Here is a 72,089-nt window from a genome sequence, read left to right on the forward strand (position 1 = left end):
GCCGGTTCCTATTGGCTGCTCCGCGGTCGGCTGCAGAAGAGTGCTGAGCTGGGGAAACACTACACAACTTTTAAAATCACATTATAAAAAGGCAGGACATCTCACACTTACTGAATGATTTTTGTAGATTTTTTTCTTATGACTCAACGATGAAGGCAAAAAAAAGACTTAAATGTCTTCAGTTAGTCCAAAGGAGTTGAATCTAGTGCAACTGGACTTGGTATATATCCGTGAAGACGTTTCGCCTCTCATCAATGAGGCTTCCTCAGTTCGTGCCTTTCTGACTAGACCAAGCTAGTCTGACTGGCTGGTGATGAGACTCAGAATTTATCCTCTAGGAGTCGTTGTCAGAACTATAAATGTCCATGGCTCTTTGTGATCCGATGTTTACCAACACCCGTTGCTAACAGAGCCAGAGATATGAGTGGCTCTTTTGTGTACCAATGTTTGGCCGCGCCCATCGCCATCAGAGCTATTGATATGCATTTGTTTAGCAGTGATGGTCGTTGGGGGTGTTAGTTTCGACTTCATTATTCAGTGGTCATGAGTCGTTGGAGCCGTTAGTGACCGACTGTTGTTCTTGGAGGCTAGGCTTCTTGAGTCTCCTGGGTAGAGATGAAAGGATGGCATTGTAAGTGGGAGATAGGTGGTGTCGCAGACCTCCTCCTCGGTTGAGGGATGGTTTTTCCAGTTTCGCATAGATGGTTTCCTTCACCCCTCTTTCAAACTGTCTATTGTCCCTGTCCAAAATGTATACATTGCTGTCCTCGAAGGAGTGTGTCTTCTCCTTTAGGTGTAGATAGACTGCTGAGTCTTGTCCTGAGGAGTTTGGCCTTCTGTGTTGGGCCATCCGTTTGTGTAGTGGTTGATTGGTTTCTCCTATGTATAGGTCAGTACAATCCTCATTGCATTGTATGGCATACACCAGATTGCTTTTCCGGGTGTGTGGTACACGGTCTTTGGGATGAACCAGTCTTTGTCGGAGGAGTGTGTTGCTGGGTTTGAAGTATACCACGATGCGGTGTTTGTTAAAAATTCTCCTGAGTTTCTCGGAGACCCCAGAAACATACGGGATGACTATATTATTCCTTCTGTTTCTTTTCTCCTCATCGCTCACCCGGTTGGTCTTTCTGGAATGTGTTGCAGTTTTCACAAAGGTCCAACTGGGGTAGCCGCAGGTTTTTAGAGCTTCCCTCAGGTGTTTGTGTTCTTCTCGTTGGGCCTGAGTGCTGCTGGGCACATTGTCAGCTCTGTGTTGCAAAGTTCTGATGATGCTCAGTTTGTGTTCCAGAGGGTGGTGTGAGTCGAAAAGTAGATATTGGTCTGTGTGTGTAGGTTTCCTGTAAACCCCAATGTGGAGGCTCCTGTCTTCCCCAATGTGGACGTCACAGTCCAAGAAGGGCAAACTGTTGTTCTTTACGTCTTCCCTTGTGAACTTAATGTTCTTGTCCACTGAGTTGATGTGTTTGGTAAACGCTTGCACCTCTTGTGTTTGGATTTTGACCCATGTGTCATCCACATATCTGAACCAGTGGCTCGGAGGTGCTCCTCTGAAGGAGTTCAGGGCCCTGTGTTCTACTGCTTCCATATATAAGTTGGCCACAATGGGCGATACTGGTGAGCCCATTGCACAGCCGTGTTTCTGTCTGTAAAACTGGCCCCTGAATTGGAAATATGTAGTGTTCAGGCAAAGGTCCAGTAGTTGGCAAATCTGGTCTGGGCTGAGGTTGGTCCTATTGTGGAGGGTGTTGTCACGTAGCAAACGTTGCCTCACAGTTTCCAAAGCCTCCATGGTTGGGATGCAGGTGAATAATGAGGTCACGTCGTAGGATACCATGGTTTCATCCGGTTCCAGTTTTACGCCTTGGACCTTGTCCACGAAGTCAATGGAGTTTTGGATATGGTGAGGTGTTTCGTCCACTAAAGGGGTCAAGATGTTGGCTATATGTTTGGCAATGTTGTATGTGACCGGGTTTATACTGCTGACGATGGGCCTGAGGGGGGTTCCATCTTTATGGATCTTAGGGAGTCCATATATGCATGGAATGTTATCTTGTGGGTAGAGACGGTGGTATTGTATCCAATCAATGGTTCCTCCTTTCTGTAGTTTCTGTAGGTACTCTAATATTCTCCCATTGTAACCACTAGTAGGATCGCGTCTCAGAGGTTCATAGGTATTGGTGTCGCTGAGTAATGACGTGATCTTGGCGTGGTAGTCTGTTGTGTTGAGGATAACCGTGCATCTCCCCTTATCTGCTGGAAGGATAGTAATGTTTTCATCCTTGCTCAGGGCTGTCACGGCTTTCCTTTCCTCCATGGTTAGGTTGGAAAGAGGGAGTTTCGCATTGGACAGAGCTGCTGATACCTTTAACCTAAGCTGTTCTGCCTCGGTTTCCGTTAGATTGTTTTTCCTTATGGCTGGTTCTGTGGATGTGATGAGGTCAACTATAGGTAGTTGTTTCGGTGTCATGGCGAAGTTCAGTCCTTTGGCTAAGACCTCCTTCTCTGATTGGGAAAGTACCTTGTCCGACAGATTCTTGATCCATCTGTTCTGCGTTCCATTTTGTGTGGGATGTTCTGTCTTTTGTCTCCAGGTAAGTATATCTGCTTGTCTAGTGTTGCTGGTTTGTCGCTGTAAGTTTTGAAACTTCATTGTCTGCCTTTCTTTGGTTTTGTGGTGTTGAGATAGTTAGGCTTTCTTGGTGAAATCAGTGATCCTCTCCAAGACTGCACCAGGCAAGTGGGATGTTATTTGCTGGAGTAGTTGGTCAGATTTCTTCTTCAGCCCTTCAATAGTGAAATGGACCTGTCTCACTCTTTCATTCAGGAGTTGATTCTGTGCCTTCTCTATGATTCTGTCTGCTCTCTGTGCTTTCATTGTGGTACACAGGCGCAGGCTAGTGGGTATGAGCCTGTGTTGTCTGTATCTCAGATTGAATCGCAAGTGGTTTCTGTAATCTGCAATCTTCCGAGCCATCCTTTCATATTCCCTCACCATTTTAAGGGGGTCAGACCCAAATTGTTCCGCAACATGTCTGTGAATGTTCTCATTCATCCAGGTCACGGTTATCCAAAGGAGAGGCGAAACGTCTTCATGGATATATACCAAGTCCAGTTGCACTTGATTCAACTCCTTTGGATAACCATGACCTAGATGAATGAGAACATTCACAGACGTCTTCAGTTAGATTAATGATTTCATGGCAGCAGACAAAACAGATGTCTGCATGCAACATTTGTTTAAGCTACATTGATGAGATTCATGTGGAAAATCCAAATCTTAAACCTGTAATGTGCACACACAACAGGTTAAGTACAGTAGCTTGTTTCTACAAGTTGTAGCTCTGGTATTTGATTAAACTAATTTGGAATTTCTGCTTATAAATTTAATATTTCAGCTTTATTTTCACTTGCAAATAAGAGACTTGGATAAACCGGACGTGTCTGAGGTCAGTTGAACCTGTATGTTAGTATGCCCTACTGATGTCAGTGTGAGTGCCTGCCTGGGCTCATCTCCAAAAGCTTCCACAGTGAGGCTGGTGTGTATAACTCTATAAGAATCAACAGGGATAGTAAAAAGTACCCAGGTTGAAATTTCCTTTAATATTTCACTATTTTCATGCACACACACACATAAACACCCTCATCTTCCCTTTTTTGGGACTCCCAAGGTTGGCAAGTGTGGTTAAAAATAACCATCAGGCTTTGTTCTGTCTGTAAGACAAACTCAGTGACTAAAGAACTCCATGAGTGTGTAAGAACAAGTTTGTGCGTACAAAATTATTCATAAATGAGGCTGCTAGAAAATGACACAATTCATCGCATGCCCTGGAAATATTATTAAAATGATGGTAAAGGTTGGCTCTAAAATCGTATCTTTACTTGTTAAAATTGCCTTTTTAGGATAGTTTTTAACTGAGATGTGTTTGAAGTTTTGGTGGTCTGTTTACTGACCAGCTAAAGAATACACATATAGGGACTGTCAAGGCTTCCACTGATAGTTAAAGTGACCATCTTGGAGATTCCAGTTGTCCTTTTTTGGCATACAATCTCCAGGATTCATTTCAAAACCGATAACTTTTGTCCCACTTATCCTCACTGCCAGACCACCCACTGCTGGGTGACAGAAAACATAACTACCTGTGGGGTGCTTGGGAGTTTTGGAGGGAATGTCGCCACAGACCCATGGACTGTATAAAAAAGATGTCTGTAGCGCTTGTGAAGTCATGCATTGGTTACCGAAGGAACATTTTGAAGCCTAAAGTTTGGCTTTATGCTTGCCGCCATCTTGTCTGTTGTTGGAGTCAGGAAATCCAAATTTGGGCGTCGGAGTGGACCAAGCGTGAAACTGGGTTGGGGCCTCAGTGGCAGACATGTTGACAGACCTGTCAATCAAGACAGACATGTCCTCAACATTCCGTCTTTCCTTCTTAACGGAACAATCATCTTTAAAATAAACAACCTCAAACTGTGTGCCAGACGTGGAATTAGTGACTTGAGACCTCAAGTTCCTGTAGAAAAAAAAAATATTGTGACTGTATTGTAGCAACCGGGGGAGGCGGTCACTCTGACTGTCCATGGCGCCGCGCTCGGGGAGCACGGGGGCTCATGGGACTGCTGGTGTTAAGAGTTTGTTGTGATTCATGTGTTTAAATGTTGTGTTCATGTTTTGTTTATTGTGTTGTTGTTTGGGGATTTGATTTCGAATCGGTAGATGACTTTGACTGACTGGCTGACCTTAAGACCATGACTTAGGGCCCAGACACACCAAACCGACTAGTGGGCGACGAAGGCCGACTGTTGCGTTGCCTCACGTCGCTTGCCGTCTGGGCCAAAAAGTAGCTCTTGAACACACTGCAAAGACTACAGCCGACGACCAACTAGCATGTACGTTCTGCACTGATTTGCTAAGCTGAACAGCCATTCAGAGTGATCTCTCTCACCGACGGGCTCCGCCGAAATTGCTAACAGGGGTCCAACTAGTGCCGATAGTGTGGGACACACTGCAAAAACTAGGGTCACAGATGCTCACCGACAGCCCAACATTGGCTTGTCGGCCTGGTGTGTCAGGGCCCTCCAGTTGCGACATGGGGGGGGCATGGGGGGACATCCTTGTGTTGGTGTCAGTTCTGGCCATTGTGAAAATAAAAGAGCACTCCCGGAGTTGTGCAGTGTATAGGACAGGGGAGCTGCCATTAAAAAGAGCTCTCTGCCTCTCGACTCATTCTTCCATGCTGGCTCGCCACACTGGTGTCAGAAATGGGATTCAGCTAAAGAATGGAGAGGAAGATAAAGAGATTGGAGTGGGACATTGAGCAGACCCATTGGTGCTTGGAGGTGTGATAAAAGATGGAGCCTGCCAGAGATGAAAGTTTTTCAGCCAGAGATTAAAGTTTTCCAGCCAGTGGCTCCAGTGCACCGCGGCCCCACTGCCCCCTAGAGGTCAGGAGGACCAGTGCCGGGGAGAACATGCTACCCGCCACTACTGCTCGTCCTCTGAAGGCCAGGAGGACCAGCACCGGGGAGTGAATGCTACCTGCCTCCACTGATATCCCTCTAGAGGCCAGGAGAACCAGCAGCGGTGAACGAACGCTACTCGCCGCCACCACCAATCGCTCCCTAGAGAGCGCCGGGGAACTCATGTTGCCCGCCACTACCGATCGCCCCCTAGAGGCCAGGAGCACCAACGCTGGAGAGCGCATGCTGCCCGCCGCCACTGATTGCCCGTTAGTGAGCAACAGAGATACGCCGCATAGAACACCAGCCAAGCTGCCAAAGTACAATGGGATGACACCGCTAGAGCCATAAATCTCACAAGTGCAATGAACAACATGGCACAGTGGATGGAGCAATGAGGAGGCTGCCATCCACCTGGCTCTGGCATTGGAGGGAAAGGTTTTGCAGGTGTTCCTCGACTTAGCCTCAGCAGAAAAGCGGGACCTCAAAGCCCTGACCATGGCACTGGAGAGGCGATTCGGGCAACGATTCTTCACTGAGCAGAGCAGGGAGCAGCTAGCCAGTCGCCGCTGCCAAGAGGGAGAGAGCCTGGGTACCTTCACTGCAGATGTATAGCAACATGCCCAATACAGTTACCCACAGTTAAACACAGCCGCCCAAGAGGAGCTGGCCCTCCACGCTTTCCTGCGGGCACTCATGCTGGAGCGGTTGCACCAGCATGTTTGCCTCGCCATGCCCCAGTCCCTCAGCAAGACTGCCTGTGAAGCTGAACAGTTCGAGATGGTACTCTACCTGGGTCTTACCCAGTAGACAGCCCCCAATCTCATACCGCATGTCAGGTTGTCCAACGATAACGAACAGGAAGAGGTATAAGAGGTCTACTAAGTTCGGCTTCCACCACAGCAGTCTCGGTGATGGCCTCCAGAATCCAGGCGACATCCACCCTGGCTGTCCGTCCACTGTTAATGGTGTGATGAGCCTTGTTGTATAGACCGCGACTGCCCAGCACTGGCGCCAAAAGCCACAGTCACCCAGGAGGTGGGGAAGCGACAGTGGATTGGCCTAGTGAGGAGACCGCTACTCCAGTCTCCAGCCCCCCTTCAAGGACAATGCACGCTGGTTGGCCACCTAGGTCACATCAAAGGATTGTAACTGGGCTGCCAACTCGACAGTCGATCCTGCCGGCACCTGGTAGACATGGGGTCTACCATTTCCCTGGTGCGACCTTGCATTCTCCAGGGCACCACCTCATCCTGTCAGTGCCGTGGTCACCAACCAACATCCAGCAGATGGCAGTGATGTGGGAGAAGGTTGGCATGAGAGGGAAGAGGTCACTGTGAGGTCCAGGCTGGAGACCAGGAGCTGATACAAGAATTCTGGCTTGCCAACATCTGGGACCTATGCATCATCGGCCTGGACCTGCTGACCCGCTGGAGGGCCCATGTTAACATGTAGGAGGCAACCATCACCCTCGACACGAAAAGTGTGGTGCTGCGGTCTGGCCAGGGAAGGAGCGGGCTCAGGGACCCGTGAGCCATTTGCCGAGCAGCCGCTGTTCAGTAGTTTCACCAGGGGGACGTAGCATGTGGGAGGATCACGCTATTCCCCCCAGTTCCCCCTCCCCCTGAACAGGTGCCCGACCAACCAGAGGAGCCGCTAGTGCAGCGATCAGGACACATACCCACATCCGCCTTCCCACCCACAGACACGGCCAATTGTGTCTGTAGGGATGCCCTACCAAGCCGGAGGCTACATGGGGATTCGAACCGGGATCCCCGTGTTGGTAGGCAACGGAATAGACTGCTACGCTTCCCGGAGGCCCGAGGTTGCCACTTTTATAGTACTAGTCTTGTGATACTAGCCAATCAGAGAGCTCCGCCTCACAATGTCTGGGGACTTCTAAACGCAAGATAGTTGCTACAACAGCGGCGAGAATGGCCGCTAACAAACCTACACCTACTGCTTTGGAAATCTAGGACACACTTTTGCGGAAATGATGCTCTTCCCCCATCCTCCTCCGCAGTGAAACAAACTAGAGATACAGTGAATCCCTTTGTAACATGGAGAGAGCTTTTTAAAACATTGAAAATGGATGTCCCGAGAAACGTTAGATTATTTGATTCTGTTTTAACAATGAAATTAGGGATTTAAAACTTTTTTTGCGGCCCCCTCATGTTCTCCCCAATTGTATTCGGCCAATTACCCCACTCTTCCGAGCCGTCCCAGTCTCTGCTCCACCCCCTCTGCCGATCCAGGAAGGGCAGCAGACTACCACATGCCTCCTCCAATACATGTGGCGCTGCCAGCCACTTCTTTTCACCTGACACTGAGGAGTTTCACCAGGGGGACGTAGCGCGTGGGAGGATCACGCTATTCACCCCAGTTCCCCCTGCCCCCTGAACAGGCACCCTGACTGACCAGAGGAGGCGCTAGTGCAGCAACCAGGACACATACTCACATCCGGCTTCCCACCTGCAGACACGGCAAATTGTGTCTGTAGGGACGCCCAACCAAGAGGAGGTAACAAAGGGATTCGAACCAGCGATCCCCATGTTGGTAGGCAACGGAACAGACTGCCACACCACCCGGACGCCCTCCGGATTTAAAACTTTCTTGTCCTGGGTTAAAAGACATGGCTAACATGTCGCCAATGCCGTCTCCCAATGTCCTCTAAAGCAGATGTATAGTCCGGCCAGACGGATGAATCATGTCCTAATAAAAGATTGTGTGTGTTTTTAGCTGATGAATATGTTTCACCACAAATGCGACAAACATCAACAACCTTTGATGGAGTGTTCTTTGGTGACTGTTGCTGAGCCACGTGTTGCTGGTATGACGGCGTTTACAGTTACATGACTTCTGCATGTCACCGCCCCTGTATGCAGGGCCGCCCGGAAGACTTTGGACAGCTTTGCAATGCAGGTTTTTTTTCCAAACTCTCTGTGTTTCCAGCCAGTTTTAGCAACCAAAGCTAGGAGATTGTCCCCCAGTCTCTAGTTGAGCGAAATGTTTAGAGACTGACTTGTGAGTCTGCTTTTATAATGACTAATATGACCTTCTGTGAGCAATGGCTGTGATACCTATCCAAGCAAAAGTCCTGGAAAATGTTGAAAAGTCCTGGAAAATGACTTCCTAAAAAATAGCAGGGACCCTGAGAAGATCAGAGTCTGTAGCCCTCACATACTTGTCAATTTTCTGTGTCAACCATCCACTACGACTGCCCCAAAATCTGCAGACTAATGTAGACCAGCACAGACCCGGCCCGACTGTGAGTCCTGGCTATGATCATGGTAAAAGTTATGTAGTGTAACCCTAGTATTAGAGTAGAGTGAGGAGCAAAGTGAAGAGTGAGGAGGAAGGAGGAGCAAAGGGTGGGGGGGGGGGGCCCAAAAGGTCAACTGTTGGTCAGAGGTTTTTATTGGGAGTGCGAGCCAGGAGGGAGAGGGAGTGGGAGAATGCGTTAAAGACCACCGTCTGAGATTTTAACTACAGGGAGGGGAGTTTGGCCTTTTTCCACCCGCGCACACGTTTAACAGTTAGAGGACCAGACCTGGCTGGACCAGGGGCAGTCGGGCCACTGTCGGAGTTAAGTGTCGAAGTTAAGTGGAGTTTAAACCCCCCCCCCCCCCCACACACACACACACACACAAACACCAGGCACAGTGCAAGGGTCCTTTTTGAGTATTTTCCTCTTCTCCAGTTTAGTCTGTGTGTTTAACATGTTTAACACCCAGACGTTAAGAGTTAAGTGTCAGCAGATAGAATTCCCTCACTTTACGTTGCTCTTTCTGGATATGCAAGTTCTCCTGGGGTCATGGTAATTAACCTTGAATGGAAGGACTGTGGAAATTCCATCTGATGCACGTCACACTGGAGGATTATGTCCGATCCAATCAGAGATTAAGGTGCATCCTGGGCCCGTCTGAAACCCCTGTAAGAGCGTCTGATTGGCTCTTTGATGCAGTCGGTCGGGGATTCATGAGCCACAAATAGAACGTGTACAAGTAAACTCATCTGACCTCTCATTAACGTCGCTGAGATGTTTGTTGACTATTTGTCATTCTCACCTGTAATTTAAAGCAGTAATATTTATTTGTTCATTTCTATTTTCAGGCGTTAAGAGTTGACTCTGTCACAAGGGTCCATCTTCCAGACATCTGACGACGGGTGTACCTCATCGCCCGCCCGTGCCCAGCCGAATCCAGAAAGAACTTCTTCGAGTTAACTAACCGTTCATTGTGTTCAGCCGCTGCTTCGATGAATCAAAACTACTATCAGAAGCTTCAATCTCTCCACATTAATCTGTCTGGCGGCTTTATTTAAGACTAGCCTCACTAACCCAGCCCAAGCACAAAGAGGACATTTGGCTCAGGACACTAGCCCTTTCTACAGACATGCAGCGGCTGCCGTGTCACCGCTCCACTCAGCTGGGTGGAATGGATTACTGGCCTTTCTCTGGGTGGTTTTTGGGCATGAATCCAGACTCTAAGGAAGCAACTTGGGAAACGGGGTGAAACACAAGGTTATCTCCTGACTCAGGCCCCACAATGCGGTGTCAGTGCAGCTCTGCTAGAGGTGGCCTGCTGCTCGCTGGCTCGCAAGTCACAAGGGCTCAGCCTTCCGCCGGGGCCCAGGGGTTAATTTATTGCCCGAACGCATGACCGCAGTTTGGGGGTAGAAATGGCTGTAAACATTGCATTATTAAGGTGGAGGGAGGGAGGGAGGGAGGAGCGGAGAGTCAGCGACTGCCCTTAATACACTGCCTTGTTAAGCACATTGGTCACAGTCTCAACGCCTGATAATTTATATCTGGGCTGGTCGACCACAGGGACGTCGCAAAGTCCTTTGATACGGTCCTGCACATTGACATGCTTCAGTGGTAACTAGAACATATCTGGTGAGGTACAGATCCTGAAAATGGACTGTGAATGGAACAAACCTACAGATTTTTTGGGGTTTTTTTGGGTTTTTTTACCGTGTGTATACACTAGTTTCCTCATAGGTGTGCTCATTTGACCTGTGTCGTAAACAGAGCTAACTGATTAGATGTAGGCCTAGCAGATAAGGACAGGAGTGAGGGCAAAGTGTAAGATCTTCCACTTTCACCCCTTTCTATCTCTCTCTCTCTCTCTCTCTCTCTCTCTCTCTCTCTCTCTCTCTCTCTCTCTCTCTCTCTCTCTCTCTCTCTCTCTCTCTCTCTCTCAGTGGGCATCTTTTTATGGAGCTGACATTCCTGGAGTCGTCGAAACAGAAGCCCTTGTTTAGGGGCGAACCCTCCCACCCTGTCCCCTTTTTTCATCTTCCTAGTTTTGGAGCTGGGGGTCAAAGATCGAGACCCCCTCCAGCTTCAGAGACATGTCAGGTCATGCAAGCCACATAGCATTCCCTGTATAGACCCGCAAACACACACACACACACACACCAGAAGACCCACAACTCTTAACTGTGACAAACCACCTTTCACAAGAGGTGTGAAGGTATGTATGGTTGGAAAAGAGTGTTTCTGAGATGTTGAGAGATAGTGCGCGCTGGTGGTTGAAGAGGATTTTGGAGAAAGTGTCAAAAAAAGAGTCTCGTACCAAATAGAGATATTCTAATCTAGACAGGGTTGTTAACCTGAAAGTAAAAACACATTTTTAGTTACTATTGAAGCTATATGTTAGAATTCACAGAGTAAACTTGAGTAGAGCTGACAACACAGAAATGAAAACTTTTAAAATACTGACTAGTAGTAGTATTGTGTACAGCAAATTATTTTTAAAGCAGATTCATAATGGATTGAACATGTTATAGCGTTTAGTTGAAGTGTTGGTAAATGCAGCGCACCCTGTGTGAGTCCACGTGAGCATTTTGCAAACGTAGGGATTACTGTTTACTGTGTAATGGTAATTAAAGTCACAGTCCTGAGTTTCATTGTTTTAGGTGACTGTTTCCTATGTAGATGTTGGTAAGGTGTGTGTTTGGGATCCGTTCAGAATGATCTAGTCACCAGTGTTGTTGTGTCAACACTTTCCCCACCGCCAATCCAAAATAAAAAAAAAAAAAGGTTGCCCAAACTTGAGTTTTATTTATCGGTGTTGCACTAAGTGTTGATAAAGGTTCTCTTCAAACCCACCACTACCTGCCCTCTTCTTCCTCATCTGGCTGCCATGATGATGTAAAACACTGCACCCTATAATTTTCCCTGGGAAAGTGCTGTCAGACACTAAGTGTGTCATTACAAAAGTGTTCGTGATTTGTTAATTGTGAACTACCTTTCAGCTTAAATACGGCAGTGATAGAAAATATCAAAAATGTAGTTTGTATGTAAATCTTCATGATTGAAGCTTCAAATGGTGTGGGAGAATTTGTCAGACTGCATAATTATCAATGGGTGGCAATAATATTTTCTTTCTCTCTTTTTTAGACTCTATGTTGTTGGATGTGAACCACGTGATTGATTAACTACAGTGATATAAAGCTCTGGCTGCTACATGTGACAACATACAAAATCATTTTAATGAAATAACAGAAGATAGGATATAAAAGCCTATAAATTAACATGGAACTGAATTAAAACTGTCAGGAAGAGATTAGGAAAACACCATAATTCCTCCAAATGGGGGTCAAAGTTGAGCAGATAACAAAATACGTGTTAAATGAAAATAACCATTTTTGGCCACATATCACTGCCAAATGTTAAGGGTCACCAGACTCGTTGGGGCCTTTATCCGTGTCTTCCTTGCCTAGTCAGCAAACAGCAACAGCATCAAAATCCCAGAAAAAAAAAAAGATGAGAAATGAGTTTGGGATGCATAAACAGGGTTGAAACAGAGTAGGGAAAAGAAGTGACCCCTCCAACAGATAAACAAATAACTAAATAAATCCTGGGGACACTGGGTTGAGGGAAGCTACCCCTGAGGGGTCAGCAGGAACAGATAAATCTCCCTTAAAGACGCCGTGCTGCTCCACAGCTAACCTCTTAATCAACCCCAATCGGCCGAAGGAAACGCCGCCGACTCGCAAAACCATCAGCTCTGCATCTCAAAAACCCTGTGCACATTCCCTTTGACATCATCATCAGCGTTCCCACCCACCGAGAAGAAATGTGCTCCCCGTCCGTCCCTCTTCTGTTCGGAGAATTCATTTGCAAAAACACCATGTTTGCATTTATTTGGGCTAAAAGTCAACTTTTATAGTTGATGTTGTGCCCACCATTTTACATTTATGTTTCAGTTGACGGTCTTATCCAATGCAACGCACAATAAAGGCAACAGTAGAAGGAGCTTCAGTTCCTGCATGAAAAACCTCAAGCAACCACAAACCCCGAGATCAGTAGTCAGCATCTCTGTGTTGTGTTATTCCTGTGACCTAATAACAGAAATAGAACCAAAGACGGAGATGTAAGGTTTTGTTGGTGTTCTCAGTCTTTGTGAGATTGACATTACATTTACAGCACAAAGTGAACAAAATTGATTGTCATATTTCCAGTAAACTGTAATTTGGTTATTTTATTTTCTACCCAACAACAAGTCTTCTTTAATCTTCATGTAATTTAGAAACCTCCTGTGCAGAAGAGCATTTGGGAAGGTGTGATGTCTGTTCATGGTAAAGGCTCAGCCTCTAGGCATGGGCCGTGCCAAGGCCTCCTCCTGCAAGCATCTCATTCCTTGCCTTAAGTTTGCTCTCAGTGCTAATTTTTCTCAATAAGCTCATGTTTACTGTCGGCTGAAACTGCAGCAGTGCATTGTGGGCACTGCTGTTGTCAGGCTGTCCATAAATTAGCCAGTAACCAGTGGCCTCTGCATTTCCAAGGCCATCCGGTACAGTTGTGTTTGCCACCCCTTACCCCAACCCTGACACCCCCATGTGTTAAAGGCTCCTGCACCAGTTGCTCGAGCAATCAATCACTGAGCATCAGATTCGGGTAAAATTTTAGGTTCCAACAATAATTTGTGTTTGCTCTGACGTGCGTCAGGCACCAGCCAGGTGGAGTTTATAACCCATGTGTTGTAAACCGTAATTAAGCATATTACAATGAGTTTCAAATACTTGTCTTTGATCATTTTAAATTCAGGGCAACCTTCTGTTGATATAGGCGGTTATGTGGCTAGCCCACCTCACCTTACTCCGATGTAGGCTATCACAACTACGTAGAAGGGCTGTTGGATGCAGCTCTGCTTAGCGTGCAGATATTTTCCTTTTCTGACATTCACGTTTTATTTAGCCTCTGGACAAGGTTTGTGTGAACCAATTATAATGGCGTGCAACAACTGAAGGCGATAATATCCACGAATCCATTTTGCTATGGGATGTTCAACGTTAATATTTTTTCAAGAAAGAGATGACTAAATATGCAAAATCATACCCTTTTCAAAAGGAAAGGTCGTAAAAAATGACCCCTTACTTCAGTCGTACCCCATGAACTGATTAGTTTTCATGCCAGCAACAATTTTGTTATAGGAGTTGTCAGTTTGAGTTTTAATTGGATTTATGGAGCGTTGTTCCCTCAGTTGGCGTCATGGCGTTGGTCTAATACATACGAGCTATGTATGATTTGTTTCATTTCAACTTTTATACCAAAGAGGGATTCCTTTGTTTATTAGTAGTGCATAACCGCATAACCTCGTCTTGAAATGAACCTGGCACACAGTCTCTTTAATTAATGTCAGTGAAGACTCTTCTGAGTCATTTGAACACTCTTAAGCCTCCACTGTATAGAATTACGCTCTAATTATTAGGCCCCAAACCCTAAAGTGCCCTTGGTCACTACCCCATAGCTCATGGAATGCCCTAGTCATAGGGCTAATTGGAAGACAGGTAAGGTTACATGTGTCAGCAATTAAACTGAGCACTAGGCCAATTTCATCGCCTCTGGCAAGCAAGGCACTGCACTCGAGACGCTCACATTGGGTCTTATCCTCCTTTCTTTTTTGCCTCCTGGGAAGTAAGTATGGTTTGATGAAGTTATATTTATGCTTAAATGTTGTGTGTTCGAGCGAGTGATGCTGAATTGCTAATTTTCGGCATACTTGAATGCAGCAAACGCCAGGTGTCCTGGAGGGCAGTGTCACGCTTACAAAACCAAATTACACAGGAGTATCCAATACATTCTCATCCCATTGCATTATGCATTGATGCTACTGACAACCCGTTAGTATACTGACGCACAAGGTATCGTTCAGTGTCTGTATGCTGATGACATATGTATGTAGTGGTTAAGGTTAGCTAGTAGCTAAATTTAGGGTTAACATTAGGTCGTTAACCTGTGGCGTTTCATACACATGGAAGAGTACCAAGTGTCAATAAACAAAGCTGTGGGATGAAAATGGGCTTAGATATCCAAAGAAATTTAGAAAATGGCGACAAATACGGCAAATGAACAAAATAACAAAAAGAGGGTGAATATTGTCAATATGTATCCACTTTTTGTTTTTACCATTGTGTTGTTTGAGCTTTCATCCAGTGTTGTGTCTATGTATATTGTGTCCGCTACTGTTTCTGCATTCCAGTGGATATTCGAAACTTGGAAAAATCCAACCACAGACTTGGAATTCAAAGAAAGTTGAATCGGTTCCTCTGGATGAACTGTATCCAGTTCAGAACTGGATACAGTTCAGAATTGTATCCAGTTCTGAACTGTATGAACCCAGAGTTCAGAACTGATTCGACTTTCTTTGATTTTCTTACCTGGATTATTGAGCATTCATAAAGACACAGATTTGGAAACATGCAAACGAATGGGCATTCATGTCAGAGTCTCGGGCAAGCTCTCTGAGTTTGCTTAGATGACCACATTGGATGTCACAGCAGTATGGTCGCACACGCGGTGAACAATCAAAATAATTCCCTTTGCATCAGTTTCCACTTGAAAATATGTGTAACTTCAGTCAGACACAACACCGTCCTCGTGTTATGAAATCATACTTGTAACAGGCCTTTAGCTTCCATTTATAATGTAAGAATGTCATAAATGAAATATATAAGTAACACTGTAGTATGTTATATAGCTCCTGTGCAGACACTTGGGGAATTCGGAGGCTTGCCTAATGAATGGGGATTTACTGAGGCTGTCCATATTTTCCTTGCTTGTGTGTGTAGTGGACACCAGAGATGTGCTGATGACATCTTGGAAATGTGCATGTAGAGACGTTTACCTGGACCTACATGGAAGCATGTCATGGCCTTGAGTTACCTCCTCATTGCATTGGCTGCCTCCTTTATAAAAACCCTTACAAAAATTGGTACAGTTTAAGTACATTTTTCCAAGTATACTCATGAAAAGTGTACTGACGTTGCAGCACTTACATACTTATAAGTATTCTACAATGTTGCTCTAGTGAAGTATACTTGTAAGCGTACCTAAGGTTAACTAAAAGATATACTGTTGGGATTGAAATGAACACCTTTAGTTGACTCACACTGATACCAAAAGTGCACTGAAATGAAATATTCAACAAGTGTACCAGTCCAAGTAAAGTTTAAGTATACTGTTTCTTAAGTTTACCTTTTGCAGGTACAGCAGAAGTAAAATAAAGGTACACGTCTTGTTTTTAGTTTAAAAGAAGTATACTAAAAGTTCACTGAAGTAGCCTAGATGTTTTTCCGAGGGACGGTAAAAAGCGAGTGGATAATCGGCAGGCCTGCATTGTTTTAGCCTCAGCCACTGCTGTCAATGTGCCAAGCAACACAAACACAACTGATGTGGATGTAAAACTTTCTACCGTTAGATGCTCCACTTCCAGCTTTTCCATCAAATGTCTTTCTTTACTTGTTAAAAAAGCTGTCCGCTTTGCTGGGAGAACATAAAATGCCAACGAACCAGCGTTCATCATGCACTCTTTTAACTCCTTTTAACCATCGTTGTCAAACAACGATGGTTAAAAGGATGCTTTGGATCATTTTCCTCGCTTAATAGCATTTCCACGTGTGTCTATTTATCACCAGTAGAGGAGCTTTTGGTGCAACTCAGTTGAGGACATACAAAGGGGGGAGTGGGGGGGGGGGTCAGAGATAGTCCTAGATAGATGGACAGGTGGATGTAGATATAGATAATATTTTGATATGAAATGTTAGCCTATATTGTTACATGATGCATTTGGCTCTTATTGGCAACATGCTTATGCAGTGCTATCTCTGAACGGTTATCGTTTTCATTTTCAGATAACCGAAATCACACGCGAGTGCTGCTGCAGAACTGAAGTTGCTGCATCCTGTATTGGGGATGGGGGTGGGGGTGGGACAAAACGTACAGTTTCTGCCCTCCTTGCACGCAACTTTGCATTGGAGGGAAGTGTGAGAGCATGGCTAAACACATTATGAATTTTAAACCTTCATCCCAGCATGGGACTGGGACCCTCGACCCCTTGGCAGTGGTGTTATTGGAATTACCTTCACATGACAAATCAAGACCTATCTGGGAAAATAATCAGCTCCCCGCTGTTCTCGGCGTGAAAAAGCCCATTAGAGAACAACATTGTCACTGTTAATTACCGCACTGGCCTTTTGTGCGCCGGGGTCCAGCTGGCAAAGCTCTGGCCAACAAACTGAGAAAACCAACACTTTTAATGTGCACCGGTAAACCGCTCAGGACCCTCCGAGCGCCGGCGAGCCTCCCCGATACGGCGCGTGCACACACACGGATCGTTTATTGGTTCGATATTCTGATGTTAAAAAAAAAAACAAAAAAAAAAAAAAAACAAACAAATAATGGCAGCAGTATCCAACAATATGAATACATGTAGGCAAATCCGCGAGAGGCTGACAGAGGTGTAATTGTGGTTTTGGTAAAATCACACAAGCACGATTGTCATTAATTGCACGAGCTTTCTGGTAGACCAAAACGTGATTTGCTGTCTATCTATCTATCTATCTATCTATCTATCTATCTATCTATCTATCTATCTATCTATCTATCTATCTATCTATCTATCTATCTATCTATCTATCTATCTATCTATCTATCTGTCGGTCTGTGTCTATGAGTCATTACTTTGCGGTTATTTAGTGATCGGGCTTTTCCGTGTAGTTTTGGTTCTTCCGTTTCAAGGTCTTCTTTACTTGTTTTCTTTCCTTGTCTCTTCGTGGATCGTCTCTGTGAAGCGTAAACATGCGCGGAGCGTCGTCTGCTGTGTGTGCGGGAGACTCGCGGCCGTATTCGGAGCCGCGCAACCTCCCTGTCCATCAAACCGGCCTACAGGACCACCGTCCAATTAGATAGCCCATTACTTTTCCGGGATGCGCGAGCCAATTGCGGGCGGCCGTTCATGTTCCCTCTCCGCCGTGGGAAAGGAGGGGCCATGTCTTTATTTGGCCGTCGTTGCCCTATATGGAGCGGGGCTTGGGGGGCTCCCGTCCGGCCCAGCCTGTTCAGTGTCACTTTCATCAAATTCTGCTTATGGATCTCAGAGATGGGACAGACAGCCGGAGGGTGAAGGACGTGTGATTCCGGAGAGAGCCGATCGCCGTTTCTAGCGGAGCGCACCGCGACTGGACGTGTCCGCTCCAACCGGGACGAGAGGAGCTCCGCGGAGCTACGTTATCCCCCCCCCCCGTTCCCAAGAGCTGGTGACCAAACTTCCCTTAGAAATAAACTCGGAAATTCGGTCCGTTATTTCTCTTTCTTTCTTTATTTCGGCGTGATTGCGTGACAGCACCCCCACACCCCCAGATTTGCGCTTTCGAGAGGCGTCGCTGTGTTGAGCCGACGGATCTGTGGAGTCATCGGCCGGGACGGGACGGACGCTGAAGCGAGCAACACATCGCTTCCTTGCGGCTGATCTGCTGTGAAACGGTCCCTCCTCGCCGCCACTGACTCTTCCGATAAGCAGAAGGTGTTTATGGCTTCATGGACAGGGAGGAACACGGGGAGCCGTAGACTTCTGCCTCACGTCCGGACCATGGTGATGCCTTGCTGTTTTTGTACACTTTGATTGAAAGTACACATCAACTGACTGCACAGCACCGAAGCAACAGAATAGGCAAAACATCAGATTGCACACTGGTCTTGTGAAAGAAGTGGGAAGCTCCTTTTTTCTTCTTCTTCTTCTTTTTTTTCCTCCTTTTTTTTGTGGCCCTGCCTTGTTTTCCCAAGAAGTCAGAACGGATCTCTATCTCCTCCCCGCGCAACGGAGTCCGACTCTCTCGGCGGTTTAACCAAAGTGCTGGAGATAGCATGGCAATGGTAGTAAACCAGTGGCAAGAGAGCATTTCGGCAGATCCGGGGTCTCAGCTCCAGATTTGCAGCCAGGAGCCGGGGGGGACGCCCGGGACGCCGAACGGCTCAACCCCGGGGAACGACGCACTTTCAGGGGACAAAATCCCCAACGTGGACTGCATGGTGTGTGGGGACAAGTCCAGCGGCAAACACTACGGCCAGTTCACCTGCGAGGGATGCAAGAGCTTCTTCAAGCGCTCGGTGAGGCGGAACCTCAGTTACACCTGTCGGGGCAACCGCGACTGTCCCATCGACCAGCACCACCGGAACCAGTGCCAGTACTGCCGGCTCAAGAAATGCCTGAAAGTGGGCATGAGGAGAGAAGGTAAGACGACACGGCCCCCCCCACACACACACGCGCGTGCTTTGTGTACCCAGAAGGTCTTTTGTCAGCCCACATGTCCAGCTGAAACCTACTCCATGTGTTTACAAGACCTGGTTCCGTGCGTAAAGCGCGCGGCGTTGTTTAACGTGCCATAGCCTACTTAAGTTGAGAGGGAGTGAAGCGCTTATAACGCGGTTATGCCCGTTGGAGAATCTGCCACCCAGGTACGTCCTCTGTCGTTTTGTCACCGTCTAAAAGTTATGTTTGCAATCATTTCATCCCCCTGTGGACACGTCGTCCTTTGTCCCCCTTGTTAATTATGGTGTTGCGCAACGACACACACACACGCACACACACACACGTTGGGATGACAACCCTAACGCCAACACATTTAGCCCGGAGTGTAAGATGAACAAAATAAGGAGCATGGGAACAATCAGCGAGCGCGACGCGAATCAAACGGACCGGAAAGGTCCTTGTGGTGTTCTGTGTCTTCCATGACTTGGTTTGGACGAGATGTGTGGACATCACTCACAGACATGACATGTATCCATGTTCCTGATATACACCCGCAAGTTTGTTTGGGGTTTTTCTTTTTTTAAATAGGAGGCTACATGGCTGCGTGTGTCCGTTGCAAACGTCATGATATAATAACGGATATGCCACCATGCAGCGGTCGTTATTCTGCAGCCCAAACGCGCACATTCTGCGCGCACGTAGGTGTGAAAAGTTCATGTGAGCGCAAACAAAGGAGCCGTGCATGGGCCCGCATGACCCGCGGGGGGCATAACTCCACATCTCCGCTCCTTTTTTACCTTTGTCTGAGACAAACTACACAGACGGAGACGGTGGAAATGTGCCTGCTCACATTATCCCTGCAGGGTTCCCGTTTGTGCACTACACACTGTGTGTGTGCGTGTGTGATTGTGCGTGTGTGTGCATGCGCGTGCGTTGTATACACTTAATTCATGTGAATCACCCGCAGGCCACATCCACTTGGTCATGCCCCTTCTCCAACTTCAAGAATCCGAGGAAATCGCCTGACGCACTGCGGTCTGTTGACCTTTCATCCACATCAACAAGGGTGCCCTTTATCACACATGATGTAGTAATTAATATCGGGAGCGTGTGAAATGGTTTAGTTTCGGAAGTGCGCCAGGATTCAAGCCGGAGCATACAGGGTCCCAGTTCGCTTCGGGTACGAGCCGGTATAGTAGATGGTTATGTAGCGTTGTTGTGCGTAAAAGAAGAGAATAAATATAGATTACGTCAAGTTCACTTGGGCACATGTGCCGAGATCTCATATGTCAGCTGAGGTCAAAGGGACACATGTGGCGCAAAGCGTCTCGCGGGATCAGAATCACATTGTACACACGGCTGTGACGGGCTCCGCCGTGGAGCCCACGGTGCACATTAAGGGTTATAAAGCCCATATTCCAGAGGGGCTACACAGAAGACACCCCGCCATGTTAACAAGTGTGGATACATGTGAATTTGGCTGAATGTCACAATCATTAATTTGTCCTAAATTATACCCATATACGTTTGGGTTTTGATGGGGGGGGGGGTAAATGGAAGAAAAAAATACAGTCCTAGAGTTGCAGCCTCACTCCCAGTCCAAAGTCCTCCCCTGAAACAATCCCGAATTTAAGACCACTTAATTCAGATTTGGGAAAGCTGGGAGTTGTTGGAAATGAATCCGTAGCCTGTGCACATGCACCCCCCATATGCTGCTAAAGCCGGGGCCTCGCTGTCCCTGAGGACTAGTGGGGCGAGCGGTCGAAAGTTAAGGAGTGCAAACTTAACAAAATTAAAAAAAAAGGGTTCCAGCCTCCTACGTTTTTCCTGCGGAGGTCAAACACAAGTCATGTTGCCTTACATGATGCGGCCGGGTCGCCTGACACAGGGGCAAGCGGGGGAATATCTGTTTCTGTCGACTCCGTTTCTTTTCATTTCTATTTAAACATTTCCAAACGCCGAACGCTCCTGACGTGTTTCGCCGATATGGATGTGGAGACTGCTGCCGTTCGCCGGCCGTTGATGTCAGAGGTCATTTTAACAGTGACCTTTCCTTCGCTGTGGTATGATCTCCCACAGGCCACAGAATTTAGCTTTTACTTTTTTGATTTTGGGTAACAACATGGTTGACATCCCCTTTGTTTCGTGGATATTTCTGAAGTGAACTGTATTCCTGTGGCTGACGCACTAACTGCCCCGTCTTAGGGCAAATCAGACAAAACAATTCAGCGGTTTGAATGTGCAGTTTTCCTCAACAAGGAAATACATTCAGAACACGTCCTCCGTCCACAGCATCCTGCGTGTGCTGCAGATCACGTGTGTACGATCACTCTTACGCCTTCTTATGGTTAAATTTGTGTTGAACTGCGGGTGTTGGGAGGGAACAGGCCCGCCGCCATAGCGCATTTAATTCATTTTCTCAGACATCTTGACTGTACAAACAGACAAAGCTAATAAAACGACAATTTAATGAAAACGTTGCTACAAGGCCGCAGAGGAGCTTTAAACCCGTTAGCGTCCGAAGAGGACGTCCGCTTGGCTGTTTAGCGCCCGAGACAGATTTTGGATGCTGACATGTTGCCTGTCCGGCCTCGTTAGCGTCGTTGCAGTGAGTGAGAGGGAATCGACCTGGCACTTCTCTAGACGCTGCATGTGGAGGGGCTGTAGTGCGGTCCGCTCGAAACAGCAGAGAGCCCGCGCTAGCTCCCTGCGCAATGCGTCGTACACAATTAAAAAGTCATGTTGTCTGTTGTGCTCTGCTTCAGCCGTCCTCCTCTGCGTCCCAAAGCACACACAAACAAACACGCACACGCGTGTTCGGAGGAGCCGCCGCCGTCAGCTGTGACCCTTCCCTCACACTGACAACACCCCGACAGCGGTGGCGAATATAGGTCACTGGAAACGAAAACTAATAACAGACTGGCTCAAGTCAAAGTCCAAATGTATGAGTTTGCCGTAGGTAAATACCAACTGACATGCAAAAAAGCTAACCGGTCGTGCGTGTTGACTAATCCATACTCCATATAGGGGTTGGAACAGCAGCTAATTTGGTATGAAAATGCTTTAGTTTACAAAAAAATACCCAAGCCCACTGACCTTGCTGGCTGACACCATGCTAGCAGACGAGAGCTCTACCGGAGGAAAATGGCTGCCATAGAGAAGCCCTGCTTGCTTCATCACTCGGTGCTGCCCGGCTTCCATTAAAATGACACAGTAGCGCTACCGCCAGCCCATAAAGTTATCCTCAAGGCTAAATGTAATATTTAAGAAAGACATGGGGATGAGTGGATCATGCTATTTTTCAGCACGGTCAGACACCTCAAGGTGAAAAGGGCTCCTGTTGCAGAATAGCAGTCATGTGTGACCCCCCACCCCTCCCCCCGCACACTTCATCACAAAGCATCGGCCGGATGAGAGTTCAGATTATTTATCATCTTATTTTCAGTGTATATGTGTGTTTTTTTGAGAGGGAACATGCCTTGCTGATGGGTTCAGTCCAGGTGCATTCCGCCCATCACGCTGACAGACATTGACTTTGGACCATTTCGTTGGTGACTTAAGTGGCTCAACCTGTTTTTGTGTCAACCCAGGTCACTTGCAATAAGCCACGGTCGACAAAAACTGAATGGGGTTTGTCATTCAGTGTCAGGAGCATTCCTCCCCTTCACTCCTTCACTCTCTTTCTTTCACAACAATACATCAATTACGCTCACGTTTTCATTTCAGGTATTAAACTGATGTAACGTGCAAGCCGTTAGCTGAACAGTAAACACTTTCCAGGTTGCCAGCAGCACACGCACTCAGCTGTAAGGAGAAAAGCTGTTTTCCTGTGTCCATGCGTTCGTGTATGACAAAAGCCTTCTCTATAGGCCAAATAGATAAAATAAAATAAATAAATAAATAAAATAATTTGCATGATATTTCCCAATGCAGTGAAGAATCCTCTCAGCACGGTTTTGGTTATTGAACTCAAACATTTCCACTGGTAGCCTCCACAATGCTGCAAAAAACAAACAAACACAATTTTTGAGGAAGGATGAAATACTTCAGATCCAGACTACTGAAAATAAAGGACTCTTGCTTAGGCCCGTTAACTACTTGCAGCAGGTGAAGATAGGACAGCAGGGACGGCATTGAGATGTCCAACATGGTTCACTGGGCTCTGTCATAAGGCTGGTGGGGTCTTAGTGGGTTCATATTGAGTTGTGATGCAGCAGACGTAATCTTTGATTTGTTCATTGCTTCTGTGTAGCAGGACAAAGGAGTTATGGGATATTTCATAAACCCTTACAGGGTTTTCCCTTCGCACCTGCACACTCCATACAGAAACACCAGGAGGTCCTCCTGTAGAGAGGAGGACCTCTCTGCAGGCTCCTCATGTCACCATAAAGGGCCGTGTTATGGTAACAAACACACGTTTTCACTGATGTGTACCACACTGTTTGTGTACAAGCACCACCAGGGGTAAATTAATTTCATTTATGAAATGAAAGAAAAGAAAAGAAAAGAAAAACACATACGTCAGTGAATAGAGTTGCTGTCAGCACTCATCACTTACCACCAGGCATGAAAAGCAGAAAAGAGAAGGGATGGAATATGAAGGTGTAGCAAAGGATAGAATGGTGATCTATCTATCTATCTATCTATCTATCTATCTATCTATCTATCTATCTATCTATCTATCTATCTATCTATCTATCTATCTATCTATCTATCTGTCTGTCTGTCTGTCTGTCTGTCTGTCTGTCTGTCTGTCTGTCTGTCTGTCTGTCTGTCTGTCTGTCTATCTATCTATCTATCTATCTATCTATCTATCTATCTATCTATCTATCTATCTATCTATCAAATTCATGTTTGAACTGCCTCCTCGAAGTCTAAGACAGACTGTGGTCACTGTCTGTGGTGCAGCTCTTAAGCCTGAACGACTCTTCCTCCTCCTCTTCCTCCTCCTCTGCCCCCTCACTGTCTTTTTGTCTCCCTCTGTTCTGTGTCATCATCTGTGTTGTGTCACTGCTCTCTGTTTTCTGCGTCCATGTTCTGTCACGCTCAGTCGCATTACAGCATGGGAGTAAAATCACTTTCCCTTCACTCCATTAAAAATGTAAAAGGGAGGCTTCACTCAGTCTCATCGCTCCGCAAACGCAACACGCCGCACAAACGTTTTGATGGTAAAAGATTTCTAGTTTTGCAGATTCACTTCCAGGTTCGGCCAAAATGAAACTGACCACCACGACATCCAGTAGATAACCCGGTCTACTCCTTGTTCTCTCTGTCTCTATGTCTTCTCTTCTGTGTCTCCATTTCTCTGTTGCCGTCTCGCTCTCCCGGTTTTCCTGTCCTCCGCTCCTTCCCTGCAGAGTCGCAGCGTTAGAAGCTCTTCCTCGTGTGTTGTGTGAGAAAACAGCGGCCTGCAGGTCAGACTCTGAGGTCAAGCACAACGAGTCGCTGAGAGAGCGACGGGGAAAAGAGCCGAGTGTTATGTCACCACACACACACACACACACACACACACACACACACACACACACACACAACAGAAATATACATGTGCAACACAACATTTAGAGAACGATGAAATCTGTGCTGAGGCGTTTGACGTCCGGCCATGTTGAAAGTCCTCATTATGATGTAGGCTGCTGCTGCTGCTGCTGCTGGGGGAAGTATGCATTACATGGTGTCACATAGCAGATTTGATTTCACACACACACACACACACACACACACACACACACACACACACACACTATCTCACTTTCTCTCATTTCCTTCCCCCCCCCCTGCTATTTCCCATACAAACAAACGTTCACCCGTGGTAAGTTCTGGGCAGTGTTTCAATATTATTGTTTGTCTTCTTTCGTTGGTTTTGCGTTGGGATGAAATTTGGACATCATCATGTTGTGACGCACAGTTTTGTTGTCCAGATTAATAAGGAGAATTGTGTTACCTAACATCTCTCACAAGATTGGGTCTGACATATCTGAGGGCATATTTCTTCAAAAACAAGTTTTGGTTGGATGTCATACCGGTGTGTTGTGTTGCCAGACAGCTCTGGAGCTCGGTTTGAGGCCCAGATATCTTACTATATAGATATGGATCCATGTCATGCACAGTTCCCTGTGATTATCGAGATAAGAACGTTTCCCATGTTGCCCAGCACTAACCTGTGGTGCCATGTGACACAGACAGGCAGGGTTCATTTGGGACAAAGCGTTCATGTTTTGTTTTTTGTTTTGTTTTTTGTTGTTTTTTCTTTTAGTGGAAGTTTAAGAAAGAGAAAAGCTGCTTACTAAACTCGACAATTAGACAGGCCCAAATCCGGCTATGCATCGACTTTGCCCGGCACGTTGACCTTTTGGTCCAAACGTTGATGGGCCTTAATTGTATTTAGCCGCTACAACCTTCTGTAATTCCTCCGCCGGTCCGAGCCAGAGACTAATCCGGGACAACTGAGCGCTGAACCGTACTACGCTCCGCCAGCTGCTATTTGCAGAAGTGGCATTTTGAAAAGACGCAACTCCGAAATGTCCCGTGGTACCTCGGCTTCCTTGCACTCTCCTCTCGCCGCATGCAGTGACTTTGTGACACGCTTTCCCTTTCCTTTTCTTTTTTTTTTCCTCCTCCCAGTGTTTGTCTGAGTCCAGGTTCAGCCAGTCACACCAAGCTAAGCTGCAGGAGACCAATTAAAACGCAGGAAACAGATGACAGCAGACGCCCCAACAGCCCATTTTTATTATAATGTCTCTCATCTTTTTTCTTTCTATCCCACAGCATCTCTCTCTCTCTCTCTCTCTCTCTCTCTCTCTCTCTCTCTCTCTCTCTCTCTCTCTCTCTCTCTCTCTCTCGCTCTCTCTCTCTCTCTCTCTCTCTCTCTCTCTCTCTCTCTCTCTCTCTCTCTCTCTCTCTCTCTCTTGGTGCCGTGGGTCAGAAAATAGAGCAGAGTGGTCTCAGTCCGGACTGGAGTACTCATCCACTCTGCCTGAAGTGATCCAAACAAAGATGCTTTTGAGGAGTCAAGTAGGTCGAGGATGTTTGCAGCCGACAGGATTAAACATCCATCGATAATAAGACCCACTTCCCAAATCAGTGACGTTGTTATCCCTCACTCGTAGCAAGACTTATTTATTGTGTACATCCTGTTTTATTGTCTCAGCACAACACACACCATTTCAGGAATATTCCATCATCCAAACCTCTTATCCTGCTCTCGGGGTCGCGGGGATGCTGGAGCCTGTCCCAGCAGTCTTTGGGCAGCAGGCGGGGAGACACCCTGGACAGGCCACCAGTCCATCACAGGCTTAAAGCACCTGGTATTCCCAGGCAGTCTGCCATCCAAGTACTAACCAGGCCTGACCCCGCTTAGCTTCCGAGATTGGACGCTATCAGGGTGGTATGGCCGTAAGCCATTTCAGGAATATATTTAACCAAATCCCTCACAGTACAGTCAGTTATCTACATCAGAGCTGGGCAAAATATCAATATGATATGGATATGCTGATATGAGAGGAGATGTGGTCTAGGATTTGGTCATGTTCATGTGGTGATAGGTCTTAAATGCTGTCCTTCTCTCATCTGAAAGGCCGAATTACAGTAAAGAGATACAGTTTTCTGAACTTACTCGACCGTTTTAGCCGAGCGAAATAAACAATAAATATCTCCGCCTGCTTGGCCATCATATCCACATTACCGATCATTGCTAATCGTTTCTCCACATTTTCTTGTCGTCCACCGAATCCCGTCACATTATCAATGTTGAGCCAGTCAGTAGGGATGCATCGATGGCACTTGTTCACTATTGATAACAATTCCGAGTGCGGATCGCTAGGTATCGAACATTACAGAGTACCGATCCGATCCATTACTTTTGCTGAACCGTGTACACTTAGTCCATTAGTTTGGGCTCACTGGGCAGAATAACTGAGGTAGAACCCGCCCCCCCCCCACCATTAAAGGAATACAGGCTTCCATGTAAGGAGTATTTGTGAGACAGTGTGTGACTCATGGCTTTTGGTAACAGATTTCCGTCTTCTCTACCGATTAATTTCAGCCTGGTCTGGGAGTGATATATGATCCCGTACTGAGTCAAAAACATTATGACATTTTGATTTTTGTCAATATCGCCCGGCCCTAATCTACATTTTCAAAATGCCGTCGGGGCTTGAACCTTTAGCCTTGGCGGTTGGACTTTCCTGTCTTACCCACAGCAACAGTCTCACTCCAGTTTCTCAAAGCATGCTCTTTGGTTTCTTTTGTTGATTTTGGAGGAATTCAGCTAAATGTGGCCGGGCTGACAGCTGTTTTGTTCAGAGACGAGCGTTCGAGTCCAAGCGACAAGGAATGTCCTGTTGTGCAATGTTGTCTTTGTGACAGGCAACTCCTCATAGCTCAAACCTAGTGAGACGCTGATGTTTGCCAAAGGTGACCACATTCTTTTCCAGGAATACTGTTTGACGTGCGCTCACAGGGAAAGCTAGCATTTGGAGGTTGATACCCTTTGTTCCGAGGTATATTTTCTCTCCCTGCGATGGACGGTGCAGAATTACTGGTGTTTATGTGACACTCTCGCAGGACTTGACCTCCGGTGGCTTTTTGGACGCAGCGTCGCACTTTAAGTTGACCCAGCTGCCGCGTGTGAGGTGACAGGTGATGCCGAGTTTAAAAGCATTTTTCAAACGTCGGTCCTGCCCCCTTCTTTCCACCTCCCCTTCTTTTCGGTCACTCCTTTTTTTCGCCACATTTCGATGGCTGCCTCCACCTGTCTCTTCATTTAAACCACTTCTCTCTCTCTCTCTCTCTCTCTCTCTCTCTCTCTCTCTCTCTCTCTCTCTCTCTCTCTCTCTCTCTCTCTCTCTCTCTCTCTCTCTCTCACACCTCGTCCTATGCCATATTGAAAATGCCCCCCCCCTCCTCTTGCCCTCAATCTCCCTTTTCTCAACTTATCACCTCACACTCTTCTCTACCTTATCTCACCATTTCACATTTATCTCTTTCCCCCGTACAATTGCCCCTCTGCCCCCCCCCCCGCTCTCTGTGTAACAGTAGATGGAGTTATTAGTCAGACAGCGGGGATGACTGAACAGGTGTTTTCCAAATGGGCCTTTGAGCACTCGACCCATTATCAGTGCTCGGCACGACAGGGTTAGACGTGTGTGTGTGTGTGTGTGTGTGTGTGTGTGTGTGTGTGTGTGTGTGTGTGTGTGTGTGTGTGTGTGTGTGTGTGTGTGTGTGTGTGTGTGTGTGTGTGTGTGTGTGGAGCTTGGCCTCTATGTGCCCTCTTCGCCTCAGGCTGAACCATTTGGCAGTAGTAGGGGGGTGCAGTGTGTGTGTGTGTGTGTGTGTGTGAGTGTGAGTATGTGTATGCTGGTGTAGGTGTGAAAGCGTGTTATATCTTTACTGGCTGCTGCTTGTCATTACTCATTGATGCACAGCAGCATTGGGGAGAGGGCTTGGCCTGGCCGGGGAAGCAGAGTGCTGACATATTTAGAATAAGAGAAATTTCTCTTTACACACACACACACACACACACACACACACACACACACACACACACACACACACACACACACACACACAAACACACTGGAGCACTTCTTGGCCGTTCAATATTCCTCCCCTCTCGTGTCCTTCCTTCCTCCCTCCCCTTCCCTCTGTGCTGTGTTGCCCCTGTTTTACCATCAAACAAACACGGGGCTACAGAGGCTGTCTAGATGGAGAACAGGTTGTGGTTTATGGATTGTAAGAATGACTATCTAGCGGCTGGATGATGCAGTAAAAAGAGATGCCAAGGCGATGGTAAGGTGTGCAAAAACCATGTGGTGTTTATTCCCCCCCCCAAAAAAAATTGGATACTTTTATAACAGCTGTTCTCAAAATATTAACATATGGCTACATTACCGTAGACCATCTATATGGAATATAATTTAACACATTTACAGTGATTTATTTACTGCTATTTACCCCCAAAATAAACTCATAAAACATAATTACAATAAATATACATGTACACCAAACTACCAAACCCCCCCGCTCTCCCATCCTATCATGTGGTACCTCGCGGAACATCTATCTTGGTATTTGTACGCCTGGGGGACTCTTTTTGGCCAAACACCCTGGCGCAGACACAGGACAGGTAAGTGTTTATGCAAACAACTTAAACAGTGTTCACTAAACTAAACACCGATATTATAGCACGCAGATGTTACCGCACTAAACTCAAGGGAACTTAATTTCAACTGTTGCTCATCCGTTATGGACAAGCCTATGCACACCAGTGCAGCCGGAGCCTAATCTGACTCCATTCTCTTGCAGGGGGAGCCGCGTACCCACGACAGCCCCTGCCAGAAGACAACACAATCAATCACGGTTTAAAATGTTCAATCAATATTCAATAAATATCTTATACAAAACATGTTACTATGCAGTGTGCAAAATGTTCTGTGCAAGTCTTGCTAATAAAGTGCAAATATCATTGCTAAAGTGCCGTTATTAACGTGCATAGTTAAGTTTTTTGTTAAAAGTGCAATGAATACAAAACCACAGTTGTGCGAAAACAGTCAGTTACTGGAAGGCAGGTGATGGCGGACAGTTAGGTCAGGACAGTTGGTACCGGACCTCCTCATGACAACTTGATGACAGGAGTGCTCCAGGCTTGTAGAGTTTTAGTCTGGTACCGAAAGAAAGAAAACAGCGAGAAAATAAACCGATTTGGGCACTGATGGATGCCAGATTAATAAACCATCACTGAAAAAGATCTCTTGTTAAAGGATGAACTGTGTATATGATTTAAACTTCTCTCTTATGATCAGGTTACAGGTTTCCCACTCATCCTGGAAAACCTGGGAATTTATTGACTACTGTTCCAAGACCTGGAAAATTATAAAAATTGATCATATTTCCTGGAAATAGGCTTGAGAGCATTGAACGTTGTAAAGTTAGGATATTTAATCCTACTTTTACACACTGAAATTGCCTATTTTTAGTGTAATTTTTAGCTGAGTTTGAATATTTTTATCCATGTTTTTCTCTGCAGAGATGACACATCAGTGCTTGAAGCTTAGGTTGTACATTCAGTGATCAGTTAAGTCACAGTCCATTTAGAGACTATCGAGGCTTCCACTGACAGTTAATACTGAGTAATGTGACCTGTCAGCAACGGCTATCACATTCAGAAATACTTTATTCATCCACGAGGGGAAATTGGGTTTAAATATACCATGTAAATGCAGACAAATGTGATGGAAAATATCCTTGAAAAGTCCTGGAAAATGCTTTTCCTACAAGTTTTGGGAGCCCTTGTTTAACATTTTAATTATCACCCATTTGTCTGTCTTCTGTTCTGTCAGCGGTCCAGCGAGGGCGGATGTCCAACTCCCAGAGCAGTCCCGGGCAGTACCTGACCAACGGCAGTGATCCGTATAATGGCCAGCCCTATCTGTCCGGCTTCATCTCTCTTCTGCTGCGGGCCGAGCCCTACCCCACGTCCCGCTACGGTGCCCAGTGCATGCAGGGAAATAACCTGATGGGCATCGAGAACATCTGTGAGCTGGCGGCCAGGCTGCTGTTCAGCGCCGTCGAATGGGCCAAGAACATCCCCTTCTTCCCTGATCTGCAGCTGATGGACCAGGTGAACTGATCCGCTCTGACGCCTGACCGAAACAGACCTTTCCCACAAACTCCGCCAACATGCGCCTGCTTCGTGCTAGAAAGAGTGAACATCGGTTCTCCTCATTGCCTGCACTGTTAGTTAATAAGCAACATTTCTGTCTGTTTTACGTATAGTTTATAACACAATACAGGTGTTGTCGTATGTTTCTGTTGTCAGATGCCTGCAGGACTGTAAAAATGTGGTCTGATCAGGAATCAACAACCGATAAAAGTCTCGAAATCACCTTTAGCCTCGGTTAGCCAGTTGGCATTTTGTGACTTGATCGTCACTTTTTTATAGTTGTGCAGTCGTGTGACAACAGCAATGTAGATATGTCAGTGATAACACCTGTATTGTGTTATACGCTGTGTTGAAACACAAAATTAGTGATCATGGACAGAAGTAGAAGTGACAGAAAGTTGCCTTTTTAACATGCAGGCGGCGTACAGAACTGGTCTCCACCCTGCTAAGACCAGGTGGAATATATCCGCCATGTTTGTGGGAGAGGTCAGTTCCTTACGCACGCCCGTGAACGGTTTACATGAGAGGTTGTCTTCAACTAATGTCTGTAGGCAAAAACTACCAGATTGTTATTGTTATCATGTGGCAATATTCTCTTATATAACACACAAACACATACATTAGCCATGGTAAACTTTAATTTTCAAGGATAGATTCCAGGAAAATATATATTCCTGTGGACATTTTTCCCTCTGTTTATACTTGTAATAAGGATTAGGTCTCTGAAATACATTTGGTTTTGTTTTTATCGTCAATTAAAATGATTCATTCATCACCGTGTGGCACGAGTAAAGTGTAGAACAGTAATATGGTTTATTATTATTCACTGTAAGCCAGGAGAGCCCATGTCTCCATGACATTTGATGTAGTTTGGCCTGAGGTCAGCCCCATATTCGTAGATTTATACTGGCTGGAAAGTGTAGGTATAATAACATTCCCCAAAAGTACAAACATACACCTTTGGCACTGTAGTAGTGTCGCATCATTCATATACCATTTATGTCATGTCAGCATTGGAGAATACGACTTACTTCACCGGTACAGTATCATAACCCTTGTTGTGTACTTTTTGAAACACATCCCCTGTGATGCTTCATTTGGTGAACGTTGATTTTCAACCTGCCGCCATCGTTTTCTCTTCTCCGATCCTCTTGTGTCATAGGTGGCGCTGCTGCGCATGTCATGGAGTGAGCTGTTTGTGTTGAATGCTGCCCAGTGCTCCATGCCGCTCCATGTGGCTCCTCTGCTGGCAGCGGCGGGCCTGCATGCCTCGCCCATGTCGGCAGAGCGCGTGGTGGCCTTCATGGACCACATCCGCGTCTTCCAGGAGCAGGTGGAGAAGCTGAAGGCCCTGCAGGTGGACACGGCTGAGTACTCCTGCCTCAAGTCAATTGTGCTTTTCACATCAGGTGAGCTGGAAACCACCTGTAGATATTTGTAGTGTACAGGTGGGTAGTGTTGAACAGTTTTAAAAGCTTAGAATATACTTCCATAGGGGCGTCCAGGTAGCATAGAGGTCGATTCCATTGCTTACCAACGCGGGAATCACCGGTTCAAATCCCTGTGTTACCTCCGGCTTGGCCGGGCGTCCCTACAGACACAATTGGCCGTGTCTGCGGATGGGAAGCCGGATGTGAGTATGTGTCCTGGTCGCTGCACTCACGGCTCTTCTGGTCGGTTGGGGCGCCTGTCCGGGGGGGAGGGGGAACTGGGGGGAATAGCATGATCCTCCCATGCGTTATGTCCCCTCTGGCGAAACTCCTCACTGTCAGCTGTAAAGAAGCGGCTGGTGACTCCACATGTATCGGAGAAAGCATGTGGTAGTCTGCAGCGCTCCCCGGATCAGCAGAGGGGGTGCACCAGCAACCGAGACGCATCGGAAGAGTGGGATAATTGGACAGGTACAATTGGGGAGAAAAAGGGGGGAAACTACAAAAAAAAAGCTGTCCAAATGTTCCTAAATGAAGCTACTGAGTGAAATGATTTCATAACCCAGAAGCACAACTGCAAAACCATGCAAAGAAGACACAGGTTCAGAGAGTATGAATGATATGATTGGTTCCAAACATTTCATTTACTGTTATTCTGTGACCAGTCACGTTTTAAAGGATGCGACAGCAATTTACTTCATTTCCTAGCCATGAATGTCATTTGCCGCAGTACAGCTTTTGTGTAAGCTTTTAGTGGTTTTGAATGCAACTAAGCCACTTTGGGCCTGTTTGCCCTGTAGAAGCAAAATAAACTGAAGCACTCTGTGCTTGTGTAGTTAACTTGTTTATGTGCTGGTTTTACAGACACCGCATGAGTGCATGTCAACCCTAATGGCAGGAAGTTTATTTCATTTTTCCGCCAAGTGACTTTTTGAGATTGAGGTGTTTTGGAAAATACATGTTCAGCAGGGGCGGCACAGTGGTGCAGTGGTTAAGCACAGTCGCCTCACAGCAAGAAGGTCATGGGTTCGAGCCTCAGAGTTGTCCAGCTTCGGGAGTCATCCCGGGTCGTCCTCTGTGTGGAGTTGGCATGTTCTCCCCGTGTCTGTGTGGGTTTCTTCCAGGTGCTCCGGTTTCCTCCCACAGTCCAAAGATATGTAGGTCAGGTGAATCAGCCGTACTAAATTGTCCCTAGGGGTGAATGTGTGTGTGTGTGTGTGTGTGTGTGTGTGTGTGTGTGTGTGTGTGTGTGTGTGTGTGTGTGTGTGTGATGGCCTGGCGGCCTGTCCAGTGTGTCTCCCCACCTGCTGCCCAATGACTGCTGGGATAGGCTCCAGCATCCCTGAGAGCAGAATAAGCGATTTGGATAATGGACGGATGGATGGATGTTCAACAGGATTCCAGGATCCTTTGTTCTCTTCCATTATTTTCCACATTTTGTTCAACTCCGATCAAATTCCTTAATTCCTGATAAACAAGGTTTATGAGAGTTCCCACATTTGATGCGCAGTTTTGATTTCATGGCGTTGCCACATGTACTTCCTGTATATGTGGCAAGGTCTGAACATGACCTAACAGTCGTAGCCTCCAACATACTGATGGTTTGAGGACATCCATCCATCCATCCATCCATCCATTATCCGAACCGCTTACCCTGCTTTCAGGGTCGCGGGGATGCTTGAGCCTATCCCAGCAGTCATTGGGCGGCAGGCAGGGAGACACCCTGGACAGGCCGCCAGGCCGTCAGACAGGGCCAACACACACCTAGGGACAATTTAGTATGGCCGATTCACCTGACCTACATGTCTTTGGACTGTCGGAGGAAACCGGAGCACCCGAAGGAAACCCACCCACATACGGGGAGAACATGCAAACTCCACACAGAGGACAACCCCCCCCCCCAAGGTTGGACTACCCCGGGTCTCGAACCCAGGACCGTCTTGCTATGAGGCGACCGTGCTAACTGCTGTGCCACGATGCTGCCCGGTTTGAGGACAATTAGTGTTAATTATGTTGATGGCAATTGTGATGTTGGTCCACGACCCTCGTTCCACGATGGAAATGTGTTACATAAATAAAAACTGACCATTTGGTTCTCACAGGAATATGGACAAAACGACTGAACATGTTTTCAATCAACATTGTATACCAGCATGTTGATTTCTAGCCAAAAGAAAACACAACATCCTGATGAACATGAGGCAATAACAAAATCAATATTTGCCTTTGTAAACAAACTGATGAAATGTAAATGTCATCACATTTCCACATGGGCGATGTCCACAGAGGGGAGATTTGTATTTGCCGTGGTCTCTTTCCTCATGTAAAAAAGGTCATTGAAGAGCATCTTTTGTTTGTATTTTCTTTGAACAAAATTAAGATGCTTTTGAAAATGTCAAAGTTAGTCATTGAATCTTTGAAAATGGTCCAGGCCAGATGGGGTCTGGGTACAATCTGGTCTTGGTGCTTTTCCAGTGGGACATAATGACAACAGCTGGCATACAGGTGACACTGTCGCAAGCTTGGAAGTCCCATGTGGATTTAGTAACTGCAGTAGCTATCCATTTGTAGGTTTTATGTTTGTCTTTTTGTGGTAAAAATCCTCGGTCACAACTTTAGAGAGAGCTCGCAAAGCAATGTTGGCTTGTCAAAGTACTCTGGTCTGCTAATAGTAGTCCATCTGCTAGTCCAATGGGAATGAAAGTAGTCTTAAACCACCTCAAAATGCCCCCTGGTGACTTCTAATGTAATCTTTCCGAGTCAGTCATGCGTCCTTTCGAGGATGAAGATTGTATTAGCGCCCCCTGTGCTCTGTGTCATCAGCTCTTTACGTCATAAACACATGTCGTCAAAACATAACCATTCAGAGGACCACGTGACATTGAGAAGGTCGATATGCTGATGTAATATCAGTATGGGGATTTGAGACTGGATAAGGTCTGGGATGTCGGTTATGGTAATATATCATGCAACTTAAATGTTGTGATTCCCCGGTCTTCAGGATTGCATTACAGTAAAGTGATACAATCTTCTGAGCTTAATTACACTGTTTTAGCTGAGTGAAGTGAACAATGAATGGCTTTGCCTGTCTGCACATCATATCCACATTACTAATGATAATTTCAACATCTTCTCGTCTGTAAGTATCTTAAGAAAGAACCGATAGCCATCGCCAAAATATCATCACATTATCAATATATTCAGCCAAGATCTTCAACAAAACAGCCAAGCGCTCTCACAGGGACTAGAAAAAGGAAAAAAAAAAAAAGGAGTTCGGGTGGCATGGCAGTCCATTCCGTTGCCTGCCAACATGGGGATCGCTGGTTTGAATCCCCGTGTTACCTCCGGCTTGGTCGGGCATCCCTACAGACACAGTTGGCCGTGTCTGCAGGTGGGAAGCCGGGTGTGGTTGTGTGCCCTGGTCGCTGCACTAGCGCCTCCTCTGATCGGTCGGGGCGCCTTTTCAGGGGGTAGGGGGAACTGGGGGGAATAGCATGATCCTCCCACGCGCTATGACGAAACTCCTCACTGTCAGGTGAAAAGAAGTGGCTGGCGACTCCACATGTATCAGAGGAGGCATGTGGTAGTCTACAGCCCTTCCCGGATCGGTAGGGGGGGCAAAGATCGGGATGGCTTGGAAGAGTGGGGTAATTGGCCGGATACAACTGGGGGGGAAAAGGGGGGAACCCCCCCCCAAAATATATAGGTTGTGTCTTCAGGCAAAACATGTTGGGGTTTTAATACGTTCTAGAATGAACTGCTGGTTAATAAAGGCTTCCTAATTGCTTGATGCCAGAGTTGCTTTAGCTTTTTCTTTCTTTTCCTGCAAATGTAATATTTCATTTGTCGATATTTCGCAGCCCTAATGTGGCTGTGTTTATCCAAAGTTCCTTATACTGAATGAGTTTCATTGTGGTATTTTCACCATGCATAGTGGCAATAGAAACAGTAATTGTGGTGCACTCCACCAGTTCCACCCCAGTCAAGACTTCTGTGCAGACTATATTCAGTTTTAAACGTGTATGTATATACAGGATTGAACTATTATATAATGATTTTGTATCTCAGTTAGGCCCCTCAGCACGGGGGGGGGGGGGGGGTTGAGGCTGCCTATAAACTCAGTTGAAGTTTATTTTCCTGGTCATTGGTCGGTGGAGGAAGCCAAAATACTGTCAGATCTGGGATCCCTCACAGAGAGATCATGCTTTGTGACCCAAAGGGAAACGGATGGCGAGGGAGTCAACAAGGAGGTGTCTCTTGCCCTTGCTTTTATCGCGCACACACACACACACACACACATACACACACACACCACGACTTGTCAGATTCACTCGGTGTGTGTGTTCTCAGCCTCGGTAGCGCGCTCTCTCCTTCCATTTGGGTGGCTGTAGATCCACCTCTCCCTCCTCATCTCTTTCGTCAGCCTCCTCTCCTTCATGGCTTCATTTATTATTGAAACTAGTCCTCCACCCCCACCCCTACCCCATCCTTCTCCTACTCCTCCTTCTTCCTCCTCCATTCCCCAAACCCCAACCCCAAGCCAAGCTCAGACCCCCAGCACCCCGATACCCTGAGACACCCTCACCCCCAGCAGAAATTGAATTATGCATGGCGGGATTCAGCGAGAGGCAGGATCTGCCGCCACCCCGGCCGTGACCTACATAACCCCTGCAGCCCTGAGCGTCCCATGTGATTTCACACAGTACAGACATGGTAAATGGATTGCATTTATATAGCGCTTTTCTAGCTGCAGCAGCCAGCCACTCAAAGCGCTTTACAATCAATGAATGCCTCACATTCACCCGCCACACACACACTCGCACACCGACGGCAGCGGCGGCAACCACGCAAGGCCTCAACCACGACCAGCTAGGGGTTAAGTGTCTTGTTCAAGGACACCTCGACATTTTTGCAAGGTGGAGCTGAGGATCAAACCAGCAACCCTCCAGTTACCAGACGACCTGCTCTACCCCGAGTGACTGTTGCCCCCCCCCCCACACACACACATTGCCAAGGAAAGACAAGTAGTGTAACAAAAGACAGACTAGAACAGACTAGAACTGACCAGAATATAACAAGATACACACACCGTTTAGTCGCAAACATGCAGTGTTCACAGTCACACATACGCTGTATTCACATTTGCACAGATGCAGTCACATGACTCACATGTATAAATTAACTGACACGTTTGCATGTACACACACACATTTATTTATTCATCTTCATGGAGACAAAATCCTTTTCCCCTAACCCCACACCCTCAGATTAACTCTAACCATAACCCTTAACGCTGAACTGAACCAACAATAACCCCGACTTAAACCTAGTCCTAACCCTAAACCCAATTCTAATGCCAGACTTTAATATAGACCTGAACTTAATCATAACCCCAATATTAACTAGTGGTAGGTGGTATGCAAAATGTTATCATCATGATAATCAGAGGGGATTTTACACCATATCACTATATATATATAATGTGTATGTCATGATGTCAGCTTACATATGCAAAGATAATACCATGCTTAAGAATCCAGCTGAAGTTCATCGTATCAAACAGTGTGGTAGTGTAAAGTATAGTATTAAACCAAAGCTGTTTTTCAGATGATACTCCCTCAAATATTTCAGACCTCACTTTGTTAACAGATTCTCACTATCATCAATTTAGATCAACACAGTTCTCAAAGTGTGACATTATCCAAATGTCACGTTAATACAATGCTGGTGAAAGACAGTAAATGAATATTGAATTATTGCCCAGCCCTCACGGTGGCCTTAGCCCTGAACTTCACCCCTAGCCCAGCAGTAACCCCCTTCCCCTGCACTGAACAAGAGCACGTCTCTATGATGCTGTGGATTTGTGAGTTTTACTCCCCCTAAATGATATTTGGCCCTCACAAGTGTAAATAAACATAAACACACACAAACAAACACACACATGTGCATAGATGCACACGAAGTCAGCCTGACTCCCGCAGACCCGGTGGGTGGGAAGACTTGACGAGGTCAGACGAACACCGGCGGTATCCCCTCCACCGTCCCACACCGCGCCCCTCCGCTCTCGGGGAACGCCGTTCCCATCGCCGCCCTGCCAGCGCCACCCTTCGCCCCTGCTGATCCTCACGGTGTGTGTGCCCAACTACCACACAAAGGAACATGGCGCCCGGCATGGAGGGGTGCCCGCAGCGCTGGCGCATTTTGGTACGCGGGGGTTTCAGTCGCACGGGCAGCTCCGCTAATCCCAGGCGGGATGCCACAGCCTTGTCACGCAGGACACGGAAATGGTGACCGGGGGAACAAAAGCTGAGCAGTGAATTACCGTCCGACACCGGGGGGCGGGGGGGGGGCGTTTAACCGAGTCCATGAAAAATACGGGGCCGACCGGAATCTTCGGTTGTGTGGGTTGAAGCTCGGCGGGGCAGCGTCAGCGCGGGGGGGGGGGGGATCAAAGCGCCGGATGACAAAGGGTTCCAGCAATTCGGGTTGACGAGTTAAAACCCGAATCAGACCCCACATGAGAAGAAATGACCTCCAGCGAGCAGGTCTGCCTTCCAGACAAGGGTTCATGCCGAGGCCGAGGCCGGAGAGCGGAGGCATGCGTGCCGTGTGCAGCAGGGGTACAGTAAAATGTCCCTTTGTGTTGGGTTCACACATCTTTGACCTCCCCCGCTAAATCCCTCATGAGCCTTTTACACATAGAGGGTGTGAAAAGTATCACACACCGGGAAAAACACTCTCCTGGTGCTGCCAGACTCATGTCAAGGTCTGTCTGTGTGTGTGTGTGTGTGTGTCTGTCTGTGTGCGTGCGTGCATGTACGTGTGCGCGTGTGTGTGCGCGCGCTGTTACCAGACTGTAGTCGTTAGTCATTTAGACAGTTCAGCAACAACAACCACACTGTCACAATAAAGGAGTGATTTAGGACTTTCAACATTATCGCTACATAAACGTTGGAGAGATAACGCCTCGTTAGCCATAATACTGAGCAGTCCTCTGTGTGGCTCTGAAACGCCGCTGGTCTTGTGTCAGCCGGTGACGTCACTGGTGGACGGCTGAATCTGAAAACCTCAGCCCTTGCCGCTACCTTCGGCGGACTTCACTGAAACCGGCTGCGCGAACAACAACGCTCCATACAGCTGTTTTAGTGATTACCACTGAATACCGCCTAAAGGCAGCAAGTCTCAGATTGTCCGCCAGTGACGTCGCCGGCAAACACACTCAGCTGAATCAGTTCATCATGGACACAACGCTTGTTGAGAGAAACGTGTCATCACTCCTGGAAGGGACGTCTCCAGTCTCAAGAGATGAGTAAACTCTGTGTCCAGATGGACTGAATTAACTTTCCATGATTTCCTTACCTGGACTATTGAGCACGCATAAACACAATCCAGCTGTTTCAGATACACATGGAAGACTGCTCAGCATTCTAGCTGCTGATGTGTTTTTATTTATTTATTTATTTATTGTTTTTATTTTGATATACTTTATTAATCCCCGTGGGGAAATTACGCTCTGCGTTTAACCCATCCTAGCTGTGTAGCTAGGAGCAGTGGGCAGCTGCCGTGCAGCGCCCGGGAACCAACTCCAGTTCATTCGTCTTGCCATGCCTTGCTCAGGGGCACAGGACGGGAGTATTAACCCTAACATGCATGTGTTTTTGATGGTGGCGGAAACCGGAGCACCCGGAGAAACCCCACCGCAGACATGGGGAGAACATGCAAACTCCGCACAGAGGACGACCTGGGATGACCCCCGAGGTTGGACAACCCCGGGGTTTCGAACCCAGGACCTTCTTGCTGTGAGGCGACAGCGCTAACCACTGTTCATGTTGTCCCTACGACATGATCTGTCTCTACCTTCTCTGTCCTCCCATTCAGTGCAGTTTAGGATTCAGTTTAATTCTTCTCTCATCAATATTGAGTGGATAAAAGATTATATTACGACTACCCTTTCTAATAGTAAAGGGTCGGGATGACCTAAACCTTACCCCTTTACCCTGTGTATCTGGACTAGTTCTTCATGACCGCTTATTCTCTGTAATTTGATCCGGGAATGTTTTAGGTCATTGATTACATGTCAAGAACGCACTGACCCACTATTACATACACAAGAACAACACGTGGGCATCTGGGTAGTGTAGCGGTCTATTCTGTTGCCTACCAACAGAGGGATCACCTGTTCGAATCCCCGTGTTACCTCCGGCTTGGTTGGGCGGCCCTACAGACACAATTTGCCGTGTCTGCGGGTAGGAAGCCGGATATGGGGATGTGTCTTGGTTGCTGCACTAGCGCCTCCTCTGGCCGGTCTGGCCTGTTTGGGAGGGGGAACTGGGGTGAATAGCGTGATCCTCCCACGCGCTATGTCTCCCTGGCGAAACTCCTCACTGTCAGGTGAAAAGAAGCGGCTGGCGACTCCACATGTATCGGAGGAGGTATGTGGTAGTCTGCGGCCCTCCCCAGATCATCAGAAGTGGTGGAGCAGCGATCGGGACGCCTCGGAAGAGTGGGATAATTGGACAGGTACAATTGGGGAGAAAAAAGGGGGGGGAGAATATAATGGATATTTATTCTGAACAGAGCCATGTTCGTTATGGGTGTCTGTAGGTATTATCTGTGTGCGTTTATATACATATATATCCATGTTATGGCTGATGATTGCTTATGGCATGAAACAGGTTTGTACTGACCATTAAAGAATGGACTTGACTCACTGGATTATATCCAGGTTAGGAATAATTAGTCATGAGAACTTCCCTCCAATTTGTACTATCTCTAATCTTTCAAGCAGCATATTTCACTGGGTAATCTGTATTTCTTTGGTTTCTCACTGTACAATTTACAAAATTATTTTCCTTCTCAAAAATATTTCCTTTATAATGTATATTCTTGGTTATACGTTTTTTTTCTTCTATATTAAAAATTGGGCATCTCTCAACGCATAAAGGAACAAAGAGTAGTTAGATGTAACCCGTTCTTGTGCCTGTTTTACTGACTTTTCAGCATAAACTTTTTTTTCCCCACAACCAAACCCCGCTTTTAAGGATGAGGACCCCTGTGGACAAAAGAGGTAGTGTTTTACAGAAGAATTTTGCATAAGTATTGCCTGTTGTCACAAAGATCTGCACTCATCCTCTGACAGCTGGTGCATTTGTTGTGAAGAGAAGAGTGAGGTGTAGTGGTGTTTTGGGGCACCACAAGAGCTGTGACTGGCTTTCTTGGGCCCGCTTACCTGTTACCTGTTTCTGGCAGTTCATCCATCTCTCGCAGCCTCCTCCTCCTCAACATGTTCAGTGGTCTCATGAACCACTTCCTCTTTCAACATACATTTTCTTTTCATTAATGCCAATAAAATCCACTCTTTTGTTCATCTAGCGAAGCCATTTCTATTGCAAACCTTGTCTTTGCTACCTTTGTGACAGGTGAATGTGAGAGAGAGAGATAAACATGATTATTTCAGTGCCTGACTTGTTGCGCATTCCATAGCGTAGCGTGCACAACACTGCCATCTAGTTTTGGCACTGGTACTACAACTGTCTACGGGTTGCGTCTGTGCTGCTACGCCACAGGCATAGCGAGCGGGGGGTGGGGGGCACAGTCACCTCGACAGGAAACCACATATCAGGTGTAAGATATGTGGTGATATAGCTCTAACTGTGGCTATGTACCCCGTCTGTGTGCCGCAAATAATCAGATTTTGCGGGGAATCTGCCCCGTAGACAAGCATCTGTTATCAGTATGTAGCGATATCGAATCTTTTTGCTGATGGTTTCATTTGCTTGTCGGTCATATAAAGGCAAGGTGTGAACTCGTGGGAGTCACGGGGACCCTCCTTGTGGAAAGACAGGGGTTCCCCTGAAAACATGATTGGGGACATTTTTGGGGTCTGTAAAAAGTTATTTATCAAACTGTTCTTCCCACAGTTTTAGTATCTGCATTTCCATTTTGTTTTCTATATCAGTAGTTCAAGTTCAATTTTATTGTTATGTGTATTGGAATACAATGAAATTCTTATGCTCTGGCTCCCTCTGCCTTAACACAAGGACACACTATCAAATTACACATGTGGGGTGTGTGATTTGTTGCTCCAGTAAAGTTTTTTTAGATGGAAGGAGCAAGAACAGAACATGAGCGGGGTGGCTGGTGTCCTTAATGACGTTTTGAGCTTTCCTTTTGCAGCGAGTGGTGTAAATATTATGAAGTTGTGGTAGTTCCGTGTCAATGATTTTTGCTGTTGTCTTTACAGTCCTTTGAAGCAGTCTGCAGTCCTGAGCAGTCAGGTTGCCAAACCATACTGTAATACAGCCTGTCAATACACTCTCCATGGTACTACGATAAAAGTTTATAAGTTTTAGTACTCATACCAAAACTCTTCAGACGCCTCAGAAAATACAGTCTCTGCTGTCCCATCTTGATGCGATTGGTGTTGAGAGACCATGTGAGGGTGTCTGATTTGTAAACCAAGAAATGTGAAATTGTCCACAATTTCAACAGATGACCCACTGATGGAAATAGGAATGTGATTTCCTCTGATCTTTCTAAAGTCAACAGTTATTCCGTCTTACTGACATATAGAGAGAGGTTGTTATCATGGCACCATATGGTTAAATCTTCCATGTCCCTCCAACAGGTCGTCTCATTACTGTCGCTTATAAGTCCACTCAATGTGGTGTCATCGGCGAATTTGATAATGCTACTGTTGTCATATTTGGCAACACAGTTGTATGTAAACAGACTATATGATAGGGGACTGAGACAGCAGCCCTGAGGTGCACCGGTCCTAAGAACTAATGTAAAAGAGTATGTTTTACCTAGTCTCACAGTCTGGGGCCTTCCTGTTGGATAATCAAATAGCCAGTTACAGATAGAATTGCCCAGACCAAGACCTCTGAGCTTCAAAACCAGTTTGGATAGTACAATTGTATTAAAAGCAGAACTGTAATCAATAAACAATATTCTGGCATAGGTATTTTTCTTTCACGGTGTCCTAAAGCAGTATGCAGAGCAAGGGAGATAGCATCCTCAGCAGATCTATTGGAACAGTAGGCAAACTGTAATGGGTCAAGGGTAACAGGAGTGTTACATTTTATATATTATACAACCAATCTTTCCATGCACTTCATAATAACAGGTCTAGGCAGCAGGTCGGTAATCATTAAGGCAAGGGATGGGTGTTTTCTCAGGTACAAGGACAATGGTGGTTTTCTTAAAACAGTGGAACCACCCACAATGACAGGGACATGTTAAAAATGTCAGTAAAAACCTGAGATAGCTGAGTGTAACATGCCTTGAGGAAATGGGAAGGGATGCCATCTGGGCCAGCAGCTTTGTGAGCCTTAACTTTTGTAAAAGTTTTACCCACATCAACCTCTGTCACCTGTAGATCATCTTCTTCAGGTGGGCACTGTGCTGCTGTCACTAGGTCCAAGTTGGAGGCTTCAAAGCGGGCATAAAAGTTATTAAACTCATTCGGGAGAGAGGTAGAGGTGTTGATAGCTACACTGGGTTTAGATTTATAGTCCGTAATCACCTGCAGCCCCCTCAACATGCGGCGCGAGTCACAACCACTGCAGCCATTTTCCAGTTTGTCATACCTGGATTTTTTTGTAGCGTTCCTTGTCCCCCACTTTAAAAGCAGTGTTAAGCTCCCTCAACCTCAGGCGAATGTCGCTGTACCGTTTCTGGTTGGGGTAGGAGCAAATAGTCCAGTTATAGTTATCCAGACAGAATCTAACAAAGCAAGTGACTGATTCAGCATACCCATCCAAACTCGAGGCAGAATCCTTGAAGATTGGCCAGTCTGTGGATTCAAAACTTCCCTTAAGTTTGGATTCGTGTTCTGTAGTCCAGCACTGCACTGCCCTCACAGTGGGCTACACGCGCTTCACTTTCTGCTTTTAGGCAGGAAGCAAGAGCACTGACAGATGGTCGGATTTTCCAAAGTGACCTGCAAGCTGCCTTGACTATGGAGTAACAGTGGTCTAGAGTTTTACTGCCTCTGGTTTGGCAGGTGACATGTTGGTAAAAATTTGCTAGCGCTGATTTCAGGTTACAGTTGTTAAAGTCCCCCCCCCCCCAATTGAAATGGCCTCAGGGTGCAAGTTCTCCTGCCTGCTAATGGCTCCAGGCAAATTGTGTTGTACGTGCATTCATGAATTAAAACTCTGAGTTTAATCAATCCATTAATCAATTTATTGAACATGTTAAAGAAAACATATAAGCAATTAAATCAAATAAATAAACTCATCGGCACTGATCATACCGATCATATTCAAAAGGGGTAAGATGAAGTTGAGAACTTTTACCCGCTTATTTATACTAGTCATAGAAAATGAAAGTTCAGTGTCCGTGATGTCTGTCTCAGTCAACTCAACCAAATCAACCCATCTGGACAAAAAAAAAAAAAAAAACTAATGGGAGTGATTCATAACTCATTCATTATGGAGCTCAACCTATGCAATTGCTGCCATCACCATCCAAACGTGGTGGAGCAGTAACAAACTGACCATAAGAGAAGAATTTCTTCTCTTATTATGGTCAGTTTGAGACCATAAGAGAACACAAAAAGTGAGCTCCCCTGAAAGCTGTGGTAGGGTTCACACCCTTTATAGATGTATTCAAGCTGATATTAATCAGTGAAAATACTCATCGTAGTCGCTTTGCCTTTTCTTTTCTTTGTTACCTTCACCTCCACTCATTTCCAATCAACAATGAAGAATCCTCTGACACTCTTTCCTGTATGGAGTTGGTTTTGTCATGTACACTCACTGTCCTGTCCGTCTTCCTCCAGATGCCATGGGGCTGTCAGATGTTGCTCACGTGGAGAGCATCCAGGAGAAGTCCCAGTGCGCCTTGGAGGAGTACGTGAGGAACCAGTACCCCAGCCAGCCCAACCGCTTTGGACGGCTCCTCCTCCGTCTACCCTCGCTGCGGATCGTCTCCTCGCCGGTCATCGAGCAGCTGTTTTTCGTGCGTCTGGTCGGCAAGACGCCCATTGAAACGCTGCTGCGGGACATGCTGCTGTCAGGCTCCAGCTACAATTGGCCCTACATGCCCGCAGTGCAGCGCGACCGGCCCATTTCCCTCCATTACAACGAGAACGGACCCTGAGGCTGCAGAGACGAAATTTGGAGAGAAATTCAGGCTGAATGTCCGTCCGATTATCCATCCACCCTTTCCTCCTTCCCCCTTTGTTTCTTGTCTTCAACTTATCAAAGCATCCTCCTCAACGTTGAGCCAAAAAAAAAAAAACGCTGACTCGACCAGCTGACCTTACTATACTTCAAGCCGGACGATCCTTCACCTCCCCCAGGGACTTTGGCGCCGACTCAAGAGAGTTTGGCGGCCCATTGTCCCTTAAGATGATGTCAGAGTTTTGGTTAGAGATGTGGTGTGAGACGGACCGGACGGTTGAACGGGGTTTTTGTGCATTTCACCGTCGGTCTATGTGACTCCGCGAAGACGCCAGTCTCAAAGCCCCAAGCAATGGTAGCAGTGGTAGATCGAACGTTCGCTCTGCTGTCGCTCGAGCAAACGTATGGTGACTTTTTTAGCAAGGGCTCTGCTGGCAGAATTCAACAACCAACAGATCACGGCCTGTAGTCTATCTCCCAGTTTGCATTTTGAAGAAAAAAACCAGAAGCCATTAAAAAAAAAGAAAAGAAAGACAGATGCCAAAATATCCTTGTACTTTTGCAGAGGACATGTTTATTGTGTGTGTGTATTAGCACTGTTTATAATGAGAGAATTTCTCATGATTGTGTCCATATGTATATCATTGACTCATAGGCATTCATAGTGTATCGGGGATTCAGGGGGCAAAAGCTCAGGTTCAGGGGCTGGGGGAACAGACGGACATTTTTAGAACAAGGACAAAAAAGAAAAAAAAAGAAGAAAAAAAGACAAACCTCTCTCACCGATGGGAAATATTTACACTTACAAAACCGCCTGTGCCAAAGCTGAAAAACGCGTTGTGTTGGGATTATTTTTTGCGGTAGAGTTGTTGATTAAAAAAACAAAAACAAAAAAAAATTTTGGTTTGACTATAATTTGACTTTTTTATTTTCTATTTAGGACTCAGGGGGAGTGGGACTTTGTAGAAATCAATAAAAGCTTTTAGGCACTTGCATTGTAAAACTAGACAGAATCTATATCCGATCCACTCCATCCAGACCACAGCACCGGTAGACTCCTGCTACTGCTCTGCCATTCTCTATAGCTTTGCTCTTATAGGGTCACAAGCAGGTCTTTGGGAAGTTTACCGTTTCACAGTATTGAAGTCACTCTTCATAAATCCTACGTAAAGCTCTCAGATAGGAGTGACACAACATGTTCATTTTTGTTTTCGCAATCATGATTGTCAGTCACTTACGACAGTGGACAACCGCTGCTGACCGAATACTGGACAATTTGGACCTAGGGAACTTTTTGTAAGATTAGCTGTAGTTGCCTTAGAACAAAGATTTTATCATTGAACGTTCATGTTATGACTGTGCCATAATCTGTTGTCGCCTGTTATGACAGGTATCCGATCCTCCTGACGTCACTTCACGACAGGAACAGAACACACACGCTTAAAAATCAAGGGGGGTTTTGGGGGCGTCCGGGTGGCGTGGCGGTCTATTCCGTTGCTTACCAACACGGGGATCGCCGGTTCGAATCCCCGTGTTACCTCCGGCCTGGTCGGGCGTCCCTGCAGACACAATTGGCCGTGTCTGCGGGTGGGAAGCCGGATGTGGGTATGTGTCCTGGTCGCTGCACTAGCGCCTCCTCTGGTCGGTCTGTCGGTCGGGTAACTGGGGGGAGTAGCGTGATCCTCCCACGCGCTACGTCCCCCTGGTGAAACTCCTCAGTGTCAGGTGAAAAGAAGCGGCTGGTGACTCCACATGTATGGGAGGAGGCATGTGGTAGTCTGCAGCCCTCCCCGGATCGGCAGAGAGGGTGGAGCAGCGACCGGGACGGCTCGGCAGAGTGGGGTAATTAGCCGGATACAACTGGGGAGAAAAGGGGACAAAAATAATTAATAAATAAATACAATTAAGGAGGATTTTCACACCGAGGGTCATGATGGGAAACAGTAGAGACGTGAATATACTGAGAACCGATAACCAATCAGTGAATCGAAGAATAAGTGTTGAAAAAACGAAGACTTTTCATAAGTAATTATCAACTTCCTGTTCTGAGCGGGTTCCTTTCCTGTCCCGGTGAAGTCACGTCAGGATGCCACCTCAACTTTTACAAGTCATTCAATGGGACATTATGATGTATCGCTAACCTCTTAAAACCTCATTTCACTTTACAATATTATCCTGGTTGGACTTTTGATTGTGACATAGTTTAGTATTAAGTGTTTTTTTTGTTTGTTTGTTTTTGTTTTTTTTTGGTAGCAGCGAAACGAGTTTGTTTTACAACCCATCTCACATTTCCAACGTGGCACTGTGGTAATTTCAACAAGCATTGGTATTTGAAAAGCCATCTGGGACCTTTTGAGAGCTGTAAATTTCTCCACAGAATATTTCTATAAGAGTTTGTTTTTCTCCTCTATTTTTGTTTGGAAATATGAATCCGTTGATTGAAATAAAAACCTGTTTTCGTCACAGTTACGTTTTCCAAGTATATCATATTGAATTGATTGTCTTTTGGGTGATTTTTAAACAAAAGAACATTTTGCCAATAAAATAGAAATATATATATATATATATATATATATATATATATATATATATATATATATATATATATATACTTTAAACACCTTCATTACCTTTTCCCTGTTCTGCAAAAAGCTGGTTATTTAGATTGGATTAGACGGTTAATAATTTTCTGCAGTCAGACACAACCAGTGTAGCTGTCACTGGTTTATTATACTAGACACCTATTTGGACCCTAGTTGGGTTTGGACCAGGGTCTAGATCATACCCATTCACATTTACACTTTCTTCATTTTTCTGAATCATAACCGAAACGGAAAAGGTGTTGTGCAAAACAATGCAAGGGATGAACTTATGAATGCAAACGTTACACTAAATCCAACCTGAAGCCTAAATGAGCAAATGTTTTGCCGTGTGCTGTGCCTCTCCATCTGTGTGTGTGTGTGTGTGTGTGTGTGTGTGTGTGTGTGTGTGTGTGTGTGTGTGTGTGTGTGTGTGTGTTTTCCTAAGAGCAGTTTGATATGATAATGCAGAAAGGCAGATCAATAATTCCGATCGATCCATCAGTGTGTGTGTTGGGGTTCCCCGGCTGACGGTGGAGTTCACCCCGGGCCTCCTGTTGGACGGCGAATGATAGAGGGTAAACACGCCCTCTGACCTCCTCATCAGAACATTGTTGGTGGATGTGTGTCATGTGGGTAAGTGCACAAGTAAAAGAGCAAGTCTGAGAGCACACATGGTCTTTGACCTTTGAGTTCAAGGTGTGTCGTGTGTGTGTGTGTGTGTGTGTGTGTTGATGCAGGTGTGAGTCCTGCAGAGTGTGAGTACATGTACGCGTGAATGGCCTTGGTCCTCCTTGACTTTCAGTGTTAGCTCTCAGGGGTGTCCAATAACAAAGGAAAGAGAAACACAAATAAACAGACTGACGGAGGTGAAGAGACGGAGAGAGAGAGGTAGTGGGGTGAATATTTCTCAGAATGCGGGGAAACAGAGGGGCCGGTTCCTCCCAGTTTCCCTCCTGACCGCCCAGTGAAACCGACTGGTCGCCTCTCCATCGCTGTGGTGTATGAGGGTAAAACAGGATTTGTGCACAAGCAGTGAATGTAATATTTTGGTTTCCTCTCCCTCCTGGGACCCCAGCCACCACACACACACACACACACACACACACACACACACACACACACACACACACACACACACACACACACACACACACACACACACACACACACACACACACACACTCCCCCACATGGTAACCTTATGCTCCTTTCACCCTATCTCCTCTCCTCCCCCTTCCAACCCCAATTCTCCAATCCCTCACCCCAACCCATGCATGTGTGTGTGTGTGTGTGTGTGTGTGTGTGTGTGTGTGTGTGTGTGTGTGTGTGTGTGTGTGTGTGTGTGTGTGTGTGTGGCGAGCAGCCGATTGACTTATGCCTTCATTTCAGAGCTGTCACTCCTGGCCAGACACCATGACCCCTCAGCCTTCATCTTTCCGGCCTTTGCCTTGTGAATACAAAAAACACATGTGACCCAAAGGTGTGCACGCATACGAGCGTGCGCACAAAACGCGTGTGTGCGCGCGTCAGCTTGTTTACACGCGCGCGTAAATCAGACCGACGCGGCTCCTGAGTGGCGGGCGCTGAATTACTCTCGCGCTTCAACTTTACACACCTGCCGTTCCTGGCAAGCACGAGCCGCAGCACACGTCATACAAACGACGCACTCACCTTCCACACAGGCGCGAGAGGCGGGCCGTTTTGTATTAGCCTCGCGAGCCGAGCACAGTGATATTCCATCTTTAGCTCCACGCGGGCTTGGGTGTGAGGCGGCGTCGTCACATGCAGACTTTTCTCGGGGTGATGTGACACTCCTGAGACCGTTACAGGGAATATCTGGCGAGTTGTTCTCCAGCGGTGTGAGGGGGAATGGCAGGCCTCCCTCCTTCCGCCTCATCATTCGTCTTTACCTTAAATACCTCATGGAGTGTGTGTGTTGATGTGTTTTCTTTGTGTGTATGTGATTGTGTGTCTATGTGTTGTTGTCCCCCAACCCCCCCCTTTTTCCCCTCCCCAATTGTACTTGGCCAATTACTCCACTCTTCCGAGCCGTCCCGGTCGCTGCTCCACCCCCTCTGCCGATCCGGGGAGGGCTGCAGACTACCACATGCCTCCTCCCATACATGCGGAGTCACCAGCCGCTTCTCTTCACCTGACAGTGAGGAGTTTCGCCAGGGGGACGTAGCGCGTGGGAGGATCACGCTACCCCCCCCCCCCCAGTGCACCCCCCCCAAAACAGGTGGCCTGACCGACCAGAGGAGGCGCTAGTGCAGCAACCGGGACACATACCCACATCCGGCTTCCCACCTGCAGACTCTGAGAATAGGGTAATTGGCCAAGTACAATTGGGGAGAAAAAGGGGGAAAATACAAAAAAAGAAGAAGTTAATCTGCGGTTCATTTTTAGCCTTTATGTCTCTTGTCTTTGGTTGAATGCAGCATCCTCTTATTAGAATATTGCTGAGCGAAACACCCATATACAGTAGGAACACCCATATACAGTAGGAACACCCATATACAGTAGAAACACCCATATACAGTAGGAACACCCATAAACAGTAGGAACACCCATATACAGTAGAAACACCCATACACAGTAGAAACACCCATATACAGTAGGAACACCCATATACAGTAGGAACACCCATATAAAGTAGAAACACCCATACACAGTAGAAACACCCATATACAGTAGGAACACACATATACAGTAGGAACACCCATATACAGTAGAAACACCAATACACAGTAGAAACACCCATATACAGTAGAAACACCCATATACAGTAGGAACACCCATATACAGTAGAAACACCAATACACAGTAGAAACACCCATATACAGTAGGAACACCCATATACAGTAGAAACACCCATATACAGTAGGAACACCCATACACAGTAGGAACACCCATATACAGTAGAAACACCCATATACAGTAGAAACACCCATACACAGTAGAAACAACCATATACAGTAGAAATACCCACACACAGTAGAAACACCCATATACAGTAAAAACATCCATATACAGTAGAAACACCCATATACAGTAGGAACACCCATATACAGTAGGAACCCCCATACACAGTAGGAACACCCATATACAGTAGAAACACCCATATACAGTAGGAACACCCATACACAGTAGGAACACCCATATACAGTAGAAACACCCATATACAGTAGAAACACCCATACACAGTAGGAACACCCATATACAGTAGAAACACCCATACACAGTAGAAACACCCATATACAGTAGGAATACCCACACACAGTAGAAACACCCATATACAGTAAAAACATCCATATACAGTAGAAACACCCAGGACTGGTGCAGTGAGTCACAATGCATCTCTGTGAACACTGTTAGCAGGCCTCCATTCCACCCGGGTCGCTGCTGGAGGTTAGGATGACAAACACAATCACACCGCAGATACATCAGCCTTGTGCTCTGACAGTAATTGTCCCGGGTCCGTGTCACAACCCCCCCCCCCCCCAATGTTAAACTTTCAGAAGGGGTTCTCCTCTGACAGCGATGACATCAGTGGCGGTCACATTGCATTTAACCCGCACACCTCCTCTATCTGTTATGGCACACTTTCAGACGGCAGACGGACCCCTCTGAGGAGGAGGATGAGGAGCACTCTGCGTGGGCGGAGACGAAGACCTGAGAAAGCAGGTCACTCTGATTCAGAATGTCTCATGAATTGGAGTAGTGTGTGTGTGTGTGTGTGTGTGTGTGTGTGTGTGTTGGTGTGTGGGGGGGGGGTTAGGCTTGATAAAGTGGCTGTCTTTTTTGTTTTTTTGTTGCAGATGGGATGGATGTGAACGCTGCAGCGTACAGGCTAGCTGTCTGTCTCCTCCAGGGGGTTTGTCCGTCAGAAGGGAGATCAATAGGCGGGATGTCAGACTGAATTGAGGTCATTCTTTGTCTACTCTAAGAGGTCCCACTCTCCGGTCTGCTGTCAAACGCTAGTAAAGACTAAACGTGAAGGCGGGGGCGGGGAACGAGGAGTGGTGGTGGGTGGGTGTGTATGGGGGGGGTCTGCATCGACGACTCCTGTCCTGACGGGGCGTCGTGCCCTTTTTGTCAGCCAACGTGTTCATCCTGTGTTGCCTCGGGCTCGACAGAAAGTGTGGTTTAGACATTGACCGGACCCGTTTTCCTCAGGATCGATACCTTAATGACATGTGCAGGGACTGTTGCTGCACACGCACATGTCCCACTAAGTGTTAAAGGGATGGAAAATGTGGCGTTTCTACATGGTTTGTTTGGTAGCTTGTAGTATTGACCACCCGTGGGAAAAGTTTCAGGCCTGTTCGACTGTTTATGACAAAGTTGTGTTTCTGTGTGGCTTTTATGATGCCACTAGGAGGCGCTATGCGGTCTGCTGGAGGAGCGATGCGTCCCGTCACATAGACGCGATGCCATGAAGCTCAATCGGTTTCGCCGTTCACCACTTCTCAAATCAACTACAAATACACAGAAAAGACGGCGAAAAGCGACTGGGAAAGCTGCGAGTAGCAATTAGACAAACAGTGTCCATTAACGCAGGAAAAATGGTTTGAAAAAAACAAAAACAAAAATAAAAAACACTTGATGTTATGAGCTGCCATGGCAATGCTTACTCTGCTCGCCGTACGCTGAGCCGGTGTGACGTCAGAGCATTTCACAGGCCATCTGGGGGATTCCTCTTGAAGAGAGACTGACATGCCCTTTCTGAACACAGTTTTTAACATCGAGAGTTTGAATCATAACGGAAAATAGGCGTGGTTTTATTAATTCAAAGCTATTGGCTACTGTCTTCCTGGGTGTTCGCGTGTACCTTCGACTTAGTAGACCGCCAGGCTCTGTGGAGCATACTGTCAAGATATGACTGCCCTGACATACATCAGAATATTAAGGCTTCTAACATGATGGCATTTCAGTCACAGTGCTCAGCAACAGCAGCTGTGGGTCAGAGCCCTTCACTGTGGAAACAGGGGTCAAAAAGAGATGCCCCAACACACCCACCCTATTTTGCTATCTTTATTGCTGCCATGCTCCACCTTATTGGCAAAGAGCTGCCACATGGGGATCCCAATCCTATACAGAACTGATGGCAGGCTCTTCAACCTTAATAGGTTCAAGGCCAAGAGCAAAGTCTGCAACACCACCGTCATGGAGCTTCAGTATGCAGATGACAACACCATCGCAGCACACTCCGCAGAAGACCTCCAGGACATTCTGAATGCCTTAGCCAAAGTGTACACATAGCATTAAACATCAAGAGGACCCAGGTCCTATATCAACCTCCATCCAACCAGCCCACCATAAAAGTGGACAACAAAATTCTTGAAAACATTGATCACTTTCCCTACCCCAGCAGCGTTCTCCCCTCAAAAGCTGACATGGACTCTGAGGTCAACCATCGTCTGAGTTGTGCCAGTGGTGCTTACACCAAACTCAGGAAAAGAGTCTTTGAAGACTGAGACCTAAAGGCCCAAACAAAACTCCTGGTCTACAGAGCTGTTATTCTCCCCACCCTGGTGTATGGAGCAAAATTTATGATGTATGGGGCAAAATCAAACAATCCCACCTCCCTCCACTGTGAGAACCATCACGTGCTGTGCCAGAAAGCCGAAGTTGCCCTGTTACAACAGCGATTTCCTGACATGCCCCCCCCCTGCCAGGATGCAAAAACCTCATACAACACCTCATAGCAGCATTGACAGGCGTGACAGTGTGCTTACACCAGTACCAGCTGCTCAAACACAAAAAGAAAACGGTTCAGGTGGAAGTCCAGGTCATGCTGGAAATGGTGGTAATAGAGGAGTCTAGAAGTGACTGCTGTATCTCCATCGTCCTTGCGCGTAAGTCCGATGGGTCTATACGGTTCTTCGTAGACTACCGCAAGATGAACAATGTAGTATCAAAGATTGATGCTTATCCAATTCTGCAGGTCAGTGAACTCCTGGATCGGCTCTGCTCGCTTTTTTTACGACATTGGATTTAATCTAGGACTACTGGCAGATTCCCTTGTCGCCAGAGTCTAAGGAAAAATGGCTTTCTCTGTGTCGGACGGTTTGTACCAGTTCGTGACAATTCATTCAGGCTGTTCGGAGCTCCAGCCACATTTCAACACCTCATGGATCGGGTGTATGCTGCCGCCTACTTTGACGTTTTTATTTATCATCCACAGTAGCAGTTGGGGGCAGGATATGTGGCAGGTGGCAACTCGACTCCTTGAAGTGGGCGGAGCTCATGGCCAACCCGAAGAAGTGCGTGGTCAGCCGTCGGGAGGTGCGGTAACTGGGGTACTACTTAGGCCGCGTGCTTGTGCATCTCCAGGTAGATAAGACAGCAGCAGTTGAGGCTAGCCCAAGGCCTGAGACGAAAAAGCAGCTACTATAGGCTGACTTGTCCCATGACAGACCTAACCCGTAAGGGTGCCTCAGATCTGGTCTAGTGGAGAGAACAGTGTCAGGTAGTGTTCAAGACAGCTAAACCAGCCTCTGTGGGTAGATGATACGCCACACCTCCAAGCGTCTCTCTCGCCTTTGTCTTGAAGACTGACACGTCAGAAAGAGGAGGTGGAGGGAGTCGATCGCATGAAGGATGCACATGTGTGGATCACCCATTGGTATCTGGCGTTACAGCCTTCAAAGTTCAAGGTGGTCCATAGGCCACCATTGAGGCCGATTTTCTCTGTCGCTTGGGGGGAGTTGGTTGTCGGCCTGATGTTGCCCCGGCCTAAGTCGGGAGGTACGCAGTCAGTGGTAGTGAGGTGTGATTTAGCATTGGCTGGAAGCAGAGATAGGGGACGTGGGTCGCAGGAGAGCAGACGCTTCTGTTAGTAGGGAGGCTGATTAGCGATCGGCCTAAGGTGTGCCGATTTAACAAAGTATACATTCCATACCACAGTGTAGCTGGGTCCTGGACTGACTGACACGGATACGGACATGACCACAGGCAGGCACAACATGAGAGACAGAGAAAGAGAGCCAGTCACTGCTCTGGAGCAGAGTTAGAGAGCGAGGCAGCAATGGCTCCAGCACCTGAGCGTACTGGTCGTACGCAGAACTGCATGGAGAGAAAGACGTTGTCATATATAAAAGCCTGTGTTCCACTGAAATCGTGTTCTTGCTTCCACCCGAACCTCTCCCGTTACCACAGTTAGCTCACTCACTACAATGCTCTTTTGTTTCATTATTCTTTAAGCATCAAAATGAGCAATCATAAGAAGTGTTTGATTTGTATATTCTTAGATTAACTATTGTCTTAACATATCAAAAACGATCTTTGTTTAAATCTTCAGCAATATAACTTTAAATACATCTCTTGTTTTTCTATAACACACATGCACATAAATCTGTCCATCCATCCATTATCCGAACTGCTTATCCTGCTCTCAGGGTCACGGGGGTGCTGGAGCCCATCCCAGCAGTCATTGGGCGGCAGGCGGGGAGACACCCTGGACAGGCCGCCAGTCCATCACACAGGGCCGACACACACACACACACACACACACACACACACACACACACACACACACACACACACACACACACACACACACACACACACACACATACACATACACATACACACACATACGTGCAATTTAGTATGGCCGATTCACCTGACCTACATGTCTTTGGACTGTGGGAGGAAACCGGAGCACCCGGAGGAAACCCGCGCAGAACATGCAAACTCCACACAGAGGACAACCCGGGACAACCAAACAAGTTTGGACTATCCCAGGCTCGAACCCAGAACCTTCTTGCTGTGAGTCGACTGCGCAAACCACTGCGCCACCGTGCCGCACATAAATTTGTGTCATGAATATATTCAGTACATTATGAAATATGTGTATCTTCGCTGATCTTAATCTTCCATAACTGCCCTTAAATACCATGACACGTATGCGTTAACAAATTTAAAACATCAGTGTAATTTGCAGGGGAGTTTATGAAAACTACCATAAAACCTCATAAGTTCACATTTCTTCTTCGGTTTCGTTAATATCAGCATCGTTTTATTTTCCTCTGCAATTCCGTTCAGAAGGAATGACAAACCAGCTCTGCCTGGAACTCCTCACCAAGTGAGCCTTCTGAACACTTGATATGGGAGGCCATGCATCTCCAATCTTTATTCTAATCAGTTGGATCTGTCTGTACTGTATGTGTGCAGCAAAAGAGTGTACTGTTTGTGAAGATGTCCCAGAAGCAATAACTCCCCGTTACCAGAATCAACACACCCCAATTTAACATTCCCAGATCCCTTGAAATGGAACGCTCATTTTTCCCAACCACTGTCATTTCCAGCAAAGCATCGCGGGGGAATTGGATCTGTTTGAGAACCGCCCCTCTTCGCTCAAATCTCATCCAAAGTGGGCTGGAGTTGTCCCTCTCCTGCGGAAATTGCTCCGTACAGGAGGAAAATATACCCTATCATTGAGGTGCTGACCAAAAAATGGCACCGGTCCCCCTTCACAACGCACCCCCCCATCTTCATCCCTGTTAAAAATCCTTTAAGAGGGCCTCTGACTCTGACGTGTAGCAACACCATCAATATTGATGTGGGAGAACGTTCTCCCAAAGCCGCCTCATCCACAGAACATTAATATTGATAGCGTTGTGTGGCAGCCAACTTGCTGTTTGTGACTGGGAGCCAGTAATGACACCGGGGCCGAGGGTTACAGGCCAATATTACTGCAGAAAAGACACAGCCTCTTTTGATTGCTGAAGGATGGACGGGCCATGCCAATCATCTTGGCCTAGACATCCTCCTTGCCAACACAAGATGGGCATGTCTGAGGTCACAGCCAACCTTTGAATTATTTTTTCCCCTTTATATTTTGTCATGCTTTTAATTCAGTTTAATTCCAACACAGACTCACTGAGATTTAAGGTCTATTTATCCAGAAATTGGAGTCATGAATCACTTCAACACCACTTAAAGGTACAATCCTTAACGTAAACTAAAGGGTCGCCTCACTACTAGAATACAAAACACAGGGCTGGAAGCTGCTATCACTCCCAAACTGATAAACAGGTCTCTTGATACATGGACTCGCGCTAAAAAACAGCTAGACTTGAATTTTGTTGTTTTCAGATGCTATAAGAAGGTTTTTTTTTTTTTACATCAGTAATGTTTGGAAACGGATGATCCGCTGTGGCGACCCCTAACGGGAGCAGCCGAAAGTAGTAGTAGTAATGTTTGGAGTTAAACACGTCGATTTTTTTCAGTTACCATTGGTTGAGAAAGTCACAAAATGCTAATTTTCAATCTATAATCAAAATTCTTCAATTGTGTATGTGAATAAGCTCCATTTTCATCTCACCTCACCTCACCTCACCTCATCAAATCTCATCTCATCTCATCTCATCATCAGCCGCTTCTCTGGGGTCGGGTCGCAGTGGCAGCAAGCTAAGTAGGACATTCCAGACACCCCTCTGCCCAGCAACGCCCTCCACCTCTTCCTGGGTTATCCCAAGGCGTTCCCAGGCCAGATTGGACATGTAGTCCTTCCAGCGAGTTCTGGGTCTACCCCGGGGTCTCCTCCCAGTTGGCCGTGCTCGGAAAACCTCCAAAGGAAGGCGCCCAGGAGGCATCATAATCAGATGCCCGAACCACCTCAACTGGCTCCTTTCGACGCGAAGGAGCAGCGGCTCTACTCCAAGCTCCATCCAGATGTACCGAGCTCCTCAACCTATCTATAAAGCTAAGCCTAGACACCCCACGTAGGAAACTAATTTCAGCTGCTCATATCCACGATCTCACCCTTTCGCTCACTACCCAAAGCTCATGACAATAGGTGAAGGTTGGAATGAAGATTGACTGGCAAATTGAGGGCTTTGCCTTCCAGCTCAGCTCCTTCTTCACCACAACAGTCTGGTACAATGTCCGCATTACTGCTGATGCTGCACCAATCCGCCTGTCCATTTCCCGCTCTATCCTACCCTCACTCGTGAACAAGACCCCCCGAAATACTTGAACTCCTTCACTTGAGGCAACAACTCATCACTAACCCGGAGGGAGCAATCCACCATTTTCCGGTAGAGAACCATGGCCTCAGACTTGGAGGTGCTGACTCTCATCCCGGCCATTTCACACTCAGCTGCAAACTGCCCCAGTGCACGCTGGAGGTCATGTTCTGATGAAGCCAACAAAACCACATCATCTGCGAAGAGCAGAGATGCAGTTCTGAGGTTCCCAAAACGGACACACTCCTCACCTTGGCTGGGCCTTGAGATCCTGTCCATGAATATCACAAACAGAATCGGAGAAAAGGGACAACCTTAGTGGAGTCCGACACCCACCGAAAACGTGTTTGACTTTGTGCCGAGAATACGGACGCAGATCTCACTGCACTTTGGTTATACAAGGATCGGATGGCTTGTAGCAACTGCCCTGGTACCCCATACTCCCGCAGTACTCCCCACAAAGTGCCCCGGGGTACGCGGTCATAAGCCTTCTCTAAGTCCACAAAACACATGTAGACTGGCTGGTCAAACTCCAATGCCTTGCTCAGCACTTCCGTAAGGATGAAGGTTTGGTCCATTGTTCCACAGCCAGGATGGAATCCGCATTGTTCCTCCTGGAGCCAAGCTTCGACAATCGGACGGAGCCTCCTTTCCAGCATCCTAGAATAGACTTTCCCCGGGGAGGCTGAGAAGTGCCCCGATAATTGGAGCACACCCTCCGGTTCCTTATAGGGTCAAATAAACAGAATGGGTGTTTAAGTGGTGCTACCCTTTACATTGATGTATACATATTTGACCTTTTGTTTGCAAATGATAAGGTAACGAGAGGAGATTTACACATTTTGTAATTTCAGCTGTGGAGTACACTTTTTGCAAAGTGGTTTGCCAAATGGTACAGTCAAGACAAACTACAAAGTAATTGTTTATTTGCTGTTGGCATATTTATTGCTCTGAATGCAACAGAAAAAAAGAAGTGTGTTGTTGTATCTAGCTTGATCAGAAAGATCCAGTCTAGTTTCTACATGTATGGAACTAAAGCAGTTGGTTTAAGAGCATATCCCCCTTTACTCTCCATAATTTCTACTGACCTGATTTTGGTTTCTTTACCGATTTTTTGTTTTCTAGCAAGGTATAACTGACTTAAGACAAAGCACACATGCTTCATTTGAATGTGATTATGATGCATCCATTCGGCTTATGAAGAAATAGTTCATGCCTGTGCTTCATTACGGTTACCATAAGCTCTAATGATATCATGATGCCTTTCCCATAGCAGTGTCCTCTGCCTGAGCAAAGATATGATTACGCTGGAGTTGTTATCTGGGGCAGTAAGTTAAATATTTCAGATGGTTTATTTTTAACCCCGTCTGTTTTCACTTTGTGTATGCTCTGGTCCTCTGTGGGCTTGTGTGTGCATGTGTGTGTGTGTGTGCATGTGCGTGTGTGCGTGTGTGTTACTCTGCAATGTCTGCAGGCTGCGTTTGACCCACTAAGTCTTGTTCACAGGGCTGCAGGGTCTATCAATTGAGCGTTGTGTGCAGAAGGGGCCCATTTTAATTGGTTGTCAACTCACTGATAAGGCTTCCACTGACATGCTGGCCCTGTGTTGGTGGTTGTGACATTTAAGTTTTTTAACCCTGAGTGGACTTTCAGTCAGAATCTACCAGACTTCTATCAGATGGGCTTGTTTCGCTTTTTGCCGCAAATTTGTGTACGTCTAATTCTGGCTGATTCAATATGACGTTTAAAATTTCGAGGGCAATTCAAGGGAGCTATTTGGGGCTGTCTGAGAACGCAGGGTACATTAAGGCCAGGCAAGTATATTTGTACAGCACATTTCATACAAAATGGCAATTTAGGGTGTTTCACATAACTCGGTGCTTTACAGAGATATAAAAAAGATAAAAAAGGAAATAAAAGATACATTTAAAAAGATAGAGATCATCACGAAAGGATACATAATTCTATTATATGCCTGTCGATAATTTAAGGAAATTTTGTCTTACCCAGTTTTTTACTCTATGCATCGGTGGACCAGATGTGCAAAACACAAAAACATCAAGGAAAAAAAACCCCCCAAAAAACCCCTTTGAGATGCACAAAAACATTAAGAGCTCCAACGTGTTGTCGTTTTCACAATGTTTTTTGGATTTTCATATTTTTTTTGTGTTTTCTTATTTGCTCTTCAAGGCCAATTTCTTAATATGGAAGTGCCCCAGGCCACAGGGTATGCATCAGGCTAATTAAGGGATTGAATGAGTTTTCATTGTCAATTTAAAACTTCTATTTTTACCTTCCAAAACTCCTGCCAGAATTTTTGATGCCAGTTTCAACAATGACCCGAGACCATGCAGACTTTTGGCAATGCGCAAATTAGGAACCTGGATCTGAACAATGGCTGGAGAGCTGGAGATCATTTGTAGATAATGGTGGATTTGTACATTTTAACAGTGGATTTTCATACAACGTTATCTGGTAACCCTGTAATTTACAGGTCATTAAATATGCAGTAATTGCGAATAAATTACGTAGCAATGTTAAGAAATTGCTAAGAAATAACAGTAAAGTGAAATCAGTAAAGTATTGGGTAATTATAGAGTAAAATTAAAGCAGAATAAAGAGGTTTGGGTGGTAATTATATGGGAATTAATTGTTATAGTGAGTGGTATAGTCCATATACAGGGTAAGACAGGTGGGCCATTTTTTTCACATTACTACGTAATTTCTTAGCAATTTCTTCACAATTACTACGAAATTAACATAAATCATAGGGTTACCCATTATCATTGACAGAAAATTATAAAAACGTAAAAAAGTTGTGAAAACAAGAATACATTTTGTTTTTTCTCGATGTGTTCGTTTAAAAAAAAGTTTTTGTGTATGTCTTAATGTTTTTTGTTTTCTTAAAGTCTTTGTCTTTTCTCAATGTTTTGTGTTTTTCACTTAACGTTTTTGTGTGTGTTTTTATCATTTGTGTTTTTTTTCCCAAGGCTTTTGTGTTTTCCCAATTTGTTTGTGTTTTGCAATCCTGGGTCACTGCCACGGACCACCTGTTACCCAACCGAGCAACACGTGGTTTGTTCACCCTCCTGCTGTTGCGTCGTTGACCACGCCCACAGTTAAAGGGATTGGATAAACCCACAGCAGAATATGTCATGTCAGCCTCGTTGCATAGCGCTGTATAATCTCGTACACATGGCTGCTGCATGGTTGGTTGTTTTCAATGGCGTGCCTAGACACAGGACTTGCCCCCCCCCCAGCACTTGTATTCAATTTAGGCTATGATGCTGCTTTGTTTACCTAGGCTCTGAGGAGTAAATATTAAAAGATCAAATGGGTAACGAAATAGTTGGCAGGTTTATTATTATAGTGCGTTCAACGTTTCTCTTACAGTTTACAAAACGCACACGCACACACACACACACGATGAAAAGAGCTCTGCAAAGAGTTTACTCTAAACTGCAAATCCGGGGTCATCAAAAAACCAACCTGCGCATACAGGACAGAACAACTCAGATAAATCGTCATACAGTTTACGTTTCAAATGAGAGCTCACCCTCTCCCTCCTCAAAACTCCATTTCACAACCCTATTGGCTAGTTTTCGTATAGTTTTATAGTATTCCACCAAAAATTAACTTCATTTGGTACGAGCAAAGCAAGGCATTGCTCATATATATATAAATGAAGGTATTATTGGTGCAAAACAACTGAGCACCTGTAGAGGAGCTCAAGCAGGAGTCGTGACAACTTTCTCTTTCGGCTACACAACGTGCACCATTTATTCCTTCCGCCATTACAACAACCACAAAAAACCCGCGTAGCGGAAGTGTGTCACTGTAAACCCGAACCGAGGAAACAGCAGCTGTAAACTAACGTTCCTACTAGCTCAATAAGGGGAATTATGTAGCCCCATAACCACTACACACCTGTGACAACGGGCCGGGGTACAAAACGCATGACAGCCGCCCCCTTCCTACCACACAAAACCAACAACATGTCGCGTAAATTTCATGACAGCGCACACAACCAAGCAACCATTCAGCGACAGACACTCAAGACCCATGGACAGTGAACAGCGACCATGGCATTTTGGGAACCCACCACCACAAACAAGCAATACTGTTAATAAATAATGTCATTGGCACATCGGCCTATATTTTATGGTAAATGTGTATAATTACCGCTGAGTTGGTTAATTTACAAATTGACTTGCAGTTCTGCATAATGACGGTTTTCCCAAATAAACCTTAAAGGTGCTATACCTGTTATGTATGCACACATCGACAGTGCTGCATTTGATTTGGTGCTGTTCTATTGTGCTGGGATCGATTGGTGATGCCTGCGGGCTCTGGGTTGTTTGATCGGGTCTGCCTTTGATGCTGTGTCAGTCTAAATAAAGAATGCCACGGAGAGGTTGTGTCGAGCGACAGCGCTGTGTCCTGACGTGATTTAAAAATACAATATTGGCGACGAGGATGGCTGATATCTCCCTCCCACCACCTGCCCCCTTCCTGGCATTACCTGGCGAGCCTCCGGTACCATGGACTCGCTGGCTACATAGTTTTGAAAATTACATCATCGCCTCAGGGCTCGACGACGTGAGCCAGGCTAGGAAGACGGCTCTGTTGCTACACTGCTTGGGAGCAGAGGGTCATCGTGTGCTCGGGACTCTGGGGAACGTCACAAACTTTGACGAAGCTGTGGGACTTATGAGCACCCATTTCGCTGCTCCACAGAGTGCCCTCCTTCGGCGATTTATATTCCGTCAGCGACACCAACTGCCTGGTGAGTCTGTGCGGCAGTACGTAGCTAATTTGCGAGGGCTAGCTAGCTCATGCAAGTTTGGCGCGCTTCAGGACGAGATGGTTCGCGACCAGCTAATCGAACACACCAACAACGCAAAGGTGCGTGAGACTCTCCTGCTGGGAAAAGACGATCTGCTGCTGTCCAGAGCAATTACCATCGCACTACAGGTTGAGGGAGCAGCTGAGTGTGCTGCTATGCTAAATACACAGCAAGTGGCCACCTCCAGTCAAGCTGCCAACGACTCCTCCCTCTACTCACGGCTGCCCCTCGGGATGCAACCCAGCCAGAGCGAGGCGGGCGCCGACTCCACTGGGGACGTCTTGCAACTGCAACGACGGCGTTCTCGGCCCCGCCCTCAACAGTCCTGTGGTAACTGTGGGTCTCGGTCTCATGTTTCAAGGGCTCAGAACTGCCCTGCCCGTGGCCAGACATGCCGTAGCTGCGGTAAGCACAATCACTTTGCCAACGTCTGTCGATCTTCCCCGGCTGGGTCAGAGGGCCACACCCCCCAGTCTTCAACCGCCGTCATTCACAAGGTGAGCTCTGGGCCAGTGTCATTCAAATCATGCACAGTCAACATTAATGATGTGTGCATCCCCCTGCTGTTGGACACCGGTGCAAGTGTGTCTCTCCTGAATGTTGATACCTACAGTCAATTTTTCGGTTCACTGCCACTGTCCGCACCCTCAGCTGTCCTCTGTGGGTATGGTGACTCCAAAATCGATCTGGTTGGCTCTCTCCAAGTGACTGTCCGCTATGGAACCAAGCTGGTGCCCAATGCAGTTTTTCATGTGGCACGCCGTGGGGCCAACCTGATGGGCCTGGACCTGTTCTCCGCTCTGGGGTTCTCCCTCTTAGACACAAGGGGGGCAGCAATCCTGACTGTCGCCACACCTTGGCAGCAGAAGTGGCCATCGCTGTTTATGGGGCTGGGCTGCCTCTCCGCCTTCACCCATCAACCTCTCCTCAACCCTGCTGTGAAATCTGTCATCCAACCACTGCGCCGTATCCCGTTGGCTCTCCGTGATGGGGTCTCCGCCGAGCTGCAACAACTGCTGGAAGCTGGCATCATTGAACCGGTGGACGCGTCACCTTGGGTCTCAAACCTCGTGGTGGCTAAGAAGAAGTCGGGGGGCCTGCGTGTCTGCGTCGATCTACGTGCAGTAAATAAGGCAGTGGTCCCTGATAAGTATCCACTGCCCACCTCAGAAGAACTCACTGCTCAGTTCTATGGCTCTGAGGTGTTCTCCAAGCTCGACCTCAGACAGGGGTACTTACAGGTGCCCCTCCACCCCAGCCGCCGAAACCTCACAGCCTTTGTGACACATGCAGGAGTGTTTCGCTACACCAGGATGCCTTTCGGTCTCAGCTCCGCCCCTAGCTGCTTCCAGAAAATCATGGTCTCCGTGCTGGCTGGCATACTGGGCATGGCCATTTATCTGGACGATATAGTGGTACACGGGCCCACCAGTGAAATCCACGACAAGCGCCTTAACATGGTCTTCGCAGCCCTGTCCAAGCACAAGCTAACTCTCAATGCTGAGAAATGTGTCCTCTCTGTGCCAGCCATCGACTTCGTGGGGTTCCGGCTGTCAGCGAGCGGTGTAACTCCACTACAATCCAACGTGGACGCCATTCAGGCCATCCCTGAGCCCAGCTCGGCTGCCCAGGTCGCCTCCTTCCTGGGTATGACAAGTTACTACCTGAGGTTTCTTCCCCAGTACTCTGCGACCACAGCCCCCCTGCGCCAGCTGCTGCGTAAGGACGAGCCATGGGTGTGGTCAAAGTCATGCAGTGACGCTGTGCGTGATCTCAAGACTCAACTGACTTCACCACCAGTGTTGGCTCACTTCGACATCTCCAGCTCCACCTTTGTGACCTGTGACGCATCAGCCACAGCGATAGGGGCCGTGCTGTCTCAAACCCAGAACGGTGTGGAGAAGCCCATTGCCTTCGCCTCCCAGGTCCTTAACCTGACCGAGCAGCGGTACTCCGTGGGTGAGCGTGAGGCGTTAGCCTGTATCTGGGCTTGTGAAAGGTGGCACCTCTACCTCTATGGCCGCTCCTTCACCCTCAGGACAGATCACCAGGCCCTGACAGCGCTGCTGTCCACATCTGGGACAGGCCACAAACCCCTGAGGCTGCACTGCTGGTCTGACCGCCTCCGCCAGTACAACTTCAGCCTGCAGTTCACCCCAGGCAGAGACAATGTTGTCGCAGACCTGCTCTCTCGCTCTGTCTCCACCCCAGCTCCACAGACGGACACTGACTGTGTGGAAAAGGACATTGTCCAAATGCTACACACACCCCTCCAGGCCACTGTCTCTCTGCAGGAGCTGAGGGCAGCCTCCGAACAGGACCCTGTCCTCTCCCAGCTCCGCACCTACATCCAGAACGGCTGGCCTCACAAGGTCCCAGAGGAGCTGGCTGCGTTCGCCCGAGTCAGACAGGAGCTCTCCTGCTGGAACGACACCTGCGTGGCACGTGGGTTTTGCACAGTGGTCCCAGCTGCTCTCCGTGCACGTGTTGTGAATACGGCGCATGAAGGCCACCTGGGCATTGTGAAACTGAAACAGCGCTGCCGAGACCCGGTGTGGTGGCCGGGGATAGACAGAGATATTGAGGCTCTGGTGAAGGACTGTTCTGCCTGCCTTGTGAGTGGCAAGACTGGCCACCAGGCTCCCCCACCCCTGCAACCTCTCGCCTGGCCCTCTCAGCCCTGGGAACACCTGCAGTTGGACATCTGTGGTGAGATCCATGGAGTTCCCCACCACCAACGCTTCATGGTTGTCGCCTACGATCTTCACTCAAAATGGCCTGAACTCACCACTTCCGGCACTGTGACCTCACAGATCATCATCGACTTCCTGGACTCTCTTTTCTCTCGCTGGGGCCTCCCAAAGGCCATCACCACTGACAACGGCCCTCAGCTGGTCTCTGCTGAGTTCACTGCTTATCTCGAAAGCAAGGGCATCCGTCATATACGCACTGCGTACTACCACCCCCAGGCCAATGGCGGCGTTGAACGTTTTCACCAGTCACTGAAGAACGGCCTCAGAGCACACATGGCCCAAGGGTGCTCTTTCACGCAGGCCATCCGTCACACTCTGCTGCACTATCGGGCCACACAGCACTCGACCACAGGCGTCTCCCCAGCCTCTCTCATGCTAGGCCGGGAACTGTGCATGCCCCTTGACAGGCTCCGCCCCTCCACACCTCAGGCACCTCCCTCTGGGGTCAGAGCCTCAGTCACTCGTCAGCAGACGCGGATGAAGCAACGGTTTGACCAGTCAAAACGAACCAGGGTGCCAGACATCAATGTGTCAGACTGGGTCAGGGTCCGCAGGCCCCACAGGGACAATAAAATGGCTTCATACTGGTCCTCTCCTCTCCAAGTCACCCGTCAGCTGGGCCCAGCCACTTAACTCCTCAGCAATGGCACTCGGTGGCACTCCAGTCGTCTACGGAAGGTGTCAGCTCCGCCACACACAGCTGGTGACACAACCATAGCCATTCCCTCAGCATGGCGAGACGCCCCGGGGCTTCATGCAGCTCCTACACGGGCCCCGGACATTTCTGGGCCTCAGCTTCCCCTGCCATCTCCCTCCCCACCTCGGCCTGCCCAGCCTCAGGCCGCCCCGCGACCTGTTCGCACACGTTTACGCCCTGGCCACCTAGAGGACTTTGTGTCAACCTTTCATGTTTGAAATCCTGCCGGGGGGGGGGGGGAAAGGTATGTATGCACACATCGACAGTGCTGCATTTGATTTGGTGCTGTTCTATTGTGCTGGGATCGATTGGTGATGCCTGCGGGCTCTGGGTTGTTTGATCGGGTCTGCCTTTGATGCTGTGTCAGTCTAAATAAAGAATGCCACGGAGAGGTTGTGTCGAGCGACAGCGCTGTGTCCTGACGTGATTTAAAAATACAATAATACCATATTTCCCCACTACATGTCGCACTAGAGCACCAGCGTGTCAGAACAAAACAAACGGGCGCGTCTTCCAAACCGCTCCCCTCCAAGCGTCCCCTGGACACAGCGAGATAAACGGAAGTTACCCTTTTTGTGGACAATGTCAAGTGACGAGGTAAGCACGCCATGCAGGCAACAGGACGCACATCTTGGCTATCATTTCGTTATTGGATTATTGATTTTTGGACTGGCGGCCTGTCCAGGGTGTCTCCCTGCCTGCCGCCAATGCACCCCTGCGACCGAGTAAGGATAAGCGGTTTGGATAATGGACGGATGGACCGTATAGAGTTGTTTTATTAACATTAGTAACGTATTCAGCTTGGTAACGAGATATTTCTTCGATCACAAATCCATGTGATGTAATTATTAGCTTGCTAGCTATCCTGCTACCGCTAGCTACCTAAAACATCAAGTAAAATATTGTAAGGCTACTGGCTAACGTTGTCGCCCGCGGTGCGGGAGATACGGGTTCCCGCCGCTGCCCCCTGAATACGCTGCAATATGCTTTAGTTTGCTAAAGTTTGATATTTTCAATTGAATATACTATGACTATAGTATATTTCTTTTGGGTGTGTTTGATGTTAATATGAAAACATGGCCAAGATGCACTCTTCCATAGTGTTGTGGGAGTGCAGGAATGAGCCAATTCCGTTTACTCGCCACACAAAACAACACCGACGCAGCAAACTGTCTCGTGGCAACAAGCTAACAGCTAGCTATCGAAAACATGGCTCCACCTCCGGGGAAACTCTAAACCGTGCCTACGTCAGCACTCTGAACGTCTTCCTTAAAGGAGCAGCAGCCTGTGGTGAATCTATCCTCCACTGTGTATCACCACAGTGTAGTATTTTTTTTTCTTTTTTCGTTGTTGTTACAAATTTGAATCAGGAATCAGGAACACTTTATTTGTCATTTCACTTCATGTACTTTCACACATGAAATGAAACGAAATATCGTTTTCCCTAACCCACAGCAGTGCAATGCAGACAAAAACACATAAATCCAAAAACTAGAACATATATATCCAAACTAAGAACACATATCCAAACTAAACACATATATCCAAACTAAGAGGACATATATCCAAACTAAGAACACATATCCAAACTAAGAACACATATATCCAAACTAAGAACACATATCCAAACTAAGAACACATATCCAAACTAAACACATATATCCAAACTAAGAACACATATATCCAAACTAAGAACACACATATCCAAACTAAGAACACATATATCCAAACTAAGAACACATATATCCAAACTAAGAACACATATCCAAACTAAACACATATATCCAAACTAAGAACACATATATCCAAACTAATAACACATATCTAAACTTAACACATAATCCAAACTAAGAACACATATCCAAACTAAACACATATATCCAAACTAAGAAAACATATATCCAAACTAAGAACACACCTATCCAAACTAAGAACACATATATCCAAACTAAGAACACATATATCCAAACTAAACACATATATCCAAACTAAGAACACATATCCAAACTAAACACATATATCCAAACTTAGAACACATATATCCAAACTAAGAACACGTATATCCAAACTAAGAACACATATCTAAACTAAACACATATATCCAAACTAAGAATACATTTTTCCAAACTAAGAACACATATCCAAACTAAGAACACATATATCCAAACTAAGAACACATATCCAAACTAAACACATATATCCAAACTAAGAACACATATATCCAAACTAAGAACACATATCCAAACTAAACACATATATCCAAACTAAGAACACATATCCAAACTAAACACATATAGCCAAACTAAGAACACATATAGCCAAACTAAGAACACCTATATCCAAACTAAGAACACATCTCCAAACTAAACACATATGTATATCCAAACTAAGAATACATATATCCAAACTAAACACATATATCCAAACTAAGAACACATATCCAAACTAAACACATATATCCAAACTAAGAACACATATCCAAACTAAACACATATATCCAAACTAAGAACACACATATCCAAACTAAGAACACACATATCCAAACTAAGAAAACATATATCCAAACTAAGAACACATATCCAAACAAAGCAAAAAAAAAAAATCACTGTCCAAGAGAATGAACGCCAGCCAGGATGACTGTTGGAACTGCCGGTATGCATGAGCTAGCAGTTAGCTTAGCCTGCCCCACTTCCACATCCTGTCAGACCGCCCTTAGAGCTTCCTGTTAGTGCGCAGCTCCGGACGCGAATTTACGAATCCTACTATGGCCACGCCAAGACCCGCCCTACTCTGTCTGTGATCAGCTAACCCTATCCCTAACTCCACCCTAACCTTAACCAACCTAACCAACGGAGGCAACAAGTACTAACTAATCAGAGGCATCGGGTCTTGGCGTGGCCATAGTAGGATTCGGGGGGGGAGGGGGGTCTTGGCGTGGCCATAGTAGGATTCGTAAATTCGCGCTCCGGACAGGGCCATGGTCCCTGGGCCCACAGGACGCAAACAATCCAGCGCCAGCTCTCCCAGCCACCAAACAAAGACAACTTAGACGCAAATGTGGACAAAGACACTGCATGGAAGGTACTGGGTGAGGCCACCGTAAACGTAAATTCGCGCCATCTCCCCGCACTGGTACTGGGTGAGGCCGCTGCAAAGGTGAGTTCGCACCGCCATCTTTCATTCCTGCCTTGCGGCATGGTGGCGCAGTGGTTAGCGCTGTCGCCTCATAGCAAGAAGGTCCTGGGTTTGAACCCCGGGGTTGTCCAAACTTGGGGTCGTCCTCTGTGTGGAGTTTGCATGTTCTCTCCATGTCTGCGGTTTGTTTTCTCCGGGTGCTCCGGTTACTCCGACCATAAAAAAAAATAATAAAAAAAATAAAAATAAAAATAAAAAATAGACATGCATGTTAGGGTTAATACTCCTGTCTGTGCCCTTGACCGAGGCATGGCAATACAAACTGGAGTTGGTCCCCGGGTGCTGCACAGTGGCTGCCCACCGCTCCTAGCTACACAGCTAGGATGGGTAACATAAAGAGAATTCCCCTTCGGGGATCAATAGAGTGTATCAAAATCAAAATCAAATTTTTTTTCACACACTGGAAGAGGAAAAGAAACCTCATCGAATCACTGGTTTTTATACAGTCAGATTTGTACCGTGCCGTTAAGGCAAGCGGCAGTCAGCGGCAGCCATCTCAGGGGAGTAGGTGCACAGGACAAGGAAGGGGAACCAGAAGAGCTCGGGGCAGATCGGCTCTAGAGGCACAAGGCGCACAGATGGGGCAGCTCGAGTGGAGGCAGATGAAGCAGACTGTATAATTTTCTCTACTTCAGTTGTCAATAAAATCTATTTTCCGATCAATTACCTTTACAAATACTTGAAATGTAGTGTGAACTACCACATATACAATGAATTTTCTGCATAGGTTTGAAAAAATAGATACATTTACACATCACTTGTGTGAATTACAGGGCCAGTGAGTGAATTAATATTCCAATATATATAGAATAGGCCAAATCGAGTGTTTGCTTATACTTTTTATCAACATTGTCACAGGAGAAATACTGGCCAAATGGACAAGGATCATGTCAAATTTACTGGTGTACAGAGTACTGCAGACAGCCAACATATATAGAAAGTATAAAAACATGGAAGAGCTGGAACAATTATTATACAATTTTGCTACCCAAAAAAACCTCAAAACTTTTCTCCAACTGTAAGTGACAAATAATCGTGGCTTCGCTTGATTTTCTATCTAGATAATTATTTATTCCTTGACCACAGAAAGTTGAATCAGTTCATCTGAACACAAGGTTTATTGAGCACGGGTCTCGGTAAACGTGTCCAAATCAACTGATTCAACTTTCTGTGATTCCCTTACCTGGATTATTGAGTACACATAAAGATATTTATTCCTTGGCTGTAGTGACATTGAGCTCAAGGCGTGTGTTTGTTGTTCTTGTCAGACTAGAAAGGAGCAATATGTACAACTTTACCAGTTACATAATGCATATCAGTTCCAAACAGAAATGAGAGCTGTTGTGAACATTGGTGGATTAGATTAGATTTTCATTGTAATTATGTTTAGAATAACGAAAACCTGTTTAGCAGCTTTACCACCGTTTGCAGCGTAAAAAGCAGTGACGTTCAATAGATAAAAGCAAATGTATAAATAAAAGCTAAATATATACAGAGGCAAAGATAAAAATGAGACAAAGTGACCTAAACTGTACAGTAGTGATGAAGTAGCAGCATATGGTGTGGTCTGTGAAATACTGCAATTAGTGCAATACGATATTCTTTGGTAAGGCCGTAAAGTGTGTAGTGCATAATGGAGGTGTGTGTGTGTGTGTGTGTGTGTGTGTGTGTGTGTGTGTGTGTGTGTGTGTGTGTGTATGTGTGTTGATGGGTTGGTGGCTTGGGGGTTATTGGTCACAGCAGTCAGTCCTTTTCAGTCTTTGACAGTGGGGGGTAAACAGAGGTTGCAGCAAACCGGAAGCTGCAGATGAGGATGTGATGATGAAAGGAGGCTAAGGGCTTTGTACATCAGCTCTCCTGCTGCCAGTCCTTTGGCTGACTTGCACCTTCAAAATCAGACAGTGAAAAAAAAAATTATAATTTTGTTTAATAGTATTTATTTCGATCATCTAATCTCTCTGTACATTAATACCCTCCAGTTACACAATATGTGCAACATTTTATGAATTACATACCCAACACCTCTTCCGATTTGTTTCTAAGCATGTTCTTTAGTGGTTGGCGGGAGGATGGGTGGGAGTGGGCCAAGGCTTTGGGGGGTCGCCTGGGCAATGGATACTCGTATTAGGCAACCCCACATCTGAAGATGGTTTCTTTCCCACAATCCTAGCCTGCAGTTCCCTGATGTACCCATATGTTTTGGGAGTCTTGACAGCATACACACTCCACCATCTGGCATTTTTTTGTACAGCCTTTTGAATCTGAAACATCCATCCATCTATTTTCTGAACCGCTTATCCTGCTTTCAGGGTCGCGGGGATGCTGGAGCCTATCCCAGCAGTCACTGGGCGGCAGGCGGGGAGACACCCTGGACAGGCCGCCAGGCTGTCACACAGGGCCGACATACACACACGCACATTCATACCTAGGGACAATTTAGTATGGCCGAGTCACCTGACCTACATGTCTTTGGACTGTGGGAGGAAAGCAGAGGACAACCAGGGATGACCCCCAAGGTTGGACTACCCCGGGGCTCAAACCCAGGACCTTCTTACTGTGAAGCGACCGCCCTAACCACCGTGCCGCCCCCTTTTGAATCTGATCACAGCATTCTAATATATTTAGCTGCTATATATGAAGGAGATATACTTGCAAGCTATGTGAGTGCTACACTTTTGTAATGTCACACCTAACAGCAAATACGGATATAAAAATAGATAGCATTTCAACCAAAATGTGTTCTTTGGAATTTAATTGTAATGTCCTTGTGTGCATATGAAACTAAAATCTTCTTGCCATCTTTACACAGCATAAGCGGTCTGTTC

General features: G+C 46.6%; 1 protein-coding gene and 1 pseudogene across 1 annotated transcript; one reads left to right on the forward strand and one right to left on the reverse strand.

Moving 5' to 3' along the window:
* Positions 1–17,836: 17,836 nt before the first annotated feature.
* On the forward strand, positions 17,837–47,672 carry nr2f5 (nuclear receptor subfamily 2, group F, member 5). Its single transcript, XM_056285695.1, has 4 exons — positions 17,837–18,977; positions 30,335–30,615; positions 31,820–32,066; positions 44,875–47,672. The coding sequence occupies exons 1-4, from the start codon at positions 18,611–18,613 to the stop codon at positions 45,192–45,194; spliced, it is 1,215 nt and encodes a 404-aa protein (XP_056141670.1). The 5' UTR covers positions 17,837–18,610; the 3' UTR covers positions 45,195–47,672.
* Positions 26,288–26,396, reverse strand: LOC130118746 (5S ribosomal RNA; annotated as a pseudogene).
* Positions 47,673–72,089: the final 24,417 nt, after the last annotated feature.

This window comes from Lampris incognitus, chromosome 9 (assembly GCF_029633865.1).
Source record: "Lampris incognitus isolate fLamInc1 chromosome 9, fLamInc1.hap2, whole genome shotgun sequence".
Taxonomy (NCBI): domain Eukaryota; kingdom Metazoa; phylum Chordata; class Actinopteri; order Lampriformes; family Lampridae; genus Lampris; species Lampris incognitus.

Excerpts from the sequence above, each read along its gene's own strand:
- nr2f5 (XM_056285695.1), top strand. The coding sequence starts at position 18,611 with ATGGCAATGGTAGTAAACCAGTGGCAAGAGAGCATTTCGGCAGATCCG. Across the intron at positions 18,978-30,334 it reads AGTGGGCATGAGGAGAGAAG|CGGTCCAGCGAGGGCGGATG; the intron begins GTAAGACGACAC and ends CTGTTCTGTCAG. Across the intron at positions 30,616-31,819 it reads ATCTGCAGCTGATGGACCAG|GTGGCGCTGCTGCGCATGTC; the intron begins GTGAACTGATCC and ends CTTGTGTCATAG.